Here is a 72,089-nt window from a genome sequence, read left to right as displayed (position 1 = left end):
GTTCCTCTTATTTTTTGGTTGGTTTTGAATTGTTTTTATGATGTTTTGGCGGGTTTTCAGAATGTTTTGGTGGTGTTTTAGAATGTTTTGTTTTCTCTTGTGTTGTTTATATTGTCTTGGCAGGTTTTGGAATGTTTGGATTCCTTTTGGCGGGTTTTCAAATATTTTGGCGGGTATTTGGAATGTTTTGGGTTGCTTTCATTTGTTTTGATTATGTTTTGGCAAGTTATTGAAAGTTTCGATCACTTCTTACTGGTTTTCTAGTATTTTGGCATCTTTTCAGAATGTTTTGATGAGTTTTGGCGGGTTCTAAACTACTTTGTCGGGTTTTTGGAATGTTTCGGTTGGTTATGATTTGTTTTTATGATGTTTTGGCCGGATTTCGGAATATTTTGGCTGGTTTTTGGAATGTTTCGGTTGGTTTATGATTTGTTTTTATGATGTTTTGCAAAGTTTTTTGAATGTTTTGATCAGTTCTGGCTGGTTTTCTAATGTCTTGGCATCTTTTCAGAATGTTTTGATGAGTTTTGCGGGTCTAAATCATTTTGGCGGGTTTTTGGAATATTTTGGTTGGTTTTGATTTGTTTTCATGATGTTTTGGCGGGTTTTCGGAATGTTTTGGTTGGGTTTTAGAATGTTTTGTATTCTCTTGAGTTGTTTTTATTGTCTTGGCAGGTTTTGGAATGTTTGGATTCCTTTTGGCGGGTTTTAAAATCTTTTGGCGGGTATTTGGAATGTTTTTTAACGGGTATTCGGAAGGTTTTGATTAGTTTTGACGGGTTTTGAATTATTTTGGCGGGTTTTTAGAAGATTTAGGTTTGTTTTGATTTGTTTTGATTCTGTTTAGCCCAGTTTTTGATGTGTTTGGATTAGCTTTGGTGGGCTTTATCATGTTTTGTGAGGTTTTTTCGAATGTATTGATCACTTCTGTCTGGTTTTCTATTTTGGCGGGTTTGAAAATATTTTTGGATGAGTTTTGGCGGGTTTGAAAATATTTTGGCTCTTTGCGCAGAGATGACGGTGCCGGTTGCGGTGCGCTCCGGGGCGCTCCTTCTGCGGAAAGACGCCTGGCAGCGGCACTTGGGACAGCTCCGCGTCTCCGTATTCTGTGTTTCTTGCCTTCTGCATCTCAGCAAAATGCTTTGCCACTAGGTCTAGCAAGGAGAAACTGTGGCAGCTGAGTAGATGTAGCCCGGCCCACCCTTTGAAGTTGACAAGTTCTTGGCATCTCAGAGCCTCAAGGGAAGAGCAAGGTTATCTATGGTAGGCTGGGGCAGAACTAGCAGCAAGCAGAGCAAAGTTGTCCAAGAATAGCTTCCATTGGAATGCTAATGGCAATTGAAGAGGCAGGCCAGTGGCAAGCCACTAGCTTCTAGCAGTTTGAAAGTTGCAGACACAGTGCAGGTGTTGTGCGGCTTCCTTCTTGGCCTCCTAGAAGGTGCCGCGCTCTCTGTCTCTTGCTTGCCAATATGTTGCCGTGTTCCTCTTATTGTTTGGTTTGTTTTGATTTGTTTTGATGATGTTTTGGTGGGTTTTCGGAATGTTTTGGTGGTGTTTTAGAATGTTTTGTTTTCTCTTGTGTTGTTTATATTGTCTTGGCAGGTTTTGGAATGTTTGGATTCCTTTTGGCGGGTTTTAAAATATTTTGGCGGGTATTTGGAATGTTTTGGGTTGCTTTCATTTGTTTTGATTATGTTTTGGCAAGTTATTGAAAGTTTGGATCACTTCAGACTGGTTTTCTAGTATTTTGGCATCTTTTCAGAATGTTTTGATGAGTTTTGGCGGGTTCTAAACTACTTTGTCGGGTTTTTGGAATGTTTCGGTTGGTTATGATTTGTTTTTATGATGTTTTGGCCGGATTTCGGAATATTTTGGCTGGTTTTTGGAATGTTTCGGTTGGTTTATGATTTGTTTTTATGATGTTTTGCAAAGTTTTTTGAATGTTTTGATCAGTTCTGGCTGGTTTTCTAATGTTTTGGCATCTTTTCAGAATGTTTTGATGAGTTTTGCGGGTCTAAATCATTTTGGCGGGTTTTTGGAATATTTTGGTTGGTTTTGATTTGTTTTGATGATGTTTTGGCGGGTTTTCGGAATGTTTTGGTTGGGTTTTAGAATGTTTTGTATTCTCTTGAGTTGTTTTTATTGTCTTGGCAGGTTTTGGAATGTTTGGATTTGTTTTGGCGGGTTTTAAAATCTTTTGGCGGGTATTTGGAATGTTTTTTAATGGGTATTCGGAAGGTTTTGATTAGTTTTGACGGGTTTTGAATTATTTTGGCGGGTTTTTAGAAGGTTTAGGTTTGTTTTGATTTGTTTTGATTCTGTTTAGCCCAGTTTTGGATGTGTTTGGATTAGCTTTGGTGGGCTTTATCATGTTTTGTCAGGTTTTTTCGAATGTATTGATCACTTCTGTCTGGTTTTCTATTTTGGCGGGTTTGAAAATATTTTTGGATGAGTTTTGGCGGGTTTGAAAATATTTTGGCTCTTTGCGCAGAGATGACGGTGCCGGTTGCGGTGCGCTCCGGGGCGCTCCTTCTGCGGAAAGACGCCTGGCAGCGGCACTTGGGACAGCTCCGCGTCTCCGTATTCTGTGTTTCTTGCCTTCTGCATCTCAGCAAAATGCTTTCCCACTAGGTCTAGCAAGGAGAAACTGTGGCAGCTGAGTAGATGTAGCCCGGCCCGCCCTTTGAAGTTGACAAGTTCTTGGCATCTCAGAGTCTCAAGGGAAGAGCAAGGTTATCTATGGTAGGCTGGGGCAGAACTAGCAGCAAGCAGAGCAAAGTTGTCCAAGAATAGCTTCCATTGGAATGCTAATGGCAATTGAAGAGGCAGGCCAGTGGCAAGCCACTAGCTTCTAGCAGTTTGAAAGTTGCAGACACAGTGCAGGTGTTGTGCGGCTTCCTTCTTGGCCTCCTAGAAGGTGCCGCGCTCTCTGTCTCTTGCTTGCCAATATGTTGCCGTGTTCCTCTTATTGTTTGGTTTGTTTTGATTTGTTTTTATGATGTTTTGGTGGGTTTTCGGAATGTTTTGGTGGTGTTTTAGAATGTTTTGTTTTCTCTTGTGTTGTTTATATTGTCTTGGCAGGTTTTGGAATGTTTGGATTCCTTTTGGCGGGTTTTAAAATATTTTGGCGGGTATTTGGAATGTTTTGGCGGGTATTCGGAAGGTTTTGATTAGTTTTGACCGGTTTTGAAATATTTTGGCAGGTTTTTATAAGGTTTTGATTCTGTTTAGCCCAGTTTTTGATGTGTTTGGATTAGCTTTGGTGGGCTTTATCATGTTTTGTGAGGTTTTTTCGAATGTATTGATCACTTCTGTCTGGTTTTCTATTTTGGCGGGTTTGAAAATATTTTTTGATTCCTTTTGGCGGGTTTTGAAATCTTTTGGCGGGTATTTGGAATGTTTTGGGTTGCTTTCATTTGTTTTGATTATGTTTTGGCAAGTTATTGAAAGTTTCGATCACTTCTTACTGGTTTTCTAGTAATTTGGCATCTTTTCAGAATGTTTTGATGAGTTTTGGCGGGTTCTAAACTACTTTGTCGGGTTTTTGGAATGTTTCGGTTGGTTATGATTTGTTTTTATGATGTTTTGGCCGGATTTCGGAATATTTTGGCTGGTTTTTGGAATGTTTCGGTTGGTTTATGATTTGTTTTTATGATGTTTTGCAAAGTTTTTTGAATGTTTTGATCAGTTCTGGCTGGTTTTCTAATGTTTTGGCATCTTTTCAGAATGTTTTGATGAGTTTTGCGGGTCTAAATCATTTTGGCGGGATTTTGGAATATTTTGGTTGGTTTTGATTTGTTTTGATGATGTTTTGGCGGGTTTTCGGAATGTTTTGGTTGGGTTTTAGAATGTTTTGTTTTCTCTTGTGTTGTTTATATTGTCTTGGCAGGTTTTGGAATGTTTGGATTCCTTTTGGCGGGTTTTAAAATCTTTTGGCGGGTATTTGGAATGTTTTTTAACGGGTATTCGGAAGGTTTTGATTAGTTTTGACGGGTTTTGAATTATTTTGGCGGGTTTTTAGAAGATTTAGGTTTGTTTTGATTTGTTTTGATTCTGTTTAGCCCAGTTTTTGATGTCTTTGGATTAGCTTTGGTGGGCTTTATCATGTTTTGTGAGGTTTTTTCGAATGTATTGATCACTTCTGTCTGGTTTTCTATTTTGGCGGGTTTGAAAATATTTTTGGATGAGTTTTGGCGGGTTTGAAAATATTTTGGCTCTTTGCGCAGAGACGACGGTGCCGGTTGCGGTGCGCTCCGGGGCGCTCCTTCTGCGGAAAGAGGCCTGGCAGCGGCACTTGGGACAGCTCCGCGTCTCCGTATTCTGTGTTTCTTGCCTTCTGCATCTCAGCAAAATGCTTTGCCACTAGGTCTAGCAAGGAGAAACTGTGGCAGCTGAGTAGATGTAGCCCGGCCCACCCTTTGAAGTTGACAAGTTCTTGGCATCTCAGAGCCTCAAGGGAAGAGCAAGGTTATCTATGGTAGGCTGGGGCAGAACTAGCAGCAAGCAGAGCAAAGTTGTCCAAGAATAGCTTCCATTGGAATGCTAATGGCAATTGAAGAGGCAGGCCAGTGGCAAGCCACTAGCTTCTAGCAGTTTGAAAGTTGCAGACACAGTGCAGGTGTTGTGCGGCTTCCTTCTTGGCCTCCTAGAAGGTGCCGCGCTCTCTGTCTCTTGCTTGCCAATATGTTGCCGTGTTCCTCTTATTGTTTGGTTTGTTTTGATTTGTTTTGATGATGTTTTGGTGGGTTTTCGGAATGTTTTGGTGGTGTTTTAGAATGTTTTGTTTTCTCTTGTGTTGTTTATATTGTCTTGGCTGGTTTTGGAATGTTTGGATTCCTTTTGGCGGGTTTTCAAATCTTTTGGCGGGTATTTGGAATGTTTTGGTTTGCTTTCATTTGTTTTGATTATGTTTTGGCAAGTTATTGAAAGTTTTGATCACTTCTGACTGGTTTTCTAGTATTTTGGCATCTTTTCAGAATGTTTTGATGAGTTTTGGCGGGTTCTAAACTACTTTGTCGGGTTTTTGGAATGTTTCGGTTGGTTATGATTTGTTTTTATGATGTTTTGGCCGGATTTCGGAATATTTTGGCTGGTTTTTGGAATGTTTCGGTTGGTTTATGATTTGTTTTTATGATGTTTTGCAAAGTTTTTTGAATGTTTTGATCAGTTCTGGCTGGTTTTCTAATGTTTTGGCATCTTTTCAGAATGTTTTGATGAGTTTTGCGGGTCTAAATCATTTTGGCGGGATTTTGGAATATTTTGGTTGGTTTTGATTTGTTTTGATGATGTTTTGGCGGGTTTTCGGAATGTTTTGGTTGGGTTTTAGAATGTTTTGTTTTCTCTTGTGTTGTTTATATTGTCTTGGCAGGTTTTGGAATGTTTGGATTCATTTTGGCGGGTTTTAAAATCTTTTGGCGGGTATTTGGAATGTTTTTTAACGGGTATTCGGAAGGTTTTGATTAGTTTTGACGGGTTTTGAATTATTTTGGCGGGTTTTTAGAAGATTTAGGTTTGTTTTGATTTGTTTTGATTCTGTTTAGCCCAGTTTTTGATGTCTTTGGATTAGCTTTGGTGGGCTTTATCATGTTTTGTGAGGTTTTTTCGAATGTATTGATCACTTCTGTCTGGTTTTCTATTTTGGCGGGTTTGAAAATATTTTTGGACGAGTTTTGGCAGGTTTGAAAATCTTTTGGCGGGTATTTGGAATGTTTTGGGTTGCTTTCATTTGTTTTGATTATGTTTTGGCAAGTTATTGAAAGTTTCGATCACTTCTTACTGGTTTTCTAGTAATTTGGCATCTTTTCAGAATGTTTTGATGAGTTTTGGCGGGTTCTAAACTACTTTGTCGGGTTTTTGGAATGCTTCGGTTGGTTATGATTTGTTTTTATGATGTTTTGGCCGGATTTCGGAATATTTTGGCTGGTTTTTGGAATGTTTCGGTTGGTTTATGATTTGTTTTTATGATGTTTTGCAAAGTTTTTTGAATGTTTTGATCAGTTCTGGCTGGTTTTCTAATGTTTTGGCATCTTTTCAGAATGTTTTGATGAGTTTTGCGGGTCTAAATCATTTTGGCGGGATTTTGGAATATTTTGGTTGGTTTTGATTTGTTTTGATGATGTTTTGGCGGGTTTTCGGAATGTTTTGGTTGGGTTTTAGAATGTTTTGTTTTCTCTTGTGTTGTTTATATTGTCTTGGCAGGTTTTGGAATGTTTGGATTCCTTTTGGCGGGTTTTAAAATCTTTTGGCGGGTATTTGGAATGTTTTTTAACGGGTATTCGGAAGGTTTTGATTAGTTTTGACGGGTTTTGAATTATTTTGGCGGGTTTTTAGAAGATTTAGGTTTGTTTTGATTTGTTTTGATTCTGTTTAGCCCAGTTTTTGATGTCTTTGGATTAGCTTTGGTGGGCTTTATCATGTTTTGTGAGGTTTTTTCGAATGTATTGATCACTTCTGTCTGGTTTTCTATTTTGGCGGGTTTGAAAATATTTTTGGATGAGTTTTGGCGGGTTTGAAAATATTTTGGCTCTTTGCGCAGAGATGACGGTGCCGGTTGCGGTGCGCTCCGGGGCGCTCCTTCTGCGGAAAGACGCCTGGCAGCGGCACTTGGGACAGCTCCGCGTCTCCGTATTCTGCGTTTCTTGCCTTCTGCATCTCAGCAAAATGCTTTCCCACTAGGTCTAGCAAGGAGAAACTGTGGCAGCTGAGTAGATGTAGCCCGGCCCGCCCTTTGAAGTTGACAAGTTCTTGGCATCTCAGAGCCTCAAGGGAAGAGCAAGGTTATCTATGGTAGGCTGGGGCAGAACTAGCAGCAAGCAGAGCAAAGTTGTCCAAGAATAGCTTCCATTGGAATGCTAATGGCAATTGAAGAGGCAGGCCAGTGGCAAGCCACTAGCTTCTAGCAGTTTGAAAGTTGCAGACACAGTGCAGGTGTTGTGCGGCTTCCTTCTTGGCCTCCTAGAAGGTGCCGCGCTCTCTGTCTCTTGCTTGCCAATATGTTGCCGTGTTCCTCTTATTGTTTGGTTTGTTTTGATTTGTTTTTATGATGTTTTGGTGGGTTTTCGGAATGTTTTGGTGGTGTTTTAGAATGTTTTGTTTTCTCTTGTGTTGTTTATATTGTCTTGGCCGGTTTTGGAATGTTTGGATTCCTTTTGGCGGGTTTTCAAATATTTTGGCGGGTATTTGGAATGTTTTGGTTTGCTTTCATTTGTTTTGATTATGTTTTGGCAAGTTATTGAAAGTTTTGATCACTTCTGACTGGTTTTCTAGTATTTTGGCATCTTTTCAGAATGTTTTGATGAGTTTTGGCGGGTTCTAAACTACTTTGTCGGGTTTTTGGAATGTTTCGGTTGGTTATGATTTGTTTTTATGATGTTTTGGCCGGATTTCGGAATATTTTGGCTGGTTTTTGGAATGTTTCGGTTGGTTTATGATTTGTTTTTATGATGTTTTGCAAAGTTTTTTGAATGTTTTGATCAGTTCTGGCTGGTTTTCTAATGTTTTGGCATCTTTTCAGAATGTTTTGATGAGTTTTGCGGGTCTAAATCATTTTGGCGGGATTTTGGAATATTTTGGTTGGTTTTGATTTGTTTTGATGATGTTTTGGCGGGTTTTCGGAATGTTTTGGTTGGGTTTTAGAATGTTTTGTTTTCTCTTGTGTTGTTTATATTGTCTTGGCAGGTTTTGGAATGTTTGGATTCATTTTGGCGGGTTTTAAAATCTTTTGGCGGGTATTTGGAATGTTTTTTAACGGGTATTCGGAAGGTTTTGATTAGTTTTGACGGGTTTTGAATTATTTTGGCGGGTTTTTAGAAGATTTAGGTTTGTTTTGATTTGTTTTGATTCTGTTTAGCCCAGTTTTTGATGTCTTTGGATTAGCTTTGGTGGGCTTGATCATGTTTTGTCAGGTTTTTTCGAATGTATTGATCACTTCTGTCTGGTTTTCTATTTTGGCGGGTTTGAAAATATTTTTGGATGAGTTTTGGCGGGTTTGAAAATATTTTGGCTCTTTGCGCAGAGATGACGGTGCCGGTTGCGGTGCGCTCCGGGGCGCTCCTTCTGCGGAAAGACGCCTGGCAGCGGCACTTGGGACAGCTCCGCGTCTCCGTATTCTGCGTTTCTTGCCTTCTGCATCTCAGCAAAATGCTTTCCCACTAGGTCTAGCAAGGAGAAACTGTGGCAGCTGAGTAGATGTAGCCTGGCCCGCCCTTTGAAGTTGACAAGTTCTTGGCATCTCAGAGCCTCAAGGGAAGAGCAAGGTTATCTATGGTAGGCTGGGGCAGAACTAGCAGCAAGCAGAGCAAAGTTGTCCAAGAATAGCTTCCATTGGAATGCTAATGGCAATTGAAGAGGCAGGCCAGTGGCAAGCCACTAGCTTCTAGCAGTTTGAAAGTTGCAGACACAGTGCAGGTGTTGTGCAGCTTCCTTCTTGGCCTCCTAGAAGGTGCCGCGTTCTCCGTCTCTTGCTTGCCAATATGTTGCCGTGTTCCTCTTATTTTTTGGTTGGTTTTGAATTGTTTTTATGATGTTTTGGCGGGTTTTCAGAATGTTTTGGTGGTGTTTTAGAATGTTTTGTTTTCTCTTGTGTTGTTTATATTGTCTTGGCAGGTTTTGGAATGTTTGGATTCCTTTTGGCGGGTTTTCAAATATTTTGGCGGGTATTTGGAATGTTTTGGGTTGCTTTCATTTGTTTTGATTATGTTTTGGCAAGTTATTGAAAGTTTCGATCACTTCTTACTGGTTTTCTAGTATTTTGGCATCTTTTCAGAATGTTTTGATGAGTTTTGGCGGGTTCTAAACTACTTTGTCGGGTTTTTGGAATGTTTCGGTTGGTTATGATTTGTTTTTATGATGTTTTGGCCGGATTTCGGAATATTTTGGCTGGTTTTTGGAATGTTTCGGTTGGTTTATGATTTGTTTTTATGATGTTTTGCAAAGTTTTTTGAATGTTTTGATCAGTTCTGGCTGGTTTTCTAATGTCTTGGCATCTTTTCAGAATGTTTTGATGAGTTTTGCGGGTCTAAATCATTTTGGCGGGTTTTTGGAATATTTTGGTTGGTTTTGATTTGTTTTCATGATGTTTTGGCGGGTTTTCGGAATGTTTTGGTTGGGTTTTAGAATGTTTTGTATTCTCTTGAGTTGTTTTTATTGTCTTGGCAGGTTTTGGAATGTTTGGATTCCTTTTGGCGGGTTTTAAAATCTTTTGGCGGGTATTTGGAATGTTTTTTAACGGGTATTCGGAAGGTTTTGATTAGTTTTGACGGGTTTTGAATTATTTTGGCGGGTTTTTAGAAGATTTAGGTTTGTTTTGATTTGTTTTGATTCTGTTTAGCCCAGTTTTTGATGTGTTTGGATTAGCTTTGGTGGGCTTTATCATGTTTTGTGAGGTTTTTTCGAATGTATTGATCACTTCTGTCTGGTTTTCTATTTTGGCGGGTTTGAAAATATTTTTGGATGAGTTTTGGCGGGTTTGAAAATATTTTGGCTCTTTGCGCAGAGATGACGGTGCCGGTTGCGGTGCGCTCCGGGGCGCTCCTTCTGCGGAAAGACGCCTGGCAGCGGCACTTGGGACAGCTCCGCGTCTCCGTATTCTGTGTTTCTTGCCTTCTGCATCTCAGCAAAATGCTTTGCCACTAGGTCTAGCAAGGAGAAACTGTGGCAGCTGAGTAGATGTAGCCCGGCCCACCCTTTGAAGTTGACAAGTTCTTGGCATCTCAGAGCCTCAAGGGAAGAGCAAGGTTATCTATGGTAGGCTGGGGCAGAACTAGCAGCAAGCAGAGCAAAGTTGTCCAAGAATAGCTTCCATTGGAATGCTAATGGCAATTGAAGAGGCAGGCCAGTGGCAAGCCACTAGCTTCTAGCAGTTTGAAAGTTGCAGACACAGTGCAGGTGTTGTGCGGCTTCCTTCTTGGCCTCCTAGAAGGTGCCGCGCTCTCTGTCTCTTGCTTGCCAATATGTTGCCGTGTTCCTCTTATTGTTTGGTTTGTTTTGATTTGTTTTGATGATGTTTTGGTGGGTTTTCGGAATGTTTTGGTGGTGTTTTAGAATGTTTTGTTTTCTCTTGTGTTGTTTATATTGTCTTGGCAGGTTTTGGAATGTTTGGATTCCTTTTGGCGGGTTTTAAAATATTTTGGCGGGTATTTGGAATGTTTTGGGTTGCTTTCATTTGTTTTGATTATGTTTTGGCAAGTTATTGAAAGTTTGGATCACTTCAGACTGGTTTTCTAGTATTTTGGCATCTTTTCAGAATGTTTTGATGAGTTTTGGCGGGTTCTAAACTACTTTGTCGGGTTTTTGGAATGTTTCGGTTGGTTATGATTTGTTTTTATGATGTTTTGGCCGGATTTCGGAATATTTTGGCTGGTTTTTGGAATGTTTCGGTTGGTTTATGATTTGTTTTTATGATGTTTTGCAAAGTTTTTTGAATGTTTTGATCAGTTCTGGCTGGTTTTCTAATGTTTTGGCATCTTTTCAGAATGTTTTGATGAGTTTTGCGGGTCTAAATCATTTTGGCGGGTTTTTGGAATATTTTGGTTGGTTTTGATTTGTTTTGATGATGTTTTGGCGGGTTTTCGGAATGTTTTGGTTGGGTTTTAGAATGTTTTGTATTCTCTTGAGTTGTTTTTATTGTCTTGGCAGGTTTTGGAATGTTTGGATTTGTTTTGGCGGGTTTTAAAATCTTTTGGCGGGTATTTGGAATGTTTTTTAATGGGTATTCGGAAGGTTTTGATTAGTTTTGACGGGTTTTGAATTATTTTGGCGGGTTTTTAGAAGGTTTAGGTTTGTTTTGATTTGTTTTGATTCTGTTTAGCCCAGTTTTGGATGTGTTTGGATTAGCTTTGGTGGGCTTTATCATGTTTTGTCAGGTTTTTTCGAATGTATTGATCACTTCTGTCTGGTTTTCTATTTTGGCGGGTTTGAAAATATTTTTGGATGAGTTTTGGCGGGTTTGAAAATATTTTGGCTCTTTGCGCAGAGATGACGGTGCCGGTTGCGGTGCGCTCCGGGGCACTCCTTCTGCGGAAAGACGCCTGGCAGCGGCACTTGGGACAGCTCCGCGTCTCCGTATTCTGTGTTTCTTGCCTTCTGCATCTCAGCAAAATGCTTTCCCACTAGGTCTAGCAAGGAGAAACTGTGGCAGCTGAGTAGATGTAGCCCGGCCCGCCCTTTGAAGTTGACAAGTTCTTGGCATCTCAGAGTCTCAAGGGAAGAGCAAGGTTATCTATGGTAGGCTGGGGCAGAACTAGCAGCAAGCAGAGCAAAGTTGTCCAAGAATAGCTTCCATTGGAATGCTAATGGCAATTGAAGAGGCAGGCCAGTGGCAAGCCACTAGCTTCTAGCAGTTTGAAAGTTGCAGACACAGTGCAGGTGTTGTGCGGCTTCCTTCTTGGCCTCCTAGAAGGTGCCGCGCTCTCTGTCTCTTGCTTGCCAATATGTTGCCGTGTTCCTCTTATTGTTTGGTTTGTTTTGATTTGTTTTTATGATGTTTTGGTGGGTTTTCGGAATGTTTTGGTGGTGTTTTAGAATGTTTTGTTTTCTCTTGTGTTGTTTATATTGTCTTGGCAGGTTTTGGAATGTTTGGATTCCTTTTGGCGGGTTTTAAAATATTTTGGCGGGTATTTGGAATGTTTTGGCGGGTATTCGGAAGGTTTTGATTAGTTTTGACCGGTTTTGAAATATTTTGGCAGGTTTTTAGAAGGTTTTGATTCTGTTTAGCCCAGTTTTTGGTGTGTTTGGATTAGCTTTGGTGGGCTTTATCATGTTTTGTGAGGTTTTTTCGAATGTATTGATCACTTCTGTCTGGTTTTCTATTTTGGCGGGTTTGAAAATATTTTTTGATTCCTTTTGGCGGGTTTTGAAATCTTTTGGCGGGTATTTGGAATGTTTTGGGTTGCTTTCATTTGTTTTGATTATGTTTTGGCAAGTTATTGAAAGTTTCGATCACTTCTTACTGGTTTTCTAGTAATTTGGCATCTTTTCAGAATGTTTTGATGAGTTTTGGCGGGTTCTAAACTACTTTGTCGGGTTTTTGGAATGTTTCGGTTGGTTATGATTTGTTTTTATGATGTTTTGGCCGGATTTCGGAATATTTTGGCTGGTTTTTGGAATGTTTCGGTTGGTTTATGATTTGTTTTTATGATGTTTTGCAAAGTTTTTTGAATGTTTTGATCAGTTCTGGCTGGTTTTCTAATGTTTTGGCATCTTTTCAGAATGTTTTGATGAGTTTTGCGGGTCTAAATCATTTTGGCGGGATTTTGGAATATTTTGGTTGGTTTTGATTTGTTTTGATGATGTTTTGGCGGGTTTTCGGAATGTTTTGGTTGGGTTTTAGAATGTTTTGTTTTCTCTTGTGTTGTTTATATTGTCTTGGCAGGTTTTGGAATGTTTGGATTCCTTTTGGCGGGTTTTAAAATCTTTTGGCGGGTATTTGGAATGTTTTTTAACGGGTATTCGGAAGGTTTTGATTAGTTTTGACGGGTTTTGAATTATTTTGGCGGGTTTTTAGAAGATTTAGGTTTGTTTTGATTTGTTTTGATTCTGTTTAGCCCAGTTTTTGATGTCTTTGGATTAGCTTTGGTGGGCTTTATCATGTTTTGTGAGGTTTTTTCGAATGTATTGATCACTTCTGTCTGGTTTTCTATTTTGGCGGGTTTGAAAATATTTTTGGATGAGTTTTGGCGGGTTTGAAAATATTTTGGCTCTTTGCGCAGAGACGACGGTGCCGGTTGCGGTGCGCTCCGGGGCGCTCCTTCTGCGGAAAGAGGCCTGGCAGCGGCACTTGGGACAGCTCCGCGTCTCCGTATTCTGTGTTTCTTGCCTTCTGCATCTCAGCAAAATGCTTTGCCACTAGGTCTAGCAAGGAGAAACTGTGGCAGCTGAGTAGATGTAGCCCGGCCCACCCTTTGAAGTTGACAAGTTCTTGGCATCTCAGAGCCTCAAGGGAAGAGCAAGGTTATCTATGGTAGGCTGGGGCAGAACTAGCAGCAAGCAGAGCAAAGTTGTCCAAGAATAGCTTCCATTGGAATGCTAATGGCAATTGAAGAGGCAGGCCAGTGGCAAGCCACTAGCTTCTAGCAGTTTGAAAGTTGCAGACACAGTGCAGGTGTTGTGCGGCTTCCTTCTTGGCCTCCTAGAAGGTGCCGCGCTCTCTGTCTCTTGCTTGCCAATATGTTGCCGTGTTCCTCTTATTGTTTGGTTTGTTTTGATTTGTTTTGATGATGTTTTGGTGGGTTTTCGGAATGTTTTGGTGGTGTTTTAGAATGTTTTGTTTTCTCTTGTGTTGTTTATATTGTCTTGGCTGGTTTTGGAATGTTTGGATTCCTTTTGGCGGGTTTTCAAATCTTTTGGCGGGTATTTGGAATGTTTTGGTTTGCTTTCATTTGTTTTGATTATGTTTTGGCAAGTTATTGAAAGTTTTGATCACTTCTGACTGGTTTTCTAGTATTTTGGCATCTTTTCAGAATGTTTTGATGAGTTTTGGCGGGTTCTAAACTACTTTGTCGGGTTTTTGGAATGTTTCGGTTGGTTATGATTTGTTTTTATGATGTTTTGGCCGGATTTCGGAATATTTTGGCTGGTTTTTGGAATGTTTCGGTTGGTTTATGATTTGTTTTTATGATGTTTTGCAAAGTTTTTTGAATGTTTTGATCAGTTCTGGCTGGTTTTCTAATGTTTTGGCATCTTTTCAGAATGTTTTGATGAGTTTTGCGGGTCTAAATCATTTTGGCGGGATTTTGGAATATTTTGGTTGGTTTTGATTTGTTTTGATGATGTTTTGGCGGGTTTTCGGAATGTTTTGGTTGGGTTTTAGAATGTTTTGTTTTCTCTTGTGTTGTTTATATTGTCTTGGCAGGTTTTGGAATGTTTGGATTCATTTTGGCGGGTTTTAAAATCTTTTGGCGGGTATTTGGAATGTTTTTTAACGGGTATTCGGAAGGTTTTGATTAGTTTTGACGGGTTTTGAATTATTTTGGCGGGTTTTTAGAAGATTTAGGTTTGTTTTGATTTGTTTTGATTCTGTTTAGCCCAGTTTTTGATGTCTTTGGATTAGCTTTGGTGGGCTTTATCATGTTTTGTGAGGTTTTTTCGAATGTATTGATCACTTCTGTCTGGTTTTCTATTTTGGCGGGTTTGAAAATATTTTTGGACGAGTTTTGGCAGGTTTGAAAATCTTTTGGCGGGTATTTGGAATGTTTTGGGTTGCTTTCATTTGTTTTGATTATGTTTTGGCAAGTTATTGAAAGTTTCGATCACTTCTTACTGGTTTTCTAGTAATTTGGCATCTTTTCAGAATGTTTTGATGAGTTTTGGCGGGTTCTAAACTACTTTGTCGGGTTTTTGGAATGCTTCGGTTGGTTATGATTTGTTTTTATGATGTTTTGGCCGGATTTCGGAATATTTTGGCTGGTTTTTGGAATGTTTCGGTTGGTTTATGATTTGTTTTTATGATGTTTTGCAAAGTTTTTTGAATGTTTTGATCAGTTCTGGCTGGTTTTCTAATGTTTTGGCATCTTTTCAGAATGTTTTGATGAGTTTTGCGGGTCTAAATCATTTTGGCGGGATTTTGGAATATTTTGGTTGGTTTTGATTTGTTTTGATGATGTTTTGGCGGGTTTTCGGAATGTTTTGGTTGGGTTTTAGAATGTTTTGTTTTCTCTTGTGTTGTTTATATTGTCTTGGCAGGTTTTGGAATGTTTGGATTCCTTTTGGCGGGTTTTAAAATCTTTTGGCGGGTATTTGGAATGTTTTTTAACGGGTATTCGGAAGGTTTTGATTAGTTTTGACGGGTTTTGAATTATTTTGGCGGGTTTTTAGAAGATTTAGGTTTGTTTTGATTTGTTTTGATTCTGTTTAGCCCAGTTTTTGATGTCTTTGGATTAGCTTTGGTGGGCTTTATCATGTTTTGTGAGGTTTTTTCGAATGTATTGATCACTTCTGTCTGGTTTTCTATTTTGGCGGGTTTGAAAATATTTTTGGATGAGTTTTGGCGGGTTTGAAAATATTTTGGCTCTTTGCGCAGAGATGACGGTGCCGGTTGCGGTGCGCTCCGGGGCGCTCCTTCTGCGGAAAGACGCCTGGCAGCGGCACTTGGGACAGCTCCGCGTCTCCGTATTCTGCGTTTCTTGCCTTCTGCATCTCAGCAAAATGCTTTCCCACTAGGTCTAGCAAGGAGAAACTGTGGCAGCTGAGTAGATGTAGCCCGGCCCGCCCTTTGAAGTTGACAAGTTCTTGGCATCTCAGAGCCTCAAGGGAAGAGCAAGGTTATCTATGGTAGGCTGGGGCAGAACTAGCAGCAAGCAGAGCAAAGTTGTCCAAGAATAGCTTCCATTGGAATGCTAATGGCAATTGAAGAGGCAGGCCAGTGGCAAGCCACTAGCTTCTAGCAGTTTGAAAGTTGCAGACACAGTGCAGGTGTTGTGCGGCTTCCTTCTTGGCCTCCTAGAAGGTGCCGCGCTCTCTGTCTCTTGCTTGCCAATATGTTGCCGTGTTCCTCTTATTGTTTGGTTTGTTTTGATTTGTTTTTATGATGTTTTGGTGGGTTTTCGGAATGTTTTGGTGGTGTTTTAGAATGTTTTGTTTTCTCTTGTGTTGTTTATATTGTCTTGGCCGGTTTTGGAATGTTTGGATTCCTTTTGGCGGGTTTTCAAATATTTTGGCGGGTATTTGGAATGTTTTGGTTTGCTTTCATTTGTTTTGATTATGTTTTGGCAAGTTATTGAAAGTTTTGATCACTTCTGACTGGTTTTCTAGTATTTTGGCATCTTTTCAGAATGTTTTGATGAGTTTTGGCGGGTTCTAAACTACTTTGTCGGGTTTTTGGAATGTTTCGGTTGGTTATGATTTGTTTTTATGATGTTTTGGCCGGATTTCGGAATATTTTGGCTGGTTTTTGGAATGTTTCGGTTGGTTTATGATTTGTTTTTATGATGTTTTGCAAAGTTTTTTGAATGTTTTGATCAGTTCTGGCTGGTTTTCTAATGTTTTGGCATCTTTTCAGAATGTTTTGATGAGTTTTGCGGGTCTAAATCATTTTGGCGGGATTTTGGAATATTTTGGTTGGTTTTGATTTGTTTTGATGATGTTTTGGCGGGTTTTCGGAATGTTTTGGTTGGGTTTTAGAATGTTTTGTTTTCTCTTGTGTTGTTTATATTGTCTTGGCAGGTTTTGGAATGTTTGGATTCATTTTGGCGGGTTTTAAAATCTTTTGGCGGGTATTTGGAATGTTTTTTAACGGGTATTCGGAAGGTTTTGATTAGTTTTGACGGGTTTTGAATTATTTTGGCGGGTTTTTAGAAGATTTAGGTTTGTTTTGATTTGTTTTGATTCTGTTTAGCCCAGTTTTTGATGTCTTTGGATTAGCTTTGGTGGGCTTTATCATGTTTTGTCAGGTTTTTTCGAATGTATTGATCACTTCTGTCTGGTTTTCTATTTTGGCGGGTTTGAAAATATTTTTGGATGAGTTTTGGCGGGTTTGAAAATATTTTGGCTCTTTGCGCAGAGATGACGGTGCCGGTTGCGGTGCGCTCCGGGGCGCTCCTTCTGCGGAAAGACGCCTGGCAGCGGCACTTGGGACAGCTCCGCGTCTCCGTATTCTGCGTTTCTTGCCTTCTGCATCTCAGCAAAATGCTTTCCCACTAGGTCTAGCAAGGAGAAACTGTGGCAGCTGAGTAGATGTAGCCTGGCCCGCCCTTTGAAGTTGACAAGTTCTTGGCATCTCAGAGCCTCAAGGGAAGAGCAAGGTTATCTATGGTAGGCTGGGGCAGAACTAGCAGCAAGCAGAGCAAAGTTGTCCAAGAATAGCTTCCATTGGAATGCTAATGGCAATTGAAGAGGCAGGCCAGTGGCAAGCCACTAGCTTCTAGCAGTTTGAAAGTTGCAGACACAGTGCAGGTGTTGTGCGGCTTCCTTCTTGGCCTCCTAGAAGGTGCCGCGCTCTCTGTCTCTTGCTTGCCAATATGTTGCCGTGTTCCTCTTATTGTTTGGTTTGTTTTGATTTGTTTTGATGATGTTTTGGTGGGTTTTCGGAATGTTTTGGTGGTGTTTTAGAATGTTTTGTTTTCTCTTGTGTTGTTTATATTGTCTTGGCAGGTTTTGGAATGTTTGGATTCCTTTTGGCGGGTTTTAAAATATTTTGGCGGGTATTTGGAATGTTTTGGGTTGCTTTCATTTGTTTTGATTATGTTTTGGCAAGTTATTGAAAGTTTCGATCACTTCAGACTGGTTTTCTAGTATTTTGGCATCTTTTCAGAATGTTTTGATGAGTTTTGGTGGGTTCTAAACTACTTTGTCGGGTTTTTGGAATGTTTCGGTTGGTTATGATTTGTTTTTATGATGTTTTGGCCGGATTTCGGAATATTTTGGCTGGTTTTTGGAATGTTTCGGTTGGTTTATGATTTGTTTTTATGATGTTTTGCAAAGTTTTTTGAATGTTTTGATCAGTTCTGGCTGGTTTTCTAATGTTTTGGCATCTTTTCAGAATGTTTTGATGAGTTTTGCGGGTCTAAATCATTTTGGCGGGATTTTGGAATATTTTGGTTGGTTTTGATTTGTTTTGATGATGTTTTGGCGGGTTTTCGGAATGTTTTGGTTGGGTTTTAGAATGTTTTGTTTTCTCTTGTGTTGTTTATATTGTCTTGGCAGGTTTTGGAATGTTTGGATTCATTTTGGCGGGTTTTAAAATCTTTTGGCGGGTATTTGGAATGTTTTTTAACGGGTATTCGGAAGGTTTTGATTAGTTTTGACGGGTTTTGAATTATTTTGGCGGGTTTTTAGAAGATTTAGGTTTGTTTTGATTTGTTTTGATTCTGTTTAGCCCAGTTTTTGATGTCTTTGGATTAGCTTTGGTGGGCTTTATCATGTTTTGTCAGGTTTTTTCGAATGTATTGATCACTTCTGTCTGGTTTTCTATTTTGGCGGGTTTGAAAATATTTTTGGATGAGTTTTGGCGGGTTTGAAAATATTTTGGCTCTTTGCGCAGAGATGACGGTGCCGGTTGCGGTGCGCTCCGGGGCGCTCCTTCTGCGGAAAGAGGCCTGGCAGCGGCACTTGGGACAGCTCCGCGTCTCCGTATTCTGTGTTTCTTGCCTTCTGCATCTCAGCAAAATGCTTTGCCACTAGGTCTAGCAAGGAGAAACTGTGGCAGCTGAGTAGATGTAGCCCGGCCCGCCCTTTGAAGTTGACAAGTTCTTGGCATCTCAGAGTCTCAAGGGAAGAGCAAGGTTATCTATGGTAGGCTGGGGCAGAACTAGCAGCAAGCAGAGCAAAGTTGTCCAAGAATAGCTTCCATTGGAATGCTAATGGCAATTGAAGAGGCAGGCCAGTGGCAAGCCACTAGCTTCTAGCAGTTTGAAAGTTGCAGACACAGTGCAGGTGTTGTGCGGCTTCCTTCTTGGCCTCCTAGAAGGTGCCGCGCTCTCTGTCTCTTGCTTGCCAATATGTTGCCGTGTTCCTCTTATTGTTTGGTTTGTTTTGATTTGTTTTGATGATGTTTTGGTGGGTTTTCGGAATGTTTTGGTGGTGTTTTAGAATGTTTTGTTTTCTCTTGTGTTGTTTATATTGTCTTGGCAGGTTTTGGAATGTTTGGATTCCTTTTGGCGGGTTTTCAAATCTTTTGGCGGGTATTTGGAATGTTTTGGTTTGCTTTCATTTGTTTTGATTATGTTTTGGCAAGTTATTGAAAGTTTTGATCACTTCTGACTGGTTTTCTAGTATTTTGGCATCTTTTCAGAATGTTTTGATGAGTTTTGGCGGGTTCTAAACTACTTTGTCGGGTTTTTGGAATGTTTCGGTTGGTTATGATTTGTTTTTATGATGTTTTGGCCGGATTTCGGAATATTTTGGCTGGTTTTTGGAATGTTTCGGTTGGTTTATGATTTGTTTTTATGATGTTTTGCAAAGTTTTTTGAATGTTTTGATCAGTTCTGGCTGGTTTTCTAATGTTTTGGCATCTTTTCAGAATGTTTTGATGAGTTTTGCGGGTCTAAATCATTTTGGCGGGATTTTGGAATATTTTGGTTGGTTTTGATTTGTTTTGATGATGTTTTGGCGGGTTTTCGGAATGTTTTGGTTGGGTTTTAGAATGTTTTGTTTTCTCTTGTGTTGTTTATATTGTCTTGGCAGGTTTTGGAATGTTTGGATTCCTTTTGGCGGGTTTTAAAATCTTTTGGCGGGTATTTGGAATGTTTTTTAACGGGTATTCGGAAGGTTTTGATTAGTTTTGACGGGTTTTGAATTATTTTGGCGGGTTTTTAGAAGATTTAGGTTTGTTTTGATTTGTTTTGATTCTGTTTAGCCCAGTTTTTGATGTCTTTGGATTAGCTTTGGTGGGCTTTATCATGTTTTGTGAGGTTTTTTCGAATGTATTGATCACTTCTGTCTGGTTTTCTATTTTGGCGGGTTTGAAAATATTTTTGGACGAGTTTTGGCAGGTTTGAAAATCTTTTGGCGGGTATTTGGAATGTTTTGGGTTGCTTTCATTTGTTTTGATTATGTTTTGGCAAGTTATTGAAAGTTTCGATCACTTCTTACTGGTTTTCTAGTAATTTGGCATCTTTTCAGAATGTTTTGATGAGTTTTGGCGGGTTCTAAACCACTTTGTCGGGTTTTTGGAATGTTTCGGTTGGTTATGATTTGTTTTTATGATGTTTTGGCCGGATTTCGGAATATTTTGGCTGGTTTTTGGAATGTTTCGGTTGGTTTATGATTTGTTTTTATGATGTTTTGCAAAGTTTTTTGAATGTTTTGATCAGTTCTGGCTGGTTTTCTAATGTTTTGGCATCTTTTCAGAATGTTTTGATGAGTTTTGCGGGTCTAAATCATTTTGGCGGGATTTTGGAATATTTTGGTTGGTTTTGATTTGTTTTGATGATGTTTTGGCGGGTTTTCGGAATGTTTTGGTTGGGTTTTAGAATGTTTTGTTTTCTCTTGTGTTGTTTATATTGTCTTGGCAGGTTTTGGAATGTTTGGATTCCTTTTGGCGGGTTTTAAAATCTTTTGGCGGGTATTTGGAATGTTTTTTAACGGGTATTCGGAAGGTTTTGATTAGTTTTGACGGGTTTTGAATTATTTTGGCGGGTTTTTAGAAGATTTAGGTTTGTTTTGATTTGTTTTGATTCTGTTTAGCCCAGTTTTTGATGTCTTTGGATTAGCTTTGGTGGGCTTTATCATGTTTTGTGAGGTTTTTTCGAATGTATTGATCACTTCTGTCTGGTTTTCTATTTTGGCGGGTTTGAAAATATTTTTGGATGAGTTTTGGCGGGTTTGAAAATATTTTGGCTCTTTGCGCAGAGATGACGGTGCCGGTTGCGGTGCGCTCCGGGGCGCTCCTTCTGCGGAAAGACGCCTGGCAGCGGCACTTGGGACAGCTCCGCGTCTCCGTATTCTGTGTTTCTTGCCTTCTGCATCTCAGCAAAATGCTTTCCCACTAGGTCTAGCAAGGAGAAACTGTGGCAGCTGAGTAGATGTAGCCCGGCCCGCCCTTTGAAGTTGACAAATTCTTGGCATCTCAGAGCCTCAAGGGAAGAGCAAGGTTATCTATGGTAGGCTGGGGCAGAACTAGCAGCAAGCAGAGCAAAGTTGTCCAAGAATAGCTTCCATTGGAATGCTAATGGCAATTGAAGAGGCAGGCCAGTGGCAAGCCACTAGCTTCTAGCAGTTTGAAAGTTGCAGACACAGTGCAGGTGTTGTGCGGCTTCCTTCTTGGCCTCCTAGAAGGTGCCGCGCTCTCTGTCTCTTGCTTGCCAATATGTTGCCGTGTTCCTCTTATTGTTTGGTTTGTTTTGATTTGTTTTTATGATGTTTTGGTGGGTTTTCGGAATGTTTTGGTGGTGTTTTAGAATGTTTTGTTTTCTCTTGTGTTGTTTATATTGTCTTGGCCGGTTTTGGAATGTTTGGATTCCTTTTGGCGGGTTTTCAAATATTTTGGCGGGTATTTGGAATGTTTTGGTTTGCTTTCATTTGTTTTGATTATGTTTTGGCAAGTTATTGAAAGTTTTGATCACTTCAGACTGGTTTTCTAGTATTTTGGCATCTTTTCAGAATGTTTTGATGAGTTTTGGCGGGTTCTAAACTACTTTGTCGGGTTTTTGGAATGTTTCGGTTGGTTATGATTTGTTTTTATGATGTTTTGGCCGGATTTCGGAATATTTTGGCTGGTTTTTGGAATGTTTCGGTTGGTTTATGATTTGTTTTTATGATGTTTTGCAAAGTTTTTTGAATGTTTTGATCAGTTCAGGCTGGTTTTCTAATGTTTTGGCATCTTTTCAGAATGTTTTGATGAGTTTTGCGGGTCTAAATCATTTTGGCGGGATTTTGGAATATTTTGGTTGGTTTTGATTTGTTTTGATGATGTTTTGGCGGGATTTCGGAATGTTTTGGTTGGGTTTTAGAATGTTTTGTTTTCTCTTGTGTTGTTTATATTGTCTTGGCAGGTTTTGGAATGTTTGGATTCCTTTTGGCGGGTTTTAAAATCTTTTGGCGGGTATTTGGAATGTTTTTTAACGGGTATTCGGAAGGTTTTGATTAGTTTTGACGGGTTTTGAATTATTTTGGCGGGTTTTTAGAAGATTTAGGTTTGTTTTGATTTGTTTTGATTCTGTTTAGCCCAGTTTTTGATGTCTTTGGATTAGCTTTGGTGGGCTTTATCATGTTTTGTGAGGTTTTTTCGAATGTATTGATCACTTCTGTCTGGTTTTCTATTTTGGCGGGTTTGAAAATAGTTTTGGATGAGTTTTGGTGGGTTTGAAAATATTTTGGCTCTTTGCGCAGAGACGACGGTGCCGGTTGCGGTGCGCTCCGGGGCGCTCCTTCTGCGGAAAGACGCCTGGCAGCGGCACTTGGGACAGCTCCGCGTCTCCGTATTCTGTGTTTCTTGCCTTCTGCATCTCAGCAAAATGCTTTCCCACTAGGTCTAGCAAGGAGAAACTGTGGCAGCTGAGTAGATGTAGCCCGGCCCGCCCTTTGAAGTTGACAAGTTCTTGGCATCTCAGAGCCTCAAGGGAAGAGCAAGGTTATCTATGGTAGGCTGGGGCAGAACTAGCAGCAAGCAGAGCAAAGTTGTCCAAGAATAGCTTCCATTGGAATGTTAATGGCAATTGAAGAGGCAGGCCAGTGGCAAACCACTAGCTTCTAGCAGTTTGAAAGTTGCAGACACAGTGCAGGTGTTGTGCAGCTTCCTTCTTGGCCTCCTAGAAGGTGCCGCGTTCTCCGTCTCTTGCTTGCCAATATGTTGCCGTGTTCCTCTTATTGTTTGGTTTGTTTTGATTTGTTTTGATGATGTTTTGGTGGGTTTTCGGAATGTTTTGGTGGTGTTTTAGAATGTTTTGTTTTCTCTTGTGTTGTTTATATTGTCTTGGCCGGTTTTGGAATGTTTGGATTCCTTTTGGCGGGTTTTCAAATCTTTTGGCGGGTATTTGGAATGTTTTGGTTTGCTTTCATTTGTTTTGATTATGTTTTGGCAAGTTATTGAAAGTTTTGATCACTTCAGACTGGTTTTCTAGTATTTTGGCATCTTTTCAGAATGTTTTGATGAGTTTTGGCGGGTTCTAAACTACTTTGTCGGGTTTTTGGAATGTTTCGGTTGGTTATGATTTGTTTTTATGATGTTTTGGCCGGATTTCGGAATATTTTGGCTGGTTTTTGGAATGTTTCGGTTGGTTTATGATTTGTTTTTATGATGTTTTGCAAAGTTTTTTGAATGTTTTGATCAGTTCTGGCTGGTTTTCTAATGTTTTGGCATCTTTTCAGAATGTTTTGATGAGTTTTGCGGGTCTAAATCATTTTGGCGGGATTTTGGAATATTTTGGTTGGTTTTGATTTGTTTTGATGATGTTTTGGCGGGATTTCGGAATGTTTTGGTTGGGTTTTAGAATGTTTTGTTTTCTCTTGTGTTGTTTATATTGTCTTGGCAGGTTTTGGAATGTTTGGATTCCTTTTGGCGGGTTTTAAAATCTTTTGGCGGGTATTTGGAATGTTTTTTAACGGGTATTCGGAAGGTTTTGATTAGTTTTGACGGGTTTTGAATTATTTTGGCGGGTTTTTAGAAGATTTAGGTTTGTTTTGATTTGTTTTGATTCTGTTTAGCCCAGTTTTTGATGTGTTTGGATTAGCTTTGGTGGGCTTTATCATGTTTTGTTAGGTTTTTTCGAATGTATTGATCACTTCTGTCTGGTTTTCTATTTTGGCGGGTTTGAAAATATTTTTGGATGAGTTTTGGCGGGTTTGAAAATATTTTGGCTCTTTGCGCAGAGATGACGGTGCCGGTTGCGGTGCGCTCCGGGGCGCTCCTTCTGCGGAAAGACGCCTGGCATCGGCACTTGGAACAGCTCCGCGTCTCCGTATTCTGTGTTTCTTGCCTTCTGCATCTCAGCAAAATGCTTTCCCACTAGGTCTAGCAAGGAGAAACTGTGGCAGCTGAGTAGATGTAGCCCGGCCCACCCTTTGAAGTTGACAAGTTCTTGGCATCTCAGAGCCTCAAGGGAAGAGCAAGGTTATCTATGGTAGGCTGGGGCAGAACTAGCAGCAAGCAGAGCAAAGTTGTCCAAGAATAGCTTCCATTGGAATGCTAATGGCAATTGAAGAGGCAGGCCAGTGGCAAGCCACTAGCTTCTAGCAGTTTGAAAGTTGCAGACACAGTGCAGGTGTTGTGCGGCTTCCTTCTTGGCCTCCTAGAAGGTGCCGCGCTCTCTGTCTCTTGCTTGCCAATATGTTGCCGTGTTCCTCTTATTGTTTGGTTTGTTTTGATTTGTTTTGATGATGTTTTGGTGGGTTTTCGGAATGTTTTGGTGGTGTTTTAGAATGTTTTGTTTTCTCTTGTGTTGTTTATATTGTCTTGGCAGGTTTTGGAATGTTTGGATTCCTTTTGGCGGGTTTTCAAATCTTTTGGCGGGTATTTGGAATGTTTTGGTTTGCTTTCATTTGTTTTGATTATGTTTTGGCAAGTTATTGAAAGTTTTGATCACTTCTGACTGGTTTTCTAGTATTTTGGCATCTTTTCAGAATGTTTTGATGAGTTTTGGCGGGTTCTAAACTACTTTGTCGGGTTTTTGGAATGTTTCGGTTGGTTATGATTTGTTTTTATGATGTTTTGGCCGGATTTCGGAATATTTTGGCTGGTTTTTGGAATGTTTCGGTTGGTTTATGATTTGTTTTTATGATGTTTTGCAAAGTTTTTTGAATGTTTTGATCAGTTCTGGCTGGTTTTCTAATGTTTTGGCATCTTTTCAGAATGTTTTGATGAGTTTTGCGGGTCTAAATCATTTTGGCGGGATTTTGGAATATTTTGGTTGGTTTTGATTTGTTTTGATGATGTTTTGGCGGGTTTTCGGAATGTTTTGGTTGGGTTTTAGAATGTTTTGTTTTCTCTTGTGTTGTTTATATTGTCTTGGCAGGTTTTGGAATGTTTGGATTCCTTTTGGCGGGTTTTAAAATCTTTTGGCGGGTATTTGGAATGTTTTTTAACGGGTATTCGGAAGGTTTTGATTAGTTTTGACGGGTTTTGAATTATTTTGGCGGGTTTTTAGAAGATTTAGGTTTGTTTTGATTTGTTTTGATTCTGTTTAGCCCAGTTTTTGATGTCTTTGGATTAGCTTTGGTGGGCTTTATCATGTTTTGTGAGGTTTTTTCGAATGTATTGATCACTTCTGTCTGGTTTTCTATTTTGGCGGGTTTGAAAATATTTTTGGACGAGTTTTGGCAGGTTTGAAAATCTTTTGGCGGGTATTTGGAATGTTTTGGGTTGCTTTCATTTGTTTTGATTATGTTTTGGCAAGTTATTGAAAGTTTCGATCACTTCTTACTGGTTTTCTAGTAATTTGGCATCTTTTCAGAATGTTTTGATGAGTTTTGGCGGGTTCTAAACCACTTTGTCGGGTTTTTGGAATGTTTCGGTTGGTTATGATTTGTTTTTATGATGTTTTGGCCGGATTTCGGAATATTTTGGCTGGTTTTTGGAATGTTTCGGTTGGTTTATGATTTGTTTTTATGATGTTTTGCAAAGTTTTTTGAATGTTTTGATCAGTTCAGGCTGGTTTTCTAATGTTTTGGCATCTTTTCAGAATGTTTTGATGAGTTTTGCGGGTCTAAATCATTTTGGCGGGATTTTGGAATATTTTGGTTGGTTTTGATTTGTTTTGATGATGTTTTGGCGGGTTTTCGGAATGTTTTGGTTGGGTTTTAGAATGTTTTGTTTTCTCTTGTGTTGTTTATATTGTCTTGGCAGGTTTTGGAATGTTTGGATTCCTTTTGGCGGGTTTTAAAATCTTTTGGCGGGTATTTGGAATGTTTTTTAACGGGTATTCGGAAGGTTTTGATTAGTTTTGACGGGTTTTGAATTATTTTGGCGGGTTTTTAGAAGATTTAGGTTTGTTTTGATTTGTTTTGATTCTGTTTAGCCCAGTTTTTGATGTCTTTGGATTAGCTTTGGTGGGCTTTATCATGTTTTGTCAGGTTTTTTCGAATGTATTGATCACTTCTGTCTGGTTTTCTATTTTGGCGGGTTTGAAAATATTTTTGGATGAGTTTTGGCGGGTTTGAAAATATTTTGGCTCTTTGCGCAGAGATGACGGTGCCGGTTGCGGTGCGCTCCGGGGCGCTCCTTCTGCGGAAAGACGCCTGGCAGCGGCACTTGGGACAGCTCCGCGTCTCCGTATTCTGTGTTTCTTGCCTTCTGCATCTCAGCAAAATGCTTTCCCACTAGGTCTAGCAAGGAGAAACTGTGGCAGCTGAGTAGATGTAGCCCGGCCCGCCCTTTGAAGTTGACAAGTTCTTGGCATCTCAGAGCCTCAAGGGAAGAGCAAGGTTATCTATGGTAGGCTGGGGCAGAACTAGCAGCAAGCAGAGCAAAGTTGTCCAAGAATAGCTTCCATTGGAATGCTAATGGCAATTGAAGAGGCAGGCCAGTGGCAAGCCACTAGCTTCTAGCAGTTTGAAAGTTGCAGACACAGTGCAGGTGTTGTGCGGCTTCCTTCTTGGCCTCCTAGAAGGTGCCGCGCTCTCTGTCTCTTGCTTGCCAATATGTTGCCGTGTTCCTCTTATTGTTTGGTTTGTTTTGATTTGTTTTTATGATGTTTTGGTGGGTTTTCGGAATGTTTTGGTGGTGTTTTAGAATGTTTTGTTTTCTCTTGTGTTGTTTATATTGTCTTGGCCGGTTTTGGAATGTTTGGATTCCTTTTGGCGGGTTTTCAAATATTTTGGCGGGTATTTGGAATGTTTTGGTTTGCTTTCATTTGTTTTGATTATGTTTTGGCAAGTTATTGAAAGTTTTGATCACTTCAGACTGGTTTTCTAGTATTTTGGCATCTTTTCAGAATGTTTTGATGAGTTTTGGCGGGTTCTAAACTACTTTGTCGGGTTTTTGGAATGTTTCGGTTGGTTATGATTTGTTTTTATGATGTTTTGGCCGGATTTCGGAATATTTTGGCTGGTTTTTGGAATGTTTCGGTTGGTTTATGATTTGTTTTTATGATGTTTTGCAAAGTTTTTTGAATGTTTTGATCAGTTCAGGCTGGTTTTCTAATGTTTTGGCATCTTTTCAGAATGTTTTGATGAGTTTTGCGGGTCTAAATCATTTTGGCGGGATTTTGGAATATTTTGGTTGGTTTTGATTTGTTTTGATGATGTTTTGGCGGGATTTCGGAATGTTTTGGTTGGGTTTTAGAATGTTTTGTTTTCTCTTGTGTTGTTTATATTGTCTTGGCAGGTTTTGGAATGTTTGGATTCCTTTTGGCGGGTTTTAAAATCTTTTGGCGGGTATTTGGAATGTTTTTTAACGGGTATTCGGAAGGTTTTGATTAGTTTTGACGGGTTTTGAATTATTTTGGCGGGTTTTTAGAAGATTTAGGTTTGTTTTGATTTGTTTTGATTCTGTTTAGCCCAGTTTTTGATGTCTTTGGATTAGCTTTGGTGGGCTTTATCATGTTTTGTGAGGTTTTTTCGAATGTATTGATCACTTCTGTCTGGTTTTCTATTTTGGCGGGTTTGAAAATAGTTTTGGATGAGTTTTGGTGGGTTTGAAAATATTTTGGCTCTTTGCGCAGAGACGACGGTGCCGGTTGCGGTGCGCTCCGGGGCGCTCCTTCTGCGGAAAGACGCCTGGCAGCGGCACTTGGGACAGCTCCGCGTCTCCGTATTCTGTGTTTCTTGCCTTCTGCATCTCAGCAAAATGCTTTCCCACTAGGTCTAGCAAGGAGAAACTGTGGCAGCTGAGTAGATGTAGCCCGGCCCGCCCTTTGAAGTTGACAAGTTCTTGGCATCTCAGAGCCTCAAGGGAAGAGCAAGGTTATCTATGGTAGGCTGGGGCAGAACTAGCAGCAAGCAGAGCAAAGTTGTCCAAGAATAGCTTCCATTGGAATGTTAATGGCAATTGAAGAGGCAGGCCAGTGGCAAACCACTAGCTTCTAGCAGTTTGAAAGTTGCAGACACAGTGCAGGTGTTGTGCAGCTTCCTTCTTGGCCTCCTAGAAGGTGCCGCGTTCTCCGTCTCTTGCTTGCCAATATGTTGCCGTGTTCCTCTTATTTTTTGGTTGGTTTTGAATTGTTTTTATGATGTTTTGGCGGGTTTTCAGAATGTTTTGGTGGTGTTTTAGAATGTTTTGTTTTCTCTTGTGTTGTTTATATTGTCTTGGCAGGTTTTGGAATGTTTGGATTCCTTTTGGCGGGTTTTCAAATATTTTGGCGGGTATTTGGAATGTTTTGGGTTGCTTTCATTTGTTTTGATTATGTTTTGGCAAGTTATTGAAAGTTTCGATCACTTCTTACTGGTTTTCTAGTATTTTGGCATCTTTTCAGAATGTTTTGATGAGTTTTGGTGGGTTCTAAACTACTTTGTCGGGTTTTTGGAATGTTTCGGTTGGTTATGATTTGTTTTTATGATGTTTTGGCCGGATTTCGGAATATTTTGGTTGGTTTTTGGAATGTTTCGGTTGGTTTATGATTTGTTTTTATGATGTTTTGCAAAGTTTTTTGAATGTTTTGATCAGTTCTGGCTGGTTTTCTAATGTTTTGGCATCTTTTCAGAATGTTTTGATGAGTTTTGCGGGTCTAAATCATTTTGGCGGGTTTTTGGAATATTTTGGTTGGTTTTGATTTGTTTTGATGATGTTTTGGCGGGTTTTCGGAATGTTTTGGTTGGGTTTTAGAATGTTTTGTATTCTCTTGAGTTGTTTTTATTGTCTTGGCAGGTTTTGGAATGTTTGGATTCCTTTTGGCGGGTTTTCAAATCTTTTGGCGGGTATTTGGAATGTTTTTTAACGGGTATTCGGAAGGTTTTGATTAGTTTTGACGGGTTTTGAATTATTTTGGCGGGTTTTTAGAAGATTTAGGTTTGTTTTGATTTGTTTTGATTCTGTTTAGCCCAGTTTTTGATGTGTTTGGATTAGCTTTGGTGGGCTTTATCATGTTTTGTCAGGTTTTTTCGAATGTATTGATCACTTCTGTCTGGTTTTCTATTTTGGCGGGTTTGAAAATATTTTTGGATGAGTTTTGGCGGGTTTGAAAATATTTTGGCTCTTTGCGCAGAGATGACGGTGCCGGTTGCGGTGCGCTCCGGGGCGCTCCTTCTGCGGAAAGACGCCTGGCAGCGGCACTTGGGACAGCTCCGCGTCTCCGTATTGTGCGTTTCTTGCCTTCTGCATCTCAGCAAAATGCTTTCCCACTAGGTCTAGCAAGGAGAAACTGTGGCAGCTGAGTAGATGTAGCCCGGCCCGCCCTTTGAAGTTGACAAGTTCTTGGCATCTCAGAGCCTCAAGGGAAGAGCAAGGTTATCTATGGTAGGCTGGGGCAGAACTAGCAGCAAGCAGAGCAAAGTTGTCCAAGAATAGCTTCCATTGGAATGCTAATGGCAATTGAAGAGGCAGGCTAGTGGCAAGCCACTAGCTTCTAGCAGTTTGAAAGTTGCAGACACAGTGCAGGTGTTGTGCGGCTTCCTTCTTGGCCTCCTAGAAGGTGCCGCGCTCTCTGTCTCTTGCTTGCCAATATGTTGCCGTGTTCCTCTTATTGTTTGGTTTGTTTTGATTTGTTTTGATGATGTTTTGGTGGGTTTTCGGAATGTTTTGGTGGTGTTTTAGAATGTTTTGTTTTCTCTTGTGTTGTTTATATTGTCTTGGCCGGTTTTGGAATGTTTGGATTCCTTTTGGCGGGTTTTCAAATCTTTTGGCGGGTATTTGGAATGTTTTGGTTTGCTTTCATTTGTTTTGATTATGTTTTGGCAAGTTATTGAAAGTTTTGATCACTTCAGACTGGTTTTCTAGTATTTTGGCATCTTTTCAGAATGTTTTGATGAGTTTTGGCGGGTTCTAAACTACTTTGTCGGGTTTTTGGAATGTTTCGGTTGGTTATGATTTGTTTTTATGATGTTTTGGCCGGATTTCGGAATATTTTGGCTGGTTTTTGGAATGTTTCGGTTGGTTTATGATTTGTTTTTATGATGTTTTGCAAAGTTTTTTGAATGTTTTGATCAGTTCTGGCTGGTTTTCTAATGTTTTGGCATCTTTTCAGAATGTTTTGATGAGTTTTGCGGGTCTAAATCATTTTGGCGGGATTTTGGAATATTTTGGTTGGTTTTGATTTGTTTTGATGATGTTTTGGCGGGATTTCGGAATGTTTTGGTTGGGTTTTAGAATGTTTTGTTTTCTCTTGTGTTGTTTATATTGTCTTGGCAGGTTTTGGAATGTTTGGATTCCTTTTGGCGGGTTTTAAAATCTTTTGGCGGGTATTTGGAATGTTTTTTAACGGGTATTCGGAAGGTTTTGATTAGTTTTGACGGGTTTTGAATTATTTTGGCGGGTTTTTAGAAGATTTAGGTTTGTTTTGATTTGTTTTGATTCTGTTTAGCCCAGTTTTTGATGTGTTTGGATTAGCTTTGGTGGGCTTTATCATGTTTTGTTAGGTTTTTTCGAATGTATTGATCACTTCTGTCTGGTTTTCTATTTTGGCGGGTTTGAAAATATTTTTGGATGAGTTTTGGCGGGTTTGAAAATATTTTGGCTCTTTGCGCAGAGATGACGGTGCCGGTTGCGGTGCGCTCCGGGGCGCTCCTTCTGCGGAAAGACGCCTGGCATCGGCACTTGGAACAGCTCCGCGTCTCCGTATTCTGTGTTTCTTGCCTTCTGCATCTCAGCAAAATGCTTTCCCACTAGGTCTAGCAAGGAGAAACTGTGGCAGCTGAGTAGATGTAGCCCGGCCCACCCTTTGAAGTTGACAAGTTCTTGGCATCTCAGAGCCTCAAGGGAAGAGCAAGGTTATCTATGGTAGGCTGGGGCAGAACTAGCAGCAAGCAGAGCAAAGTTGTCCAAGAATAGCTTCCATTGGAATGCTAATGGCAATTGAAGAGGCAGGCCAGTGGCAAGCCACTAGCTTCTAGCAGTTTGAAAGTTGCAGACACAGTGCAGGTGTTGTGCGGCTTCCTTCTTGGCCTCCTAGAAGGTGCCGCGCTCTCTGTCTCTTGCTTGCCAATATGTTGCCGTGTTCCTCTTATTGTTTGGTTTGTTTTGATTTGTTTTGATGATGTTTTGGTGGGTTTTCGGAATGTTTTGGTGGTGTTTTAGAATGTTTTGTTTTCTCTTGTGTTGTTTATATTGTCTTGGCAGGTTTTGGAATGTTTGGATTCCTTTTGGCGGGTTTTCAAATATTTTGGCGGGTATTTGGAATGTTTTGGGTTGCTTTCATTTGTTTTGATTATGTTTTGGCAAGTTATTGAAAGTTTTGATCACTTCAGACTGGTTTTCTAGTATTTTGGCATCTTTTCAGAATGTTTTGATGAGTTTTGGCGGGTTCTAAACTACTTTGTCGGGTTTTTGGAATGTTTCGGTTGGTTATGATTTGTTTTTATGATGTTTTGGCCGGATTTCGGAATATTTTGGCTGGTTTTTGGAATGTTTCGGTTGGTTTATGATTTGTTTTTATGATGTTTTGCAAAGTTTTTTGAATGTTTTGATCAGTTCTGGCTGGTTTTCTAATGTTTTGGCATCTTTTCAGAATGTTTTGATGAGTTTTGCGGGTCTAAATCATTTTGGCGGGTTTTTGGAATATTTTGGTTGGTTTTGATTTGTTTTGATGATGTTTTGGCGGGTTTTCGGAATGTTTTGGTTGGGTTTTAGAATGTTTTGTATTCTCTTGAGTTGTTTTTATTGTCTTGGCAGGTTTTGGAATGTTTGGATTTGTTTTGGCGGTTTTTAAAATCTTTTGGCGGGTATTTGGAATGTTTTTTAATGGGTATTCGGAAGGTTTTGATTAGTTTTGACGGGTTTTGAATTATTTTGGCGGGTTTTTAGAAGGTTTAGGTTTGTTTTGATTTGTTTTGATTCTGTTTAGCCCAGTTTTTGATGTGTTTGGATTAGCTTTGGTGGGCTTTATCATGTTTTGTCAGGTTTTTTCGAATGTATTGATCACTTCTGTCTGGTTTTCTATTTTGGCGGGTTCGAAAATATTTTTGGATGAGTTTTGGCGGGTTTGAAAATATTTTGGCTCTTTGCGCAGAGATGACGGTGCTTGTTGCGGTGCGCTCCGGGGCGCTCCTTCTGCGGAAAGACGCCTGGCAGCGGCACTTGGGACAGCTCCGCGTCTCCGTATTCTGTGTTTCTTGCCTTCTGCATCTCAGCAAAATGCTTTCCCACTAGGTCTAGCAAGGAGAAACTGTGGCAGCTGAGTAGATGTAGCCCGGCCCGCCCTTTGAAGTTGACAAGTTCTTGGCATCTCAGAGCCTCAAGGGAAGAGCAAGGTTATCTATGGTAGGCTGGGGCAGAACTAGCAGCAAGCAGAGCAAAGTTGTCCAAGAATAGCTTCCATTGGAATGCTAATGGCAATTGAAGAGGCAGGCCAGTGGCAAGCCACTAGCTTCTAGCAGTTTGAAAGTTGCAGACACAGTGCAGGTGTTGTGCGGCTTCCTTCTTGGCCTCCTAGAAGGTGCCGCGCTCTCTGTCTCTTGCTTGCCAATATGTTGCCGTGTTCCTCTTATTGTTTGGTTTGTTTTGATTTGTTTTTATGATGTTTTGGTGGGTTTTCGGAATGTTTTGGTGGTGTTTTAGAATGTTTTGTTTTCTCTTGTGTTGTTTATATTGTCTTGGCAGGTTTTGGAATGTTTGGATTCCTTTTGGCGGGTTTTAAAATATTTTGGCGGGTATTTGGAATGTTTTGGTTTGCTTTCATTTGTTTTGATTATGTTTTGGCAAGTTATTGAAAGTTTTGATCACTTCAGACTGGTTTTCTAGTATTTTGGCATCTTTTCAGAATGTTTTGATGAGTTTTGGCGGGTTCTAAACTACTTTGTCGGGTTTTTGGAATGTTTCGGTTGGTTATGATTTGTTTTTATGATGTTTTGGCCGGATTTCGGAATATTTTGGCTGGTTTTTGGAATGTTTCGGTTGGTTTATGATTTGTTTTTATGATGTTTTGCAAAGTTTTTTGAATGTTTTGATCAGTTCTGGCTGGTTTTCTAATGTTTTGGCATCTTTTCAGAATGTTTTGATGAGTTTTGCGGGTCTAAATCATTTTGGCGGGTTTTTGGAATATTTTGGTTGGTTTTGATTTGTTTTGATGATGTTTTGGCGGGTTTTCGGAATGTTTTGGTTGGGTTTTAGAATGTTTTGTATTCTCTTGAGTTGTTTTTATTGTCTTGGCAGGTTTTGGAATGTTTGGATTTGTTTTGGCGGTTTTTAAAATCTTTTGGCGGGTATTTGGAATGTTTTTTAATGGGTATTCGGAAGGTTTTGATTAGTTTTGACGGGTTTTGAATTATTTTGGCGGGTTTTTAGAAGGTTTAGGTTTGTTTTGATTTGTTTTGATTCTGTTTAGCCCAGTTTTTGATGTGTTTGGATTAGCTTTGGTGGGCTTTATCATGTTTTGTCAGGTTTTTTCGAATGTATTGATCACTTCTGTCTGGTTTTCTATTTTGGCGGGTTCGAAAATATTTTTGGATGAGTTTTGGCGGGTTTGAAAATATTTTGGCTCTTTGCGCAGAGATGACGGTGCCGGTTGCGGTGCGCTCCGGGGCGCTCCTTCTGCGGAAAGACGCCTGGCAGCGGCACTTGGGACAGCTCCGCGTCTCCGTATTCTGTGTTTCTTGCCTTCTGCATCTCAGCAAAATGCTTTCCCACTAGGTCTAGCAAGGAGAAACTGTGGCAGCTGAGTAGATGTAGCCCGGCCCACCCTTTGAAGTTGACAAGTTCTTGGCATCTCAGAGCCTCAAGGGAAGAGCAAGGTTATCTATGGTAGGCTGGGGCAGAACTAGCAGCAAGCAGAGCAAAGTTGTCCAAGAATACCTTCCATTGGAATGCTAATGGCAATTGAAGAGGCAGGCCAGTGGCAAGCCACTAGCTTCTAGCAGTTTGAAAGTTGCAGACACAGTGCAGGTGTTGTGCGGCTTCCTTCTTGGCCTCCTAGAAGGTGCCGCGCTCTCTGTCTCTTGCTTGCCAATATGTTGCCGTGTTCCTCTTATTGTTTGGTTTGTTTTGATTTGTTTTGATGATGTTTTGGTGGGTTTTCGGAATGTTTTGGTGGTGTTTTAGAATGTTTTGTTTTCTCTTGTGTTGTTTATATTGTCTTGGCCGGTTTTGGAATGTTTGGATTCCTTTTGGCGGGTTTTCAAATATTTTGGCGGGTATTTGGAATGTTTTGGTTTGCTTTCATTTGTTTCGATTATGTTTTGGCAAGTTATTGAAAGTTTTGATCACTTCTGACTGGTTTTCTAGTATTTTGGCATCTTTTCAGAATGTTTTGATGAGTTTTGGCGGGTTCTAAACTACTTTGTCGGGTTTTTGGAATGTTTCGGTTGGTTATACCCGCCAAAACATTCCAAATACCCGCCAAAATATTTTTAAACCGGCCAAAACGAATCCAAACGTTCCAAAACCTGCCAACACAATAAAAACAACTCAAGAGAATACAAAACATTCTAAAACCCAACCAAAACATTCCAAAAACCTGCCAAAACATCATAAAAACAAATCAAAACCAACCAAAATATTCCAAAAACCCGCCAAAATAATTTAGACCCACAAAACTCATCAAAACATTCTGAAAAGATGCCAAAACATTAGAAAACCAGTCAGAACTGATCAAAACATTCAAAAAACTTGGCAAAACATCATAAAAACAAATCAAAACCAACCAAAACATTCCAAAAACCCGACAAAATACTTTAGAACCTGCCAAACCTGATCAAAACATTCTGAAAAGATGCCAAAATACTAGAAAACCAGTCAGAAGTGATCAAAACGTTCAATAACTTGCCAAAACATAATCAAAAGAAATGAAAGCAAACCAAAACATTCCAAATACCCGCCAAAATATTTGAAAACCCGCCTAAACGAATCCAAACGTTCCACAACCTGCCAACACAATAAAAACAACACAAGAGAAAACAAAACATTTTAAAACACCACTAAAACATTCCGAAAACCCGCCAAAACATCATAAAAACAAATCAAAACAAACCAAACAATAAGAGGAACACGGCAACATATTGGCAAGCAAGAGATGGAGAACGCGGCACCTTCTAGGAGGCCAAGAAGGAAGCTGCACAACACCTGCACTGTGTCTGCAACTTTCAAACTGCTAGAAGCTAGTGGCTTGCCACTGGCCTGCCTCTTCAATTGCCATTAGCATTCCAATGGAAGGTATTCTTGGACAACTTTGCTCTGCTTGCTGCTAGTTCTGCCCCAGCCTACCATAGATAACCTTGCTCTTCCCTTGAGGCTCTGAGATGCCAAGAACTCGTCAACTTCAAAGGGCGGGCCGGGCTACATCTACTCAGCTGCCACAGTTTCTCCTTGCTAGACCTAGTGGCAAAGCATTTTGCTGAGATGCAGAAGGCAAGAAATGCACAATACGGAGACGCGGAGCTGTCCCAAGTGCCGCTGCCAGGCGTCTTTCCGCAGAAGGAGCGCCCCGGAGCGCACCGCCACCGGCACCGTCATCTCTGCGCAAAGAGCCAAAATATTTTAAAATCCGCCAAAACTAATCCAAAAATATTTTCAAACCTGCCAAAATAGAAAACCAGACAGAAGTGATCAATACATTCGAAAAAACCTGACAAAACATGATCAAGCCCACCAAAGCTAATCCAAACACACCAAAAACTGGGCTAATCATAATCAAAACAAATCAAACCAAATCTAAACATTCTAAAAACCGGCCAAAATATTTCAAAACCCGTCAAAAATAATCACAACATTCTAAACACCCGCCAAAACATTCCAAATACCCGCCAAAATATTTTAAAACCCGCCAAAACGAATCCAAACGTTCCAAAACCTGCCAACACAAGAAAAACAACTCAAGAGAATACAAAACATTCTAAAACCCAACCAAAACATTCCGAAAACCCACCAAAACATCATAAAAGCAAATCAAAACCAACCAAAACATTCCAAAAACCAGCCAAAATATTCCGAAATCCGGCCAAAATATCATACAAACAAATCAAAACCAAGCCAAACATTCCAAAAACCCGACAAAATAGTTTAGAACCTGCCAAAACTGATCAAAACATTCTGAAAAGATGCCAAAATACTAGAAAACCAGTCAGAAGTGATCAAAACGTTCAATAACTTGCCAAAACATAATCAAAAGAAATGAAAGCAAACCAAAACATTCCAAATACCCGCCAAAATATTTTAAAACCCGCCAAAAGGAATCCAAACGTTCCACAACCTGCCAAGACAATAAAAACAACACAAGAGAAAACAAAACATTCTAAAACACCACTAAAACATTCCGAAAACCCGCCAAAACATCATAAAAACAAATCAAAACAAACCAAACAATAGGAGGAACACGGCAACCTATTGGCAAGCAAGAGACGGAGAGCGCGGCACCTTCTAGGAGGCCAAGAAGGAAGCCGCACAACACCTGCACTGTGTCTGCAACTTTCAAACTGCTAGAAGCTAGTGGCTTGCCACTGGCCTGCCTCTTCAATTGCCATTAGCATTCCAATGGAAGGTATTCTTGGACAACTTTGCTCTGCTTGCTGCTAGTTCTGCCCCAGCCTACCATAGATAACCTTGCTCTTCCCTTGAGGCTCTGAGATGCCAAGAACTCGTCAACTTCAAAGGGCGGGCCGGGCTACATCTACTCAGCTGCCACAGTTTCTCCTTGCTAGACCTAGTGGCAAAGCATTTTGCTGAGATGCAGAAGGCAAGAAATGCAGAATACGGAGACGCGGAGCTGTCCCAAGTGCCGCTGCCAGGCGTCTTTCCGCAGAAGGAGCGCCCCGGAGCGCACCGCCACCGGCACCGTCATCTCTGCGCAAAGAGCCAAAATATTTTAAAATCCGCCAAAACTAATCCAAAAATATTTTCAAACCTGCCAAAATAGAAAACCAGACAGAAGTGATCAATACATTCGAAAAAACCTGACAAAACATGATCAAGCCCACCAAAGCTAATCCAAACACACCAAAAACTGGGCTAATCATAATCAAAACAAATCAAACCAAATCTAAACATTCTAAAAACCGGCCAAAATATTTCAAAACCCGTCAAAAATAATCACAACATTCTAAACACCCGCCAAAACATTCCAAATACCCGCCAAAATATTTTAAAACCCGCCAAAACGAATCCAAACGTTCCAAAACCTGCCAACACAAGAAAAACAACTCAAGAGAATACAAAACATTCTAAAACCCAACCAAAACATTCCGAAAACCCACCAAAACATCATAAAAGCAAATCAAAACCAACCAAAACATTCCAAAAACCAGCCAAAATATTCCGAAATCCGGCCAAAATATCATACAAACAAATCAAAACCAAGCCAAACATTCCAAAAACCCGACAAAATAGTTTAGAACCTGCCAAAACTGATCAAAACATTCTGAAAAGATGCCAAAATACTAGAAAACCAGTCAGAAGTGATCAAAACGTTCAATAACTTGCCAAAACATAATCAAAAGAAATGAAAGCAAACCAAAACATTCCAAATACCCGCCAAAATATTTTAAAACCCGCCAAAAGGAATCCAAACGTTCCACAACCTGCCAAGACAATAAAAACAACACAAGAGAAAACAAAACATTCTAAAACACCACCAAAATATTCCGAAAACCCGCCAAAACATCATAAAAACAAATCAAAACAAACCAAACAATAAGAGGAACACGGCAACATATTGGCACGCAAGAGATGGAGAACGCGGCACCTTCTAGGAGGCCAAGAAGGAAGCTGCACAACACCTGCACTGTGTCTGCAACTTTCAAACTGCTAGAAGCTAGTGGCTTGCCACTGGCCTGCCTCTTCAATTGCCATTAGCATTCCAATGGAAGCTATTCTTGGACAACTTTGCTCTGCTTGCTGCTAGTTCTGCCCCAGCCTACCATAGATAACCTTGCTCTTCCCTTGAGGCTCTGAGATGCCAAGAACTCGTCAACTTCAAAGGGCGGGCCGGGCTACATCTACTCAGCTGCCACAGTTTCTCCTTGCTAGACCTAGTGGGAAAGCATTTTGCTGAGATGCAGAAGGCAAGAAATGCAGAATACGGAGACGCGGAGCTGTCCCAAGTGCCGCTGCCAGGCGTCTTTCCGCAGAAGGAGCGCCCCGGAGCGCACCGCCACCGGCACCGTCATCTCTGCGCAAAGAGCCAAAATATTTTAAAATCCGCCAAAACTAATCCAAAAATATTTTCAAACCTGCCAAAATAGAAAACCAGACAGAAGTGATCAATACATTTGAAAAAACCTGACAAAACATGATCAAGCCCACCAAAGCTAATCCAAACACACCAAAAACTGGGCTAATCATAATCAAAACAAATCAAACCAAATCTAAACATTCTAAAAACCGGCCAAAATATTTCAAAACCCGTCAAAAATAATCACAACATTCTAAACACCCGCCAAAACATTCCAAATACCCGCCAAAATATTTTAAAACCCGCCAAAACGAATCCAAACGTTCCAAAACCTGCCAACACAAGAAAAACAACTCAAGAGAATACAAAACATTCTAAAACCCAACCAAAACGTTCCGAAAACCCGCCAAAACATCATAAAAGCAAATCAAAACCAACCAAAACATTCCAAAAACCAGCCAAAATATTCCGAAATCCGGCCAAAATATCATACAAACAAATCAAAACCAAGCCAAACATTCCAAAAACCCGACAAAATAGTTTAGAACCTGCCAAAACTGATCAAAACATTCTGAAAAGATGCCAAAATACTAGAAAACCAGTCAGAAGTGATCGAAACGTTCAATAACTTGCCAAAACATAATCAAAACAAATGAAAGCAAAACAAAAGATTCCAAATACCCGCCAAAATATTTGAAAACCCGCCTAAACGAATCCAAACGTTCCACAACCTGCCAACACAATAAAAACAACACAAGAGAAAACAAAACATTTTAAAACACCACTAAAACATTCCGAAAACCCGCCAAAACATCATAAAAACAAATCAAAACAAACCAAACAATAGGAGGAACACGGCAACCTATTGGCAAGCAAGAGACGGAGAGCGCGGCACCTTCTAGGAGGCCAAGAAGGAAGCTGCACAACACCTGCACTGTGTCTGCAACTTTCAAACTGCTAGAAGCTAGTGGCTTGCCACTGGCCTGCCTCTTCAATTGCCATTAGCATTCCAATGGAAGGTATTCTTGGACAACTTTGCTCTGCTTGCTGCTAGTTCTGCCCCAGCCTACCATAGATAACCTTGCTCTTCCCTTGAGGCTCTGAGATGCCAAGAACTCGTCAACTTCAAAGGGCGGGCCGGGCTACATCTACTCAGCTGCCACAGTTTCTCCTTGCTAGACCTAGTGGGAAAGCATTTTGCTGAGATGCAGAAGGCAAGAAATGCAGAATACGGAGACGCGGAGCTGTCCCAAGTGCCGCTGCCAGGCGTCTTTCCGCAGAAGGAGCGCCCCGGAGCGCACCGCCACCGGCACCGTCATCTCTGCGCAAAGAGCCAAAATATTTTAAAATCCGCCAAAACTAATCCAAAAATATTTTCAAACCTGCCAAAATAGAAAACCAGACAGAAGTGATCAATACATTCGAAAAAACCTGACAAAACATGATCAAGCCCACCAAAGCTAATCCAAACACACCAAAAACTGGGCTAATCATAATCAAAACAAATCAAACCAAATCTAAACATTCTAAAAACCGGCCAAAATATTTCAAAACCCGTCAAAAATAATCACAACATTCTAAACACCCGCCAAAACATTCCAAATACCCGCCAAAATATTTTAAAACCCGCCAAAACGAATCCAAACGTTCCAAAACCTGCCAACACAAGAAAAACAACTCAAGAGAATACAAAACATTCTAAAACCCAACCAAAACATTCCGAAAACCCACCAAAACATCATAAAAGCAAATCAAAACCAACCAAAACATTCCAAAAACCAGCCAAAATATTCCGAAATCCGGCCAAAATATCATACAAACAAATCAAAACCAAGCCAAACATTCCAAAAACCCGACAAAATAGTTTAGAACCTGCCAAAACTGATCAAAACATTCTGAAAAGATGCCAAAATACTAGAAAACCAGTCAGAAGTGATCAAAACGTTCAATAACTTGCCAAAACATAATCAAAACAAATGAAAGCAAACCAAAAGATTCCAAATACCCGCCAAAATATTTGAAAACCCGCCAAAAGGAATCCAAACGTTCCACAACCTGCCAAGACAATAAAAACAACACAAGAGAAAACAAAACATTCTAAAACACCACCAAAATATTCCGAAAACCCGCCAAAACATCATAAAAACAAATCAAAACAAACCAAACAATAAGAGGAACACGGCAACATATTGGCACGCAAGAGATGGAGAACGCGGCACCTTCTAGGAGGCCAAGAAGGAAGCCGCACAACACCTGCACTGTGTCTGCAACTTTCAAACTGCTAGAAGCTAGTGGCTTGCCACTGGCCTGCCTCTTCAATTGCCATTAGCATTCCAATGGAAGCTATTCTTGGACAACTTTGCTCTGCTTGCTGCTAGTTCTGCCCCAGCCTACCATAGATAACCTTGCTCTTCCCTTGAGGCTCTGAGATGCCAAGAACTCGTCAACTTCAAAGGGCGGGCCGGGCTACATCTACTCAGCTGCCACAGTTTCTCCTTGCTAGACCTAGTGGCAAAGCATTTTGCTGAGATGCAGAAGGCAAGAAATGCAGAATACGGAGACGCGGAGCTGTCCCAAGTGCCGCTGCCAGGCGTCTTTCCGCAGAAGGAGCGCCCCGGAGCGCACCGCCACCGGCACCGTCATCTCTGCGCAAAGAGCCAAAATATTTTAAAATCCGCCAAAACTAATCCAAAAATATTTTCAAACCTGCCAAAATAGAAAACCAGACAGAAGTGATCAATACATTCGAAAAAACCTGACAAAACATGATCAAGCCCACCAAAGCTAATCCAAACACACCAAAAACTGGGCTAATCATAATCAAAACAAATCAAACCAAATCTAAACATTCTAAAAACCGGCCAAAATATTTCAAAACCCGTCAAAAATAATCACAACATTCTAAACACCCGCCAAAACATTCCAAATACCCGCCAAAATATTTTAAAACCCGCCAAAACGAATCCAAACGTTCCAAAACCTGCCAACACAAGAAAAACAACTCAAGAGAATACAAAACATTCTAAAACCCAACCAAAACATTCCGAAAACCCACCAAAACATCATAAAAGCAAATCAAAACCAACCAAAACATTCCAAAAACCAGCCAAAATATTCCGAAATCCGGCCAAAATATCATACAAACAAATCAAAACCAAGCCAAACATTCCAAAAACCCGACAAAATAGTTTAGAACCTGCCAAAACTGATCAAAACATTCTGAAAAGATGCCAAAATACTAGAAAACCAGTCAGAAGTGATCAAAACGTTCAATAACTTGCCAAAACATAATCAAAAGAAATGAAAGCAAACCAAAACATTCCAAATACCCGCCAAAATATTTTAAAACCCGCCAAAAGGAATCCAAACGTTCCACAACCTGCCAAGACAATAAAAACAACACAAGAGAAAACAAAACATTCTAAAACACCACCAAAATATTCCGAAAACCCGCCAAAACATCATAAAAACAAATCAAAACAAACCAAACAATAAGAGGAACACGGCAACATATTGGCACGCAAGAGATGGAGAACGCGGCACCTTCTAGGAGGCCAAGAAGGAAGCTGCACAACACCTGCACTGTGTCTGCAACTTTCAAACTGCTAGAAGCTAGTGGCTTGCCACTGGCCTGCCTCTTCAATTGCCATTAGCATTCCAATGGAAGGTATTCTTGGACAACTTTGCTCTGCTTGCTGCTAGTTCTGCCCCAGCCTACCATAGATAACCTTGCTCTTCCCTTGAGGCTCTGAGATGCCAAGAACTCGTCAACTTCAAAGGGCGGGCCGGGCTACATCTACTCAGCTGCCACAGTTTCTCCTTGCTAGACCTAGTGGGAAAGCATTTTGCTGAGATGCAGAAGGCAAGAAATGCACAATACGGAGACGCGGAGCTGTCCCAAGTGCCGCTGCCAGGCGTCTTTCCGCAGAAGGAGCGCCCCGGAGCGCACCGCCACCGGCACCGTCATCTCTGCGCAAAGAGCCAAAATATTTTAAAATCCGCCAAAACTAATCCAAAAATATTTTCAAACCTGCCAAAATAGAAAACCAGACAGAAGTGATCAATACATTCGAAAAAACCTGACAAAACATGATCAAGCCCACCAAAGCTAATCCAAACACACCAAAAACTGGGCTAATCATAATCAAAACAAATCAAACCAAATCTAAACATTCTAAAAACCGGCCAAAATATTTCAAAACCCGTCAAAAATAATCACAACATTCTAAACACCCGCCAAAACATTCCAAATACCCGCCAAAATATTTTAAAACCCGCCAAAACGAATCCAAACGTTCCAAAACCTGCCAACACAAGAAAAACAACTCAAGAGAATACAAAACATTCTAAAACCCAACCAAAACGTTCCGAAAACCCGCCAAAACATCATAAAAGCAAATCAAAACCAACCAAAACATTCCAAAAACCAGCCAAAATATTCCGAAATCCGGCCAAAATATCATACAAACAAATCAAAACCAAGCCAAACATTCCAAAAACCCGACAAAATAGTTTAGAACCTGCCAAAACTGATCAAAACATTCTGAAAAGATGCCAAAATACTAGAAAACCAGTCAGAAGTGATCGAAACTTTCAATAACTTGCCAAAACATAATCAAAACAAATGAAAGCAAACCAAAACATTCCAAATACCCGCCAAAATATTTGAAAACCCGCCTAAACGAATCCAAACGTTCCACAACCTGCCAACACAATAAAAACAACACAAGAGAAAACAAAACATTTTAAAACACCACTAAAACATTCCGAAAACCCGCCAAAACATCATAAAAACAAATCAAAACAAACCAAACAATAGGAGGAACACGGCAACCTATTGGCAAGCAAGAGACGGAGAGCGCGGCACCTTCTAGGAGGCCAAGAAGGAAGCCGCACAACACCTGCACTGTGTCTGCAACTTTCAAACTGCTAGAAGCTAGTGGCTTGCCACTGGCCTGCCTCTTCAATTGCCATTAGCATTCCAATGGAAGCTATTCTTGGACAACTTTGCTCTGCTTGCTGCTAGTTCTGCCCCAGCCTACCATAGATAACCTTGCTCTTCCCTTGAGGCTCTGAGATGCCAAGAACTCGTCAACTTCAAAGGGCGGGCCGGGCTACATCTACTCAGCTGCCACAGTTTCTCCTTGCTAGACCTAGTGGGAAAGCATTTTGCTGAGATGCAGAAGGCAAGAAATGCAGAATACGGAGACGCGGAGCTGTCCCAAGTGCCGCTGCCAGGCGTCTTTCCGCAGAAGGAGCGCCCCGGAGCGCACCGCCACCGGCACCGTCATCTCTGCGCAAAGAGCCAAAATATTTTAAAATCCGCCAAAACTAATCCAAAAATATTTTCAAACCTGCCAAAATAGAAAACCAGACAGAAGTGATCAATACATTCGAAAAAACCTGACAAAACATGATCAAGCCCACCAAAGCTAATCCAAACACACCAAAAACTGGGCTAATCATAATCAAAACAAATCAAACCAAATCTAAACATTCTAAAAACCGGCCAAAATATTTCAAAACCCGTCAAAAATAATCACAACATTCTAAACACCCGCCAAAACATTCCAAATACCCGCCAAAATATTTTAAAACCCGCCAAAACGAATCCAAACGTTCCAAAACCTGCCAACACAAGAAAAACAACTCAAGAGAATACAAAACATTCTAAAACCCAACCAAAACGTTCCGAAAACCCGCCAAAACATCATAAAAGCAAATCAAAACCAACCAAAACATTCCAAAAACCAGCCAAAATATTCCGAAATCCGGCCAAAATATCATACAAACAAATCAAAACCAAGCCAAACATTCCAAAAACCCGACAAAATAGTTTAGAACCTGCCAAAACTGATCAAAACATTCTGAAAAGATGCCAAAATACTAGAAAACCAGTCAGAAGTGATCGAAACGTTCAATAACTTGCCAAAACATAATCAAAACAAATGAAAGCAAAACAAAAGATTCCAAATACCCGCCAAAATATTTGAAAACCCGCCTAAACGAATCCAAACGTTCCACAACCTGCCAACACAATAAAAACAACACAAGAGAAAACAAAACATTTTAAAACACCACTAAAACATTCCGAAAACCCGCCAAAACATCATAAAAACAAATCAAAACAAACCAAACAATAGGAGGAACACGGCAACCTATTGGCAAGCAAGAGACGGAGAGCGCGGCACCTTCTAGGAGGCCAAGAAGGAAGCTGCACAACACCTGCACTGTGTCTGCAACTTTCAAACTGCTAGAAGCTAGTGGCTTGCCACTGGCCTGCCTCTTCAATTGCCATTAGCATTCCAATGGAAGGTATTCTTGGACAACTTTGCTCTGCTTGCTGCTAGTTCTGCCCCAGCCTACCATAGATAACCTTGCTCTTCCCTTGAGGCTCTGAGATGCCAAGAACTCGTCAACTTCAAAGGGCGGGCCGGGCTACATCTACTCAGCTGCCACAGTTTCTCCTTGCTAGACCTAGTGGGAAAGCATTTTGCTGAGATGCAGAAGGCAAGAAATGCAGAATACGGAGACGCGGAGCTGTCCCAAGTGCCGCTGCCAGGCGTCTTTCCGCAGAAGGAGCGCCCCGGAGCGCACCGCCACCGGCACCGTCATCTCTGCGCAAAGAGCCAAAATATTTTAAAATCCGCCAAAACTAATCCAAAAATATTTTCAAACCTGCCAAAATAGAAAACCAGACAGAAGTGATCAATACATTCGAAAAAACCTGACAAAACATGATCAAGCCCACCAAAGCTAATCCAAACACACCAAAAACTGGGCTAATCATAATCAAAACAAATCAAACCAAATCTAAACATTCTAAAAACCGGCCAAAATATTTCAAAACCCGTCAAAAATAATCACAACATTCTAAACACCCGCCAAAACATTCCAAATACCCGCCAAAATATTTTAAAACCCGCCAAAACGAATCCAAACGTTCCAAAACCTGCCAACACAAGAAAAACAACTCAAGAGAATACAAAACATTCTAAAACCCAACCAAAACGTTCCGAAAACCCACCAAAACATCATAAAAGCAAATCAAAACCAACCAAAACATTCCAAAAACCAGCCAAAATATTCCGAAATCCGGCCAAAATATCATACAAACAAATCAAAACCAAGCCAAACATTCCAAAAACCCGACAAAATAGTTTAGAACCTGCCAAAACTGATCAAAACATTCTGAAAAGATGCCAAAATACTAGAAAACCAGTCAGAAGTGATCAAAACGTTCAATAACTTGCCAAAACATAATCAAAACAAATGAAAGCAAACCAAAAGATTCCAAATACCCGCCAAAATATTTTAAAACCCGCCAAAAGGAATCCAAACGTTCCACAACCTGCCAAGACAATAAAAACAACACAAGAGAAAACAAAACATTCTAAAACACCACCAAAATATTCCGAAAACCCGCCAAAACATCATAAAAACAAATCAAAACAAACCAAACAATAAGAGGAACACGGCAACATATTGGCACGCAAGAGATGGAGAACGCGGCACCTTCTAGGAGGCCAAGAAGGAAGCCGCACAACACCTGCACTGTGTCTGCAACTTTCAAACTGCTAGAAGATAGTGGCTTGCCACTGGCCTGCCTCTTCAATTGCCATTAGCATTCCAATGGAAGGTATTCTTGGACAACTTTGCTCTGCTTGCTGCTAGTTCTGCCCCAGCCTACCATAGATAACCTTGCTCTTCCCTTGAGGCTCTGAGATGCCAAGAACTCGTCAACTTCAAAGGGCGGGCCGGGCTACATCTACTCAGCTGCCACAGTTTCTCCTTGCTAGACCTAGTGGGAAAGCATTTTGCTGAGATGCAGAAGGCAAGAAATGCAGAATACGGAGACGCGGAGCTGTCCCAAGTGCCGCTGCCAGGCGTCTTTCCGCAGAAGGAGCGCCCCGGAGCGCACCGCCACCGGCACCGTCATCTCTGCGCAAAGAGCCAAAATATTTTAAAATCCGCCAAAACTAATCCAAAAATATTTTCAAACCTGCCAAAATAGAAAACCAGACAGAAGTGATCAATACATTCGAAAAAACCTGACAAAACATGATCAAGCCCACCAAAGCTAATCCAAACACACCAAAAACTGGGCTAATCATAATCAAAACAAATCAAACCAAATCTAAACATTCTAAAAACCGGCCAAAATATTTCAAAACCCGTCAAAAATAATCACAACATTCTAAACACCCGCCAAAACATTCCAAATACCCGCCAAAATATTTTAAAACCCGCCAAAACGAATCCAAACGTTCCAAAACCTGCCAACACAAGAAAAACAACTCAAGAGAATACAAAACATTCTAAAACCCAACCAAAACGTTCCGAAAACCCGCCAAAACATCATAAAAGCAAATCAAAACCAACCAAAACATTCCAAAAACCAGCCAAAATATTCCGAAATCCGGCCAAAATATCATACAAACAAATCAAAACCAAGCCAAACATTCCAAAAACCCGACAAAATAGTTTAGAACCTGCCAAAACTGATCAAAACATTCTGAAAAGATGCCAAAATACTAGAAAACCAGTCAGAAGTGATCGAAACGTTCAATAACTTGCCAAAACATAATCAAAAGAAATGAAAGCAAACCAAAAGATTCCAAATACCCGCCAAAATATTTGAAAACCCGCCAAAAGGAATCCAAACGTTCCACAACCTGCCAAGACAATAAAAACAACACAAGAGAAAACAAAACATTCTAAAACACCACCAAAATATTCCGAAAACCCGCCAAAACATCATAAAAACAAATCAAAACAAACCAAACAATAAGAGGAACACGGCAACATATTGGCACGCAAGAGATGGAGAACGCGGCACCTTCTAGGAGGCCAAGAAGGAAGCTGCACAACACCTGCACTGTGTCTGCAACTTTCAAACTGCTAGAAGCTAGTGGCTTGCCACTGGCCTGCCTCTTCAATTGCCATTAGCATTCCAATGGAAGGTATTCTTGGACAACTTTGCTCTGCTTGCTGCTAGTTCTGCCCCAGCCTACCATAGATAACCTTGCTCTTCCCTTGAGGCTCTGAGATGCCAAGAACTCGTCAACTTCAAAGGGCGGGCCGGGCTACATCTACTCAGCTGCCACAGTTTCTCCTTGCTAGACCTAGTGGGAAAGCATTTTGCTGAGATGCAGAAGGCAAGAAATGCAGAATACGGAGACGCGGAGCTGTCCCAAGTGCCGCTGCCAGGCGTCTTTCCGCAGAAGGAGCGCCCCGGAGCGCACCGCCACCGGCACCGTCATCTCTGCGCAAAGAGCCAAAATATTTTAAAATCCGCCAAAACTAATCCAAAAATATTTTCAAACCTGCCAAAATAGAAAACCAGACAGAAGTGATCAATACATTCGAAAAAACCTGACAAAACATGATCAAGCCCACCAAAGCTAATCCAAACACACCAAAAACTGGGCTAATCATAATCAAAACAAATCAAACCAAATCTAAACATTCTAAAAACCGGCCAAAATATTTCAAAACCCGTCAAAAATAATCACAACATTCTAAACACCCGCCAAAACATTCCAAATACCCGCCAAAATATTTTAAAACCCGCCAAAACGAATCCAAACGTTCCAAAACCTGCCAACACAAGAAAAACAACTCAAGAGAATACAAAACATTCTAAAACCCAACCAAAACGTTCCGAAAACCCGCCAAAACATCATAAAAGCAAATCAAAACCAACCAAAACATTCCAAAAACCAGCCAAAATATTCCGAAATCCGGCCAAAATATCATACAAACAAATCAAAACCAAGCCAAACATTCCAAAAACCCGACAAAATAGTTTAGAACCTGCCAAAACTGATCAAAACATTCTGAAAAGATGCCAAAATACTAGAAAACCAGTCAGAAGTGATCGAAACGTTCAATAACTTGCCAAAACATAATCAAAAGAAATGAAAGCAAACCAAAAGATTCCAAATACCCGCCAAAATATTTGAAAACCCGCCAAAAGGAATCCAAACGTTCCACAACCTGCCAAGACAATAAAAACAACACAAGAGAAAACAAAACATTCTAAAACACCACCAAAATATTCCGAAAACCCGCCAAAACATCATAAAAACAAATCAAAACAAACCAAACAATAAGAGGAACACGGCAACATATTGGCACGCAAGAGATGGAGAACGCGGCACCTTCTAGGAGGCCAAGAAGGAAGCTGCACAACACCTGCACTGTGTCTGCAACTTTCAAACTGCTAGAAGCTAGTGGCTTGCCACTGGCCTGCCTCTTCAATTGCCATTAGCATTCCAATGGAAGGTATTCTTGGACAACTTTGCTCTGCTTGCTGCTAGTTCTGCCCCAGCCTACCATAGATAACCTTGCTCTTCCCTTGAGGCTCTGAGATGCCAAGAACTCGTCAACTTCAAAGGGCGGGCCGGGCTACATCTACTCAGCTGCCACAGTTTCTCCTTGCTAGACCTAGTGGGAAAGCATTTTGCTGAGATGCAGAAGGCAAGAAATGCAGAATACGGAGACGCGGAGCTGTCCCAAGTGCCGCTGCCAGGCGTCTTTCCGCAGAAGGAGCGCCCCGGAGCGCACCGCCACCGGCACCGTCATCTCTGCGCAAAGAGCCAAAATATTTTAAAATCCGCCAAAACTAATCCAAAAATATTTTCAAACCTGCCAAAATAGAAAACCAGACAGAAGTGATCAATACATTCGAAAAAACCTGACAAAACATGATCAAGCCCACCAAAGCTAATCCAAACACACCAAAAACTGGGCTAATCATAATCAAAACAAATCAAACCAAATCTAAACATTCTAAAAACCGGCCAAAATATTTCAAAACCCGTCAAAAATAATCACAACATTCTAAACACCCGCCAAAACATTCCAAATACCCGCCAAAATATTTTAAAACCCGCCAAAACGAATCCAAACGTTCCAAAACCTGCCAACACAAGAAAAACAACTCAAGAGAATACAAAACATTCTAAAACCCAACCAAAACATTCCGAAAACCCACCAAAACATCATAAAAGCAAATCAAAACCAACCAAAACATTCCAAAAACCAGCCAAAATATTCCGAAATCCGGCCAAAATATCATACAAACAAATCAAAACCAAGCCAAACATTCCAAAAACCCGACAAAATAGTTTAGAACCTGCCAAAACTGATCAAAACATTCTGAAAAGATGCCAAAATACTAGAAAACCAGTCAGAAGTGATCAAAACGTTCAATAACTTGCCAAAACATAATCAAAACAAATGAAAGCAAACCAAAAGATTCCAAATACCCGCCAAAATATTTTAAAACCCGCCAAAAGGAATCCAAACGTTCCACAACCTGCCAAGACAATAAAAACAACACAAGAGAAAACAAAACATTCTAAAACACCACCAAAATATTCCGAAAACCCGCCAAAACATCATAAAAACAAATCAAAACAAACCAAACAATAAGAGGAACACGGCAACATATTGGCACGCAAGAGATGGAGAACGCGGCACCTTCTAGGAGGCCAAGAAGGAAGCCGCACAACACTTGCACTGTGTCTGCAACTTTCAAACTGCTAGAAGCTAGTGGCTTGCCACTGGCCTGCCTCTTCAATTGCCATTAGCATTCCAATGGAAGGTATTCTTGGACAACTTTGCTCTGCTTGCTGCTAGTTCTGCCCCAGCCTACCATAGATAACCTTGCTCTTCCCTTGAGGCTCTGAGATGCCAAGAACTCGTCAACTTCAAAGGGCGGGCCGGGCTACATCTACTCAGCTGCCACAGTTTCTCCTTGCTAGACCTAGTGGCAAAGCATTTTGCTGAGATGCAGAAGGCAAGAAATGCAGAATACGGAGACGCGGAGCTGTCCCAAGTGCCGCTGCCAGGCGTCTTTCCGCAGAAGGAGCGCCCCGGAGCGCACCGCAACCGGCACCGTCATCTCTGCGCAAAGAGCCAAAATATTTTAAAATCCGCCAAAACTAATCCAAAAATATTTTCAAACCTGCCAAAATAGAAAACCAGACAGAAGTGATCAATACATTCGAAAAAACCTGACAAAACATGATCAAGCCCACCAAAGCTAATCCAAACACACCAAAAACTGGGCTAATCATAATCAAAACAAATCAAACCAAATCTAAACATTCTAAAAACCGGCCAAAATATTTCAAAACCCGTCAAAAATAATCACAACATTCTAAACACCCGCCAAAACATTCCAAATACCCGCCAAAATATTTTAAAACCCGCCAAAACGAATCCAAACGTTCCAAAACCTGCCAACACAAGAAAAACAACTCAAGAGAATACAAAACATTCTAAAACCCAACCAAAACATTCCGAAAACCCACCAAAACATCATAAAAGCAAATCAAAACCAACCAAAACATTCCAAAAACCAGCCAAAATATTCCGAAATCCGGCCAAAATATCATACAAACAAATCAAAACCAAGCCAAACATTCCAAAAACCCGACAAAATAGTTTAGAACCTGCCAAAACTGATCAAAACATTCTGAAAAGATGCCAAAATACTAGAAAACCAGTCAGAAGTGATCAAAACGTTCAATAACTTGCCAAAACATAATCAAAACAAATGAAAGCAAACCAAAACATTCCAAATACCCGCCAAAATATTTTAAAACCCGCCAAAAGGAATCCAAACGTTCCACAACCTGCCAAGACAATAAAAACAACACAAGAGAAAACAAAACATTCTAAAACACCACCAAAATATTCCGAAAACCCGCCAAAACATCATAAAAACAAATCAAAACAAACCAAACAATAAGAGGAACACGGCAACATATTGGCACGCAAGAGATGGAGAACGCGGCACCTTCTAGGAGGCCAAGAAGGAAGCTGCACAACACCTGCACTGTGTCTGCAACTTTCAAACTGCTAGAAGCTAGTGGCTTGCCACTGGCCTGCCTCTTCAATTGCCATTAGCATTCCAATGGAAGGTATTCTTGGACAACTTTGCTCTGCTTGCTGCTAGTTCTGCCCCAGCCTACCATAGATAACCTTGCTCTTCCCTTGAGGCTCTGAGATGCCAAGAACTCGTCAACTTCAAAGGGCGGGCCGGGCTACATCTACTCAGCTGCCACAGTTTCTCCTTGCTAGACCTAGTGGCAAAGCATTTTGCTGAGATGCAGAAGGCAAGAAATGCAGAATACGGAGACGCGGAGCTGTCCCAAGTGCCGCTGCCAGGCGTCTTTCCGCAGAAGGAGCGCCCCGGAGCGCACCGCCACCGGCACCGTCATCTCTGCGCAAAGAGCCAAAATATTTTAAAATCCGCCAAAACTAATCCAAAAATATTTTCAAACCTGCCAAAATAGAAAACCAGACAGAAGTGATCAATACATTCGAAAAAACCTGACAAAACATGATCAAGCCCACCAAAGCTAATCCAAACACACCAAAAACTGGGCTAATCATAATCAAAACAAATCAAACCAAATCTAAACATTCTAAAAACCGGCCAAAATATTTCAAAACCCGTCAAAAATAATCACAACATTCTAAACACCCGCCAAAACATTCCAAATACCCGCCAAAATATTTTAAAACCCGCCAAAACGAATCCAAACGTTCCAAAACCTGCCAACACAAGAAAAACAACTCAAGAGAATACAAAACATTCTAAAACCCAACCAAAACGTTCCGAAAACCCGCCAAAACATCATAAAAGCAAATCAAAACCAACCAAAACATTCCAAAAACCAGCCAAAATATTCCGAAATCCGGCCAAAATATCATACAAACAAATCAAAACCAAGCCAAACATTCCAAAAACCCGACAAAATAGTTTAGAACCTGCCAAAACTGATCAAAACATTCTGAAAAGATGCCAAAATACTAGAAAACCAGTCAGAAGTGATCGAAACGTTCAATAACTTGCCAAAACATAATCAAAACAAATGAAAGCAAAACAAAAGATTCCAAATACCCGCCAAAATATTTGAAAACCCGCCTAAACGAATCCAAACGTTCCACAACCTGCCAACACAATAAAAACAACACAAGAGAAAACAAAACATTTTAAAACACCACTAAAACATTCTGAAAACCCGCCAAAACATCATAAAAACAAATCAAAACAAACCAAACAATAGGAGGAACACGGCAACCTATTGGCAAGCAAGAGACGGAGAGCGCGGCACCTTCTAGGAGGCCAAGAAGGAAGCTGCACAACACCTGCACTGTGTCTGCAACTTTCAAACTGCTAGAAGCTAGTGGCTTGCCACTGGCCTGCCTCTTCAATTGCCATTAGCATTCCAATGGAAGGTATTCTTGGACAACTTTGCTCTGCTTGCTGCTAGTTCTGCCCCAGCCTACCATAGATAACCTTGCTCTTCCCTTGAGGCTCTGAGATGCCAAGAACTCGTCAACTTCAAAGGGCGGGCCGGGCTACATCTACTCAGCTGCCACAGTTTCTCCTTGCTAGACCTAGTGGGAAAGCATTTTGCTGAGATGCAGAAGGCAAGAAACGCAGAATACGGAGACGCGGAGCTGTCCCAAGTGCCGCTGCCAGGCGTCTTTCCGCAGAAGGAGCGCCCCGGAGCGCACCGCCACCGGCACCGTCATCTCTGCGCAAAGAGCCAAAATATTTTAAAATCCGCCAAAACTAATCCAAAAATATTTTCAAACCTGCCAAAATAGAAAACCAGACAGAAGTGATCAATACATTCGAAAAAACCTGACAAAACATGATCAAGCCCACCAAAGCTAATCCAAACACACCAAAAACTGGGCTAATCATAATCAAAACAAATCAAACCAAATCTAAACATTCTAAAAACCGGCCAAAATATTTCAAAACCCGTCAAAAATAATCACAACATTCTAAACACCCGCCAAAACATTCCAAATACCCGCCAAAATATTTTAAAACCCGCCAAAACGAATCCAAACGTTCCAAAACCTGCCAACACAAGAAAAACAACTCAAGAGAATACAAAACATTCTAAAACCCAACCAAAACGTTCCGAAAACCCGCCAAAACATCATAAAAGCAAATCAAAACCAACCAAAACATTCCAAAAACCAGCCAAAATATTCCGAAATCCGGCCAAAATATCATACAAACAAATCAAAACCAAGCCAAACATTCCAAAAACCCGACAAAATAGTTTAGAACCTGCCAAAACTGATCAAAACATTCTGAAAAGATGCCAAAATACTAGAAAACCAGTCAGAAGTGATCAAAACGTTCAATAACTTGCCAAAACATAATCAAAACAAATGAAAGCAAACCAAAACATTCCAAATACCCGCCAAAATATTTTAAAACCCGCCAAAAGGAATCCAAACGTTCCACAACCTGCCAAGACAATAAAAACAACACAAGAGAAAACAAAACATTCTAAAACACCACCAAAATATTCCGAAAACCCGCCAAAACATCATAAAAACAAATCAAAACAAACCAAACAATAAGAGGAACACGGCAACATATTGGCACGCAAGAGATGGAGAACGCGGCACCTTCTAGGAGGCCAAGAAGGAAGCTGCACAACACCTGCACTGTGTCTGCAACTTTCAAACTGCTAGAAGCTAGTGGCTTGCCACTGGCCTGCCTCTTCAATTGCCATTAGCATTCCAATGGAAGGTATTCTTGGACAACTTTGCTCTGCTTGCTGCTAGTTCTGCCCCAGCCTACCATAGATAACCTTGCTCTTCCCTTGAGGCTCTGAGATGCCAAGAACTCGTCAACTTCAAAGGGCGGGCCGGGCTACATCTACTCAGCTGCCACAGTTTCTCCTTGCTAGACCTAGTGGCAAAGCATTTTGCTGAGATGCAGAAGGCAAGAAATGCAGAATACGGAGACGCGGAGCTGTCCCAAGTGCCGCTGCCAGGCGTCTTTCCGCAGAAGGAGCGCCCCGGAGCGCACCGCCACCGGCACCGTCATCTCTGCGCAAAGAGCCAAAATATTTTAAAATCCGCCAAAACTAATCCAAAAATATTTTCAAACCTGCCAAAATAGAAAACCAGACAGAAGTGATCAATACATTCGAAAAAACCTGACAAAACATGATCAAGCCCACCAAAGCTAATCCAAACACACCAAAAACTGGGCTAATCATAATCAAAACAAATCAAACCAAATCTAAACATTCTAAAAACCGGCCAAAATATTTCAAAACCCGTCAAAAATAATCACAACATTCTAAACACCCGCCAAAACATTCCAAATACCCGCCAAAATATTTTAAAACCCGCCAAAACGAATCCAAACGTTCCAAAACCTGCCAACACAAGAAAAACAACTCAAGAGAATACAAAACATTCTAAAACCCAACCAAAACATTCCGAAAACCCACCAAAACATCATAAAAGCAAATCAAAACCAACCAAAACATTCCAAAAACCAGCCAAAATATTCCGAAATCCGGCCAAAATATCATACAAACAAATCAAAACCAAGCCAAACATTCCAAAAACCCGACAAAATAGTTTAGAACCTGCCAAAACTGATCAAAACATTCTGAAAAGATGCCAAAATACTAGAAAACCAGTCAGAAGTGATCAAAACGTTCAATAACTTGCCAAAACATAATCAAAAGAAATGAAAGCAAACCAAAACATTCCAAATACCCGCCAAAATATTTTAAAACCCGCCAAAAGGAATCCAAACGTTCCACAACCTGCCAAGACAATAAAAACAACACAAGAGAAAACAAAACATTCTAAAACACCACCAAAATATTCCGAAAACCCGCCAAAACATCATAAAAACAAATCAAAACAAACCAAACAATAAGAGGAACACGGCAACATATTGGCACGCAAGAGATGGAGAACGCGGCACCTTCTAGGAGGCCAAGAAGGAAGCCGCACAACACCTGCACTGTGTCTGCAACTTTCAAACTGCTAGAAGCTAGTGGCTTGCCACTGGCCTGCCTCTTCAATTGCCATTAGCATTCCAATGGAAGGTATTCTTGGACAACTTTGCTCTGCTTGCTGCTAGTTCTGCCCCAGCCTACCATAGATAACCTTGCTCTTCCCTTGAGGCTCTGAGATGCCAAGAACTCGTCAACTTCAAAGGGCGGGCCGGGCTACATCTACTCAGCTGCCACAGTTTCTCCTTGCTAGACCTAGTGGCAAAGCATTTTGCTGAGATGCAGAAGGCAAGAAATGCAGAATACGGAGACGCGGAGCTGTCCCAAGTGCCGCTGCCAGGCGTCTTTCCGCAGAAGGAGCGCCCCGGAGCGCACCGCAACCGGCACCGTCATCTCTGCGCAAAGAGCCAAAATATTTTAAAATCCGCCAAAACTAATCCAAAAATATTTTCAAACCTGCCAAAATAGAAAACCAGACAGAAGTGATCAATACATTCGAAAAAACCTGACAAAACATGATCAAGCCCACCAAAGCTAATCCAAACACACCAAAAACTGGGCTAATCATAATCAAAACAAATCAAACCAAATCTAAACATTCTAAAAACCGGCCAAAATATTTCAAAACCCGTCAAAAATAATCACAACATTCTAAACACCCGCCAAAACATTCCAAATACCCGCCAAAATATTTTAAAACCCGCCAAAACGAATCCAAACGTTCCAAAACCTGCCAACACAAGAAAAACAACTCAAGAGAATACAAAAAATTCTAAAACCCAACCAAAACGTTCCGAAAACCCGCCAAAACATCATAAAAGCAAATCAAAACCAACCAAAACATTCCAAAAACCAGCCAAAATATTCCGAAATCCGGCCAAAATATCATACAAACAAATCAAAACCAAGCCAAACATTCCAAAAACCCGACAAAATAGTTTAGAACCTGCCAAAACTGATCAAAACATTCTGAAAAGATGCCAAAATACTAGAAAACCAGTCAGAAGTGATCGAAACTTTCAATAACTTGCCAAAACATAATCAAAACAAATGAAAGCAAACCAAAACATTCCAAATACCCGCCAAAATATTTGAAAACCCGCCTAAACGAATCCAAACGTTCCACAACCTGCCAACACAATAAAAACAACACAAGAGAAAACAAAACATTTTAAAACACCACTAAAACATTCCGAAAACCCGCCAAAACATCATAAAAACAAATCAAAACAAACCAAACAATAGGAGGAACACGGCAACCTATTGGCAAGCAAGAGACGGAGAGCGCGGCACCTTCTAGGAGGCCAAGAAGGAAGCCGCACAACACTTGCACTGTGTCTGCAACTTTCAAACTGCTAGAAGCTAGTGGCTTGCCACTGGCCTGCCTCTTCAATTGCCATTAGCATTCCAATGGAAGGTATTCTTGGACAACTTTGCTCTGCTTGCTGCTAGTTCTGCCCCAGCCTACCATAGATAACCTTGCTCTTCCCTTGAGGCTCTGAGATGCCAAGAACTCGTCAACTTCAAAGGGCGGGCCGGGCTACATCTACTCAGCTGCCACAGTTTCTCCTTGCTAGACCTAGTGGGAAAGCATTTTGCTGAGATGCAGAAGGCAAGAAATGCAGAATACGGAGACGCGGAGCTGTCCCAAGTGCCGCTGCCAGGCGTCTTTCCGCAGAAGGAGCGCCCCGGAGCGCACCGCCACCGGCACCGTCATCTCTGCGCAAAGAGCCAAAATATTTTAAAATCCGCCAAAACTAATCCAAAAATATTTTCAAACCTGCCAAAATAGAAAACCAGACAGAAGTGATCAATACATTCGAAAAAACCTGACAAAACATGATCAAGCCCACCAAAGCTAATCCAAACACACCAAAAACTGGGCTAATCATAATCAAAACAAATCAAACCAAATCTAAACATTCTAAAAACCGGCCAAAATATTTCAAAACCCGTCAAAAATAATCACAACATTCTAAACACCCGCCAAAACATTCCAAATACCCGCCAAAATATTTTAAAACCCGCCAAAACGAATCCAAACGTTCCAAAACCTGCCAACACAAGAAAAACAACTCAAGAGAATACAAAACATTCTAAAACCCAACCAAAACATTCCGAAAACCCACCAAAACATCATAAAAGCAAATCAAAACCAACCAAAACATTCCAAAAACCAGCCAAAATATTCCGAAATCCGGCCAAAATATCATACAAACAAATCAAAACCAAGCCAAACATTCCAAAAACCCGACAAAATAGTTTAGAACCTGCCAAAACTGATCAAAACATTCTGAAAAGATGCCAAAATACTAGAAAACCAGTCAGAAGTGATCGAAACTTTCAATAACTTGCCAAAACATAATCAAAACAAATGAAAGCAAACCAAAACATTCCAAATACCCGCCAAAATATTTTAAAACCCGCCAAAAGGAATCCAAACGTTCCACAACCTGCCAAGACAATAAAAACAACACAAGAGAAAACAAAACATTCTAAAACACCACCAAAATATTCCGAAAACCCGCCAAAACATCATAAAAACAAATCAAAACAAACCAAACAATAAGAGGAACACGGCAACATATTGGCACGCAAGAGATGGAGAACGCGGCACCTTCTAGGAGGCCAAGAAGGAAGCTGCACAACACCTGCACTGTGTCTGCAACTTTCAAACTGCTAGAAGCTAGTGGCTTGCCACTGGCCTGCCTCTTCAATTGCCATTAGCATTCCAATGGAAGGTATTCTTGGACAACTTTGCTCTGCTTGCTGCTAGTTCTGCCCCAGCCTACCATAGATAACCTTGCTCTTCCCTTGAGGCTCTGAGATGCCAAGAACGAACTCGTCAACTTCAAAGGGCGGGCCGGGCTACATCTACTCAGCTGCCACAGTTTCTCCTTGCTAGACCTAGTGGCAAAGCATTTTGCTGAGATGCAGAAGGCAAGAAACGCACAATACGGAGACGCGGAGCTGTCCCAAGTGCCGCTGCCAGGCGTCTTTCCGCAGAAGGAGCGCCCCGGAGCGCACCGCAACCGGCACCGTCATCTCTGCGCAAAGAGCCAAAATATTTTAAAATCCGCCAAAACTAATCCAAAAATATTTTCAAACCTGCCAAAATAGAAAACCAGACAGAAGTGATCAATACATTCGAAAAAACCTGACAAAACATGATCAAGCCCACCAAAGCTAATCCAAACACACCAAAAACTGGGCTAATCATAATCAAAACAAATCAAACCAAATCTAAACATTCTAAAAACCGGCCAAAATATTTCAAAACCCGTCAAAAATAATCACAACATTCTAAACACCCGCCAAAACATTCCAAATACCCGCCAAAATATTTTAAAACCCGCCAAAACGAATCCAAACGTTCCAAAACCTGCCAACACAAGAAAAACAACTCAAGAGAATACAAAACATTCTAAAACCCAACCAAAACGTTCCGAAAACCCGCCAAAACATCATAAAAGCAAATCAAAACCAACCAAAACATTCCAAAAACCAGCCAAAATATTCCGAAATCCGGCCAAAATATCATACAAACAAATCAAAACCAAGCCAAACATTCCAAAAACCCGACAAAATAGTTTAGAACCTGCCAAAACTGATCAAAACATTCTGAAAAGATGCCAAAATACTAGAAAACCAGTCAGAAGTGATCGAAACTTTCAATAACTTGCCAAAACATAATCAAAACAAATGAAAGCAAACCAAAACATTCCAAATACCCGCCAAAATATTTGAAAACCCGCCTAAACGAATCCAAACGTTCCACAACCTGCCAACACAATAAAAACAACACAAGAGAAAACAAAACATTTTAAAACACCACTAAAACATTCCGAAAACCCGCCAAAACATCATAAAAACAAATCAAAACAAACCAAACAATAGGAGGAACACGGCAACCTATTGGCAAGCAAGAGACGGAGAGCGCGGCACCTTCTAGGAGGCCAAGAAGGAAGCCGCACAACACCTGCACTGTGTCTGCAACTTTCAAACTGCTAGAAGCTAGTGGCTTGCCACTGGCCTGCCTCTTCAATTGCCATTAGCATTCCAATGGAAGGTATTCTTGGACAACTTTGCTCTGCTTGCTGCTAGTTCTGCCCCAGCCTACCATAGATAACCTTGCTCTTCCCTTGAGGCTCTGAGATGCCAAGAACTCGTCAACTTCAAAGGGCGGGCCGGGCTACATCTACTCAGCTGCCACAGTTTCTCCTTGCTAGACCTAGTGGCAAAGCATTTTGCTGAGATGCAGAAGGCAAGAAATGCAGAATACGGAGACGCGGAGCTGTCCCAAGTGCCGCTGCCAGGCGTCTTTCCGCAGAAGGAGCGCCCCGCAGCGCACCGCAACCGGCACCGTCATCTCTGCGCAAAGAGCCAAAATATTTTAAAATCCGCCAAAACTAATCCAAAAATATTTTCAAACCTGCCAAAATAGAAAACCAGACAGAAGTGATCAATACATTCGAAAAAACCTGACAAAACATGATCAAGCCCACCAAAGCTAATCCAAACACACCAAAAACTGGGCTAATCATAATCAAAACAAATCAAACCAAATCTAAACATTCTAAAAACCGGCCAAAATATTTCAAAACCCGTCAAAAATAATCACAACATTCTAAACACCCGCCAAAACATTCCAAATACCCGCCAAAATATTTTAAAACCCGCCAAAACGAATCCAAACGTTCCAAAACCTGCCAACACAAGAAAAACAACTCAAGAGAATACAAAACATTCTAAAACCCAACCAAAACGTTCCGAAAACCCGCCAAAACATCATAAAAGCAAATCAAAACCAACCAAAACATTCCAAAAACCAGCCAAAATATTCCGAAATCCGGCCAAAATATCATACAAACAAATCAAAACCAAGCCAAACATTCCAAAAACCCGACAAAATAGTTTAGAACCTGCCAAAACTGATCAAAACATTCTGAAAAGATGCCAAAATACTAGAAAACCAGTCAGAAGTGATCGAAACTTTCAATAACTTGCCAAAACATAATCAAAACAAATGAAAGCAAACCAAAAGATTCCAAATACCCGCCAAAATATTTGAAAACCCGCCTAAACGAATCCAAACATTCCACAACCTGCCAACACAATAAAAACAACACAAGAGAAAACAAAACATTTTAAAACACCACTAAAACATTCCGAAAACCCGCCAAAACATCATAAAAACAAATCAAAACAAACCAAACAATAGGAGGAACACGGCAACCTATTGGCAAGCAAGAGACGGAGAGCGCGGCACCTTCTAGGAGGCCAAGAAGGAAGCCGCACAACACCTGCACTGTGTCTGCAACTTTCAAACTGCTAGAAGCTAGTGGCTTGCCACTGGCCTGCCTCTTCAATTGCCATTAGCATTCCAATGGAAGGTATTCTTGGACAACTTTGCTCTGCTTGCTGCTAGTTCTGCCCCAGCCTACCATAGATAACCTTGCTCTTCCCTTGAGGCTCTGAGATGCCAAGAACTCGTCAACTTCAAAGGGCGGGCCGGGCTACATCTACTCAGCTGCCACAGTTTCTCCTTGCTAGACCTAGTGGGAAAGCATTTTGCTGAGATGCAGAAGGCAAGAAATGCAGAATACGGAGACGCGGAGCTGTCCCAAGTGCCGCTGCCAGGCGTCTTTCCGCAGAAGGAGCGCCCCGGAGCGCACCGCCACCGGCACCGTCATCTCTGCGCAAAGAGCCAAAATATTTTAAAATCCGCCAAAACTAATCCAAAAATATTTTCAAACCTGCCAAAATAGAAAACCAGACAGAAGTGATCAATACATTCGAAAAAACCTGACAAAACATGATCAAGCCCACCAAAGCTAATCCAAACACACCAAAAACTGGGCTAATCATAATCAAAACAAATCAAACCAAATCTAAACATTCTAAAAACCGGCCAAAATATTTCAAAACCCGTCAAAAATAATCACAACATTCTAAACACCCGCCAAAACATTCCAAATACCCGCCAAAATATTTTAAAACCCGCCAAAACGAATCCAAACGTTCCAAAACCTGCCAACACAAGAAAAACAACTCAAGAGAATACAAAACATTCTAAAACCCAACCAAAACATTCCGAAAACCCACCAAAACATCATAAAAGCAAATCAAAACCAACCAAAACATTCCAAAAACCAGCCAAAATATTCCGAAATCCGGCCAAAATATCATACAAACAAATCAAAACCAAGCCAAACATTCCAAAAACCCGACAAAATAGTTTAGAACCTGCCAAAACTGATCAAAACATTCTGAAAAGATGCCAAAATACTAGAAAACCAGTCAGAAGTGATCGAAACTTTCAATAACTTGCCAAAACATAATCAAAACAAATGAAAGCAAACCAAAACATTCCAAATACCCGCCAAAATATTTGAAAACCCGCCAAAAGGAATCCAAACGTTCCACAACCTGCCAAGACAATAAAAACAACACAAGAGAAAACAAAACATTCTAAAACACCACCAAAATATTCCGAAAACCCGCCAAAACATCATAAAAACAAATCAAAACAAACCAAACAATAAGAGGAACACGGCAACATATTGGCACGCAAGAGATGGAGAACGCGGCACCTTCTAGGAGGCCAAGAAGGAAGCTGCACAACACCTGCACTGTGTCTGCAACTTTCAAACTGCTAGAAGCTAGTGGCTTGCCACTGGCCTGCCTCTTCAATTGCCATTAGCATTCCAATGGAAGGTATTCTTGGACAACTTTGCTCTGCTTGCTGCTAGTTCTGCCCCAGCCTACCATAGATAACCTTGCTCTTCCCTTGAGGCTCTGAGATGCCAAGAACGAACTCGTCAACTTCAAAGGGCGGGCCGGGCTACATCTACTCAGCTGCCACAGTTTCTCCTTGCTAGACCTAGTGGCAAAGCATTTTGCTGAGATGCAGAAGGCAAGAAACGCACAATACGGAGACGCGGAGCTGTCCCAAGTGCCGCTGCCAGGCGTCTTTCCGCAGAAGGAGCGCCCCGGAGCGCACCGCAACCGGCACCGTCATCTCTGCGCAAAGAGCCAAAATATTTTAAAATCCGCCAAAACTAATCCAAAAATATTTTCAAACCTGCCAAAATAGAAAACCAGACAGAAGTGATCAATACATTCGAAAAAACCTGACAAAACATGATCAAGCCCACCAAAGCTAATCCAAACACACCAAAAACTGGGCTAATCATAATCAAAACAAATCAAACCAAATCTAAACATTCTAAAAACCGGCCAAAATATTTCAAAACCCGTCAAAAATAATCACAACATTCTAAACACCCGCCAAAACATTCCAAATACCCGCCAAAATATTTTAAAACCCGCCAAAACGAATCCAAACGTTCCAAAACCTGCCAACACAAGAAAAACAACTCAAGAGAATACAAAACATTCTAAAACCCAACCAAAACGTTCCGAAAACCCGCCAAAACATCATAAAAGCAAATCAAAACCAACCAAAACATTCCAAAAACCAGCCAAAATATTCCGAAATCCGGCCAAAATATCATACAAACAAATCAAAACCAAGCCAAACATTCCAAAAACCCGACAAAATAGTTTAGAACCTGCCAAAACTGATCAAAACATTCTGAAAAGATGCCAAAATACTAGAAAACCAGTCAGAAGTGATCGAAACTTTCAATAACTTGCCAAAACATAATCAAAACAAATGAAAGCAAACCAAAACATTCCAAATACCCGCCAAAATATTTGAAAACCCGCCTAAACGAATCCAAACGTTCCACAACCTGCCAACACAATAAAAACAACACAAGAGAAAACAAAACATTTTAAAACACCACTAAAACATTCCGAAAACCCGCCAAAACATCATAAAAACAAATCAAAACAAACCAAACAATAGGAGGAACACGGCAACCTATTGGCAAGCAAGAGACGGAGAGCGCGGCACCTTCTAGGAGGCCAAGAAGGAAGCCGCACAACACCTGCACTGTGTCTGCAACTTTCAAACTGCTAGAAGCTAGTGGCTTGCCACTGGCCTGCCTCTTCAATTGCCATTAGCATTCCAATGGAAGCTATTCTTGGACAACTTTGCTCTGCTTGCTGCTAGTTCTGCCCCAGCCTACCATAGATAACCTTGCTCTTCCCTTGAGGCTCTGAGATGCCAAGAACTCGTCAACTTCAAAGGGCGGGCCGGGCTACATCTACTCAGCTGCCACAGTTTCTCCTTGCTAGACCTAGTGGCAAAGCATTTTGCTGAGATGCAGAAGGCAAGAAATGCAGAATACGGAGACGCGGAGCTGTCCCAAGTGCCGCTGCCAGGCGTCTTTCCGCAGAAGGAGCGCCCCGGAGCGCACCGCCACCGGCACCGTCATCTCTGCGCAAAGAGCCAAAATATTTTAAAATCCGCCAAAACTAATCCAAAAATATTTTCAAACCTGCCAAAATAGAAAACCAGACAGAAGTGATCAATACATTCGAAAAAACCTGACAAAACATGATCAAGCCCACCAAAGCTAATCCAAACACACCAAAAACTGGGCTAATCATAATCAAAACAAATCAAACCAAATCTAAACATTCTAAAAACCGGCCAAAATATTTCAAAACCCGTCAAAAATAATCACAACATTCTAAACACCCGCCAAAACATTCCAAATACCCGCCAAAATATTTTAAAACCCGCCAAAACGAATCCAAACGTTCCAAAACCTGCCAACACAAGAAAAACAACTCAAGAGAATACAAAACATTCTAAAACCCAACCAAAACGTTCCGAAAACCCACCAAAACATCATAAAAGCAAATCAAAACCAACCAAAACATTCCAAAAACCAGCCAAAATATTCCGAAATCCGGCCAAAATATCATACAAACAAATCAAAACCAAGCCAAACATTCCAAAAACCCGACAAAATAGTTTAGAACCTGCCAAAACTGATCAAAACATTCTGAAAAGATGCCAAAATACTAGAAAACCAGTCAGAAGTGATCAAAACGTTCAATAACTTGCCAAAACATAATCAAAACAAATGAAAGCAAACCAAAAGATTCCAAATACCCGCCAAAATATTTTAAAACCCGCCAAAAGGAATCCAAACGTTCCACAACCTGCCAAGACAATAAAAACAACACAAGAGAAAACAAAACATTCTAAAACACCACCAAAATATTCCGAAAACCCGCCAAAACATCATAAAAACAAATCAAAACAAACCAAACAATAAGAGGAACACGGCAACATATTGGCACGCAAGAGATGGAGAACGCGGCACCTTCTAGGAGGCCAAGAAGGAAGCCGCACAACACCTGCACTGTGTCTGCAACTTTCAAACTGCTAGAAGATAGTGGCTTGCCACTGGCCTGCCTCTTCAATTGCCATTAGCATTCCAATGGAAGGTATTCTTGGACAACTTTGCTCTGCTTGCTGCTAGTTCTGCCCCAGCCTACCATAGATAACCTTGCTCTTCCCTTGAGGCTCTGAGATGCCAAGAACGAACTCGTCAACTTCAAAGGGCGGGCCGGGCTACATCTACTCAGCTGCCACAGTTTCTCCTTGCTAGACCTAGTGGCAAAGCATTTTGCTGAGATGCAGAAGGCAAGAAACGCACAATACGGAGACGCGGAGCTGTCCCAAGTGCCGCTGCCAGGCGTCTTTCCGCAGAAGGAGCGCCCCGGAGCGCACCGCAACCGGCACCGTCATCTCTGCGCAAAGAGCCAAAATATTTTAAAATCCGCCAAAACTAATCCAAAAATATTTTCAAACCTGCCAAAATAGAAAACCAGACAGAAGTGATCAATACATTCGAAAAAACCTGACAAAACATGATCAAGCCCACCAAAGCTAATCCAAACACACCAAAAACTGGGCTAATCATAATCAAAACAAATCAAACCAAATCTAAACATTCTAAAAACCGGCCAAAATATTTCAAAACCCGTCAAAAATAATCACAACATTCTAAACACCCGCCAAAACATTCCAAATACCCGCCAAAATATTTTAAAACCCGCCAAAACGAATCCAAACGTTCCAAAACCTGCCAACACAAGAAAAACAACTCAAGAGAATACAAAACATTCTAAAACCCAACCAAAACGTTCCGAAAACCCGCCAAAACATCATAAAAGCAAATCAAAACCAACCAAAACATTCCAAAAACCAGCCAAAATATTCCGAAATCCGGCCAAAATATCATACAAACAAATCAAAACCAAGCCAAACATTCCAAAAACCCGACAAAATAGTTTAGAACCTGCCAAAACTGATCAAAACATTCTGAAAAGATGCCAAAATACTAGAAAACCAGTCAGAAGTGATCGAAACTTTCAATAACTTGCCAAAACATAATCAAAACAAATGAAAGCAAACCAAAACATTCCAAATACCCGCCAAAATATTTGAAAACCCGCCTAAACGAATCCAAACGTTCCACAACCTGCCAACACAATAAAAACAACACAAGAGAAAACAAAACATTTTAAAACACCACTAAAACATTCCGAAAACCCGCCAAAACATCATAAAAACAAATCAAAACAAACCAAACAATAGGAGGAACACGGCAACCTATTGGCAAGCAAGAGACGGAGAGCGCGGCACCTTCTAGGAGGCCAAGAAGGAAGCCGCACAACACCTGCACTGTGTCTGCAACTTTCAAACTGCTAGAAGCTAGTGGCTTGCCACTGGCCTGCCTCTTCAATTGCCATTAGCATTCCAATGGAAGGTATTCTTGGACAACTTTGCTCTGCTTGCTGCTAGTTCTGCCCCAGCCTACCATAGATAACCTTGCTCTTCCCTTGAGGCTCTGAGATGCCAAGAACTCGTCAACTTCAAAGGGCGGGCCGGGCTACATCTACTCAGCTGCCACAGTTTCTCCTTGCTAGACCTAGTGGCAAAGCATTTTGCTGAGATGCAGAAGGCAAGAAATGCAGAATACGGAGACGCGGAGCTGTCCCAAGTGCCGCTGCCAGGCGTCTTTCCGCAGAAGGAGCGCCCCGGAGCGCACCGCAACCGGCACCGTCATCTCTGCGCAAAGAGCCAAAATATTTTAAAATCCGCCAAAACTAATCCAAAAATATTTTCAAACCTGCCAAAATAGAAAACCAGACAGAAGTGATCAATACATTCGAAAAAACCTGACAAAACATGATCAAGCCCACCAAAGCTAATCCAAACACACCAAAAACTGGGCTAATCATAATCAAAACAAATCAAACCAAATCTAAACATTCTAAAAACCGGCCAAAATATTTCAAAACCCGTCAAAAATAATCACAACATTCTAAACACCCGCCAAAACATTCCAAATACCCGCCAAAATATTTTAAAACCCGCCAAAACGAATCCAAACGTTCCAAAACCTGCCAACACAAGAAAAACAACTCAAGAGAATACAAAACATTCTAAAACCCAACCAAAACGTTCCGAAAACCCGCCAAAACATCATAAAAGCAAATCAAAACCAACCAAAACATTCCAAAAACCAGCCAAAATATTCCGAAATCCGGCCAAAATATCATACAAACAAATCAAAACCAAGCCAAACATTCCAAAAACCCGACAAAATAGTTTAGAACCTGCCAAAACTGATCAAAACATTCTGAAAAGATGCCAAAATACTAGAAAACCAGTCAGAAGTGATCGAAACTTTCAATAACTTGCCAAAACATAATCAAAACAAATGAAAGCAAACCAAAAGATTCCAAATACCCGCCAAAATATTTGAAAACCCGCCTAAACGAATCCAAACATTCCACAACCTGCCAACACAATAAAAACAACACAAGAGAAAACAAAACATTTTAAAACACCACTAAAACATTCCGAAAACCCGCCAAAACATCATAAAAACAAATCAAAACAAACCAAACAATAGGAGGAACACGGCAACCTATTGGCAAGCAAGAGACGGAGAGCGCGGCACCTTCTAGGAGGCCAAGAAGGAAGCCGCACAACACCTGCACTGTGTCTGCAACTTTCAAACTGCTAGAAGCTAGTGGCTTGCCACTGGCCTGCCTCTTCAATTGCCATTAGCATTCCAATGGAAGGTATTCTTGGACAACTTTGCTCTGCTTGCTGCTAGTTCTGCCCCAGCCTACCATAGATAACCTTGCTCTTCCCTTGAGGCTCTGAGATGCCAAGAACTCGTCAACTTCAAAGGGCGGGCCGGGCTACATCTACTCAGCTGCCACAGTTTCTCCTTGCTAGACCTAGTGGGAAAGCATTTTGCTGAGATGCAGAAGGCAAGAAATGCAGAATACGGAGACGCGGAGCTGTCCCAAGTGCCGCTGCCAGGCGTCTTTCCGCAGAAGGAGCGCCCCGGAGCGCACCGCCACCGGCACCGTCATCTCTGCGCAAAGAGCCAAAATATTTTAAAATCCGCCAAAACTAATCCAAAAATATTTTCAAACCTGCCAAAATAGAAAACCAGACAGAAGTGATCAATACATTCGAAAAAACCTGACAAAACATGATCAAGCCCACCAAAGCTAATCCAAACACACCAAAAACTGGGCTAATCATAATCAAAACAAATCAAACCAAATCTAAACATTCTAAAAACCGGCCAAAATATTTCAAAACCCGTCAAAAATAATCACAACATTCTAAACACCCGCCAAAACATTCCAAATACCCGCCAAAATATTTTAAAACCCGCCAAAACGAATCCAAACGTTCCAAAACCTGCCAACACAAGAAAAACAACTCAAGAGAATACAAAACATTCTAAAACCCAACCAAAACATTCCGAAAACCCACCAAAACATCATAAAAGCAAATCAAAACCAACCAAAACATTCCAAAAACCAGCCAAAATATTCCGAAATCCGGCCAAAATATCATACAAACAAATCAAAACCAAGCCAAACATTCCAAAAACCCGACAAAATAGTTTAGAACCTGCCAAAACTGATCAAAACATTCTGAAAAGATGCCAAAATACTAGAAAACCAGTCAGAAGTGATCGAAACTTTCAATAACTTGCCAAAACATAATCAAAACAAATGAAAGCAAACCAAAACATTCCAAATACCCGCCAAAATATTTGAAAACCCGCCAAAAGGAATCCAAACGTTCCACAACCTGCCAACACAATAAAAACAACACAAGAGAAAACAAAACATTCTAAAACACCACCAAAATATTCCGAAAACCCGCCAAAACATCATAAAAACAAATCAAAACAAACCAAACAATAAGAGGAACACGGCAACATATTGGCACGCAAGAGATGGAGAACGCGGCACCTTCTAGGAGGCCAAGAAGGAAGCTGCACAACACCTGCACTGTGTCTGCAACTTTCAAACTGCTAGAAGCTAGTGGCTTGCCACTGGCCTGCCTCTTCAATTGCCATTAGCATTCCAATGGAAGGTATTCTTGGACAACTTTGCTCTGCTTGCTGCTAGTTCTGCCCCAGCCTACCATAGATAACCTTGCTCTTCCCTTGAGGCTCTGAGATGCCAAGAACGAACTCGTCAACTTCAAAGGGCGGGCCGGGCTACATCTACTCAGCTGCCACAGTTTCTCCTTGCTAGACCTAGTGGCAAAGCATTTTGCTGAGATGCAGAAGGCAAGAAACGCACAATACGGAGACGCGGAGCTGTCCCAAGTGCCGCTGCCAGGCGTCTTTCCGCAGAAGGAGCGCCCCGGAGCGCACCGCAACCGGCACCGTCATCTCTGCGCAAAGAGCCAAAATATTTTAAAATCCGCCAAAACTAATCCAAAAATATTTTCAAACCTGCCAAAATAGAAAACCAGACAGAAGTGATCAATACATTCGAAAAAACCTGACAAAACATGATCAAGCCCACCAAAGCTAATCCAAACACACCAAAAACTGGGCTAATCATAATCAAAACAAATCAAACCAAATCTAAACATTCTAAAAACCGGCCAAAATATTTCAAAACCCGTCAAAAATAATCACAACATTCTAAACACCCGCCAAAACATTCCAAATACCCGCCAAAATATTTTAAAACCCGCCAAAACGAATCCAAACGTTCCAAAACCTGCCAACACAAGAAAAACAACTCAAGAGAATACAAAACATTCTAAAACCCAACCAAAACGTTCCGAAAACCCGCCAAAACATCATAAAAGCAAATCAAAACCAACCAAAACATTCCAAAAACCAGCCAAAATATTCCGAAATCCGGCCAAAATATCATACAAACAAATCAAAACCAAGCCAAACATTCCAAAAACCCGACAAAATAGTTTAGAACCTGCCAAAACTGATCAAAACATTCTGAAAAGATGCCAAAATACTAGAAAACCAGTCAGAAGTGATCGAAACTTTCAATAACTTGCCAAAACATAATCAAAACAAATGAAAGCAAACCAAAACATTCCAAATACCCGCCAAAATATTTGAAAACCCGCCTAAACGAATCCAAACGTTCCACAACCTGCCAACACAATAAAAACAACACAAGAGAAAACAAAACATTTTAAAACACCACTAAAACATTCCGAAAACCCGCCAAAACATCATAAAAACAAATCAAAACAAACCAAACAATAGGAGGAACACGGCAACCTATTGGCAAGCAAGAGACGGAGAGCGCGGCACCTTCTAGGAGGCCAAGAAGGAAGCCGCACAACACCTGCACTGTGTCTGCAACTTTCAAACTGCTAGAAGCTAGTGGCTTGCCACTGGCCTGCCTCTTCAATTGCCATTAGCATTCCAATGGAAGGTATTCTTGGACAACTTTGCTCTGCTTGCTGCTAGTTCTGCCCCAGCCTACCATAGATAACCTCGCTCTTCCCTTGAGGCTCTGAGATGCCAAGAACTCGTCAACTTCAAAGGGCGGGCCGGGCTACATCTACTCAGCTGCCACAGTTTCTCCTTGCTAGACCTAGTGGCAAAGCATTTTGCTGAGATGCAGAAGGCAAGAAATGCAGAATACGGAGACGCGGAGCTGTCCCAAGTGCCGCTGCCAGGCGTCTTTCCGCAGAAGGAGCGCCCCGGAGCGCACCGCAACCGGCACCGTCATCTCTGCGCAAAGAGCCAAAATATTTTAAAATCCGCCAAAACTAATCCAAAAATATTTTCAAACCTGCCAAAATAGAAAACCAGACAGAAGTGATCAATACATTCGAAAAAACCTGACAAAACATGATCAAGCCCACCAAAGCTAATCCAAACACACCAAAAACTGGGCTAATCATAATCAAAACAAATCAAACCAAATCTAAACATTCTAAAAACCGGCCAAAATATTTCAAAACCCGTCAAAAATAATCACAACATTCTAAACACCCGCCAAAACATTCCAAATACCCGCCAAAATATTTTAAAACCCGCCAAAACAAATCCAAACGTTCCAAAACCTGCCAACACAAGAAAAACAACTCAAGAGAATACAAAACATTCTAAAACCCAACCAAAACGTTCCGAAAACCCGCCAAAACATCATAAAAGCAAATCAAAACCAACCAAAACATTCCAAAAACCAGCCAAAATATTCCGAAATCCGGCCAAAATATCATACAAACAAATCAAAACCAAGCCAAACATTCCAAAAACCCGACAAAATAGTTTAGAACCTGCCAAAACTGATCAAAACATTCTGAAAAGATGCCAAAATACTAGAAAACCAGTCAGAAGTGATCGAAACTTTCAATAACTTGCCAAAACATAATCAAAACAAATGAAAGCAAACCAAAACATTCCAAATACCCGCCAAAATATTTGAAAACCCGCCTAAACGAATCCAAACATTCCACAACCTGCCAACACAATAAAAACAACACAAGAGAAAACAAAACATTTTAAAACACCACTAAAACATTCCGAAAACCCGCCAAAACATCATAAAAACAAATCAAAACAAACCAAACAATAGGAGGAACACGGCAACCTATTGGCAAGCAAGAGACGGAGAGCGCGGCACCTTCTAGGAGGCCAAGAAGGAAGCCGCACAACACCTGCACTGTGTCTGCAACTTTCAAACTGCTAGAAGCTAGTGGCTTGCCACTGGCCTGCCTCTTCAATTGCCATTAGCATTCCAATGGAAGGTATTCTTGGACAACTTTGCTCTGCTTGCTGCTAGTTCTGCCCCAGCCTACCATAGATAACCTTGCTCTTCCCTTGAGGCTCTGAGATGCCAAGAACTCGTCAACTTCAAAGGGCGGGCCGGGCTACATCTACTCAGCTGCCACAGTTTCTCCTTGCTAGACCTAGTGGCAAAGCATTTTGCTGAGATGCAGAAGGCAAGAAATGCAGAATACGGAGACGCGGAGCTGTCCCAAGTGCCGCTGCCAGGCGTCTTTCCGCAGAAGGAGCGCCCCGGAGCGCACCGCCACCGGCACCGTCATCTCTGCGCAAAGAGCCAAAATATTTTAAAATCCGCCAAAACTAATCCAAAAATATTTTCAAACCTGCCAAAATAGAAAACCAGACAGAAGTGATCAATACATTCGAAAAAACCTGACAAAACATGATCAAGCCCACCAAAGCTAATCCAAACACACCAAAAACTGGGCTAATCATAATCAAAACAAATCAAACCAAATCTAAACATTCTAAAAACCGGCCAAAATATTTCAAAACCCGTCAAAAATAATCACAACATTCTAAACACCCGCCAAAACATTCCAAATACCCGCCAAAATATTTTAAAACCCGCCAAAACGAATCCAAACGTTCCAAAACCTGCCAACACAAGAAAAACAACTCAAGAGAATACAAAACATTCTAAAACCCAACCAAAACATTCCGAAAACCCACCAAAACATCATAAAAGCAAATCAAAACCAACCAAAACATTCCAAAAACCAGCCAAAATATTCCGAAATCCGGCCAAAATATCATACAAACAAATCAAAACCAAGCCAAACATTCCAAAAACCCGACAAAATAGTTTAGAACCTGCCAAAACTGATCAAAACATTCTGAAAAGATGCCAAAATACTAGAAAACCAGTCAGAAGTGATCAAAACGTTCAATAACTTGCCAAAACATAATCAAAACAAATGAAAGCAAACCAAAAGATTCCAAATACCCGCCAAAATATTTTAAAACCCGCCAAAAGGAATCCAAACGTTCCACAACCTGCCAAGACAATAAAAACAACACAAGAGAAAACAAAACATTCTAAAACACCACCAAAATATTCCGAAAACCCGCCAAAACATCATAAAAACAAATCAAAACAAACCAAACAATAAGAGGAACACGGCAACATATTGGCACGCAAGAGATGGAGAACGCGGCACCTTCTAGGAGGCCAAGAAGGAAGCCGCACAACACCTGCACTGTGTCTGCAACTTTCAAACTGCTAGAAGATAGTGGCTTGCCACTGGCCTGCCTCTTCAATTGCCATTAGCATTCCAATGGAAGGTATTCTTGGACAACTTTGCTCTGCTTGCTGCTAGTTCTGCCCCAGCCTACCATAGATAACCTTGCTCTTCCCTTGAGGCTCTGAGATGCCAAGAACTCGTCAACTTCAAAGGGCGGGCCGGGCTACATCTACTCAGCTGCCACAGTTTCTCCTTGCTAGACCTAGTGGCAAAGCATTTTGCTGAGATGCAGAAGGCAAGAAATGCAGAATACGGAGACGCGGAGCTGTCCCAAGTGCCGCTGCCAGGCGTCTTTCCGCAGAAGGAGCGCCCCGGAGCGCACCGCCACCGGCACCGTCATCTCTGCGCAAAGAGCCAAAATATTTTAAAATCCGCCAAAACTAATCCAAAAATATTTTCAAACCTGCCAAAATAGAAAACCAGACAGAAGTGATCAAT

The sequence above is a fragment of the Passer domesticus genome, chromosome 3 (assembly GCF_036417665.1).
Source record: "Passer domesticus isolate bPasDom1 chromosome 3, bPasDom1.hap1, whole genome shotgun sequence".
Lineage (NCBI taxonomy): Eukaryota > Metazoa > Chordata > Aves > Passeriformes > Passeridae > Passer > Passer domesticus.
This window is presented reverse-complemented; position numbering follows the sequence as displayed.